The sequence below is a fragment of the Scyliorhinus canicula genome, chromosome 17 (genome assembly GCF_902713615.1).
Source record: "Scyliorhinus canicula chromosome 17, sScyCan1.1, whole genome shotgun sequence".
Taxonomy (NCBI): Eukaryota; Metazoa; Chordata; class Chondrichthyes; order Carcharhiniformes; family Scyliorhinidae; genus Scyliorhinus; species Scyliorhinus canicula.
In genome coordinates this window covers 103,303,377-103,367,227 of record NC_052162.1, presented here as the reverse complement: position 1 = coordinate 103,367,227, position 63,851 = coordinate 103,303,377, and the positions used below count along the sequence as shown (strand labels likewise).

At 47.6% G+C, this 63,851-nt stretch overlaps 2 protein-coding genes and 1 non-coding gene across 7 annotated transcripts; 2 read left to right on the top strand and 1 right to left on the bottom strand.

Annotated features, from left to right (window-relative positions):
• Window positions 1-4,779: 4,779 nt before the first annotated feature.
• Window positions 4,780-14,761, bottom strand: LOC119951440 (zinc finger protein 239-like). Of its 4 annotated transcripts, none has more exons than XR_005457622.1 (3): window positions 13,178-14,688; window positions 8,594-8,697; window positions 4,780-5,708 (listed from the first exon to the last, which is right to left on the bottom strand). XR_005457622.1 is itself a non-coding variant. In XM_038774637.1 (3 exons), the coding sequence occupies exon 3, from the start codon at window positions 5,596-5,598 to the stop codon at window positions 4,897-4,899; it is 702 nt and encodes a 233-aa protein (XP_038630565.1). In that variant the 5' UTR covers window positions 5,599-5,708; window positions 8,594-8,697; window positions 14,697-14,761; the 3' UTR covers window positions 4,780-4,896. The 4 variants fall into 4 exon arrangements, 3 of the variants coding, with proteins under 3 accessions (XP_038630565.1, XP_038630566.1, XP_038630567.1); XM_038774637.1 differs by lacking the exon at window positions 13,178-14,688 and adding an exon at window positions 14,697-14,761; XM_038774638.1 differs by lacking the exon at window positions 13,178-14,688 and adding an exon at window positions 14,701-14,714.
• Window positions 14,762-14,802: 41 nt separating this feature from the next.
• On the top strand, window positions 14,803-51,309 carry LOC119951431 (gastrula zinc finger protein XlCGF7.1-like). Of its 2 annotated transcripts, XM_038774610.1 has the most exons (3): window positions 14,806-15,030; window positions 48,107-48,323; window positions 50,109-51,309. In XM_038774610.1, the coding sequence occupies exon 3, from the start codon at window positions 50,218-50,220 to the stop codon at window positions 51,178-51,180; it is 963 nt and encodes a 320-aa protein (XP_038630538.1). In that variant the 5' UTR covers window positions 14,806-15,030; window positions 48,107-48,323; window positions 50,109-50,217; the 3' UTR covers window positions 51,181-51,309. The 2 variants fall into 2 exon arrangements, with proteins under 2 accessions (XP_038630540.1, XP_038630538.1); XM_038774612.1 differs by lacking the exon at window positions 48,107-48,323 and having other exon boundaries at window positions 14,803-15,030.
• trnal-aag lies at window positions 35,644-35,725 on the top strand. Its single transcript has one exon. It is a non-coding gene; the product is annotated as a tRNA-Leu (tRNA).
• Window positions 51,310-63,851: the final 12,542 nt, after the last annotated feature.

Below are 63,851 nucleotides of genomic sequence, written 5' to 3'. Positions count from 1 at the left end.
GGGATGCTGCGTGTGGGAAGTGACGTGTGTATATAGACTGCAGCTTGTCAGCCACCTGAGTGTCAATCGTGATTCTGGCGAATCCCACACTGATTCTCATTGGAATCAATTGTGTTCCACGTGGCGCCAGTGCTAACCCCTAAACAGTCGCTGGATCTGTCCAGGGGTGGCACCAGTTTTGCTGTCATAGAGCTCTGCGAATCATGTCCAAGTGTCAACACTTAGTCTCAGGAATGGAGAATCCCGCCCAACACCTATTTCCTAGCTCATTAACATGCAGAGCCAGAGTTGGAATTCTTCTACCATTTTTGGAATAACAAAAGCATTTATTTTTTTGCAATTGACTGCATTTTGGAAGTTCTGGTTTCCTCCCACAGTCCAAAGATGTGCAGGTTAGGTGGATTGACCATGATAAATTACTCCTTAGTGCACAAATATTGAGTGGGGTTACAGGGATAGGGTGGGAGAATGGGCCTAGGTAGGGTACACTTTCAGAGGCCAGTGCAGATTTGATGTGCCAAATGGCGTCCTTCTGTACTATAGGGATTCTATGATTCCCTACATTAATTGCCCCACCAGTTGGCGAGATGCCAGGCTTGGAAATACCTTAATTTGAGGCTCTCCTTGAATCCTACCTTTTTGATGAAGCTCTTTGTTATCTGACCAAACAATGTAAATGGGTCAGTGTCTTATTTGGTTGCATAATGCTCCAGAGGGATGTTTCAGTCTGTGAGTTGGGCTATTTAAGCACAGATTGTCGTTGTATTGGTGCCCACATAGACAGACATAAATCTTTCTTCCATCTTTCACCCTGACATCTTATTATGAAGCTGCACGACTAACTCGAACAAATGTTTGAATGGTCAAAGATGCTCACCTTGGTGAGGTAAACTGCACAGACAATCCACTCGCACAGAGGAACAGACGCAGAAACAGATATCCAGAGTGATTGGTGTAACGAGAACAGATGCCCAGAAACCAAGCATGTAATGAAACTGGCTAATTGTTATTCCATTTATGACTGGAAATTTGGCAAGTGCTTGAAAATGAACGGATATCCGAAATGTAGGAATGCTTGTCTGGTTTTCATTTCAATTTCAATTTCTTTCAATGGTGGAGTGGTCTGCCTGCAATCCCGCCAGAACATGCTTTATCCTCACTCCTGAGAATGGTGTGCCTGGACATGTTCAGTGCAGTGATTCGCATGAGCATTTCTCAGTGCGGTGATTCTCATGAGCATGCGCAGTGCAGCGCTGTAACAGAAGCTGCTCAGTAAACTAACAAAGTTAGTGGGTGAGCAAGGAGGAATGGTGCCAGCGGAGTGGACAGAGAGGCTTCATAAGGACACAGTGCAGGTCGCAGACCACAAAGAACAAGCCTGGCCGTGTGTTTGCAGACAACTTGCGGGCGTAATTCTGGTTTATCGGGGGCAAGTTGCAGCAGGGCGCATGCGCGATCGTCCTGTTCCCGGCAGCAGGGGGAGAAAATGTTGTGGATTTCTATGCTGGGCTTACGCTGCTGGGTTTTGAAATCTTCTTTTACATATTTTAAAATTTAGAGTACCCAACGAGTCTGCACGGCCCTTACAAAGAGCATCCTACTGAAGCCCATGTATCTACCCTATCCCCGTAACCCCCACTTAACATTTTTTGGACACCAAGGGCAATTTAGCATGGCCAATCCACCTAGCCGCACATCTTTGGACTGTGGGAGGAAACCGGAGCACCCAGAGGAAACCCACACAGACACGGGGAGAACGTGCAGACTCCGCACAGTGACCGAGCCGGGAATCGAACCTGGGACCCTGGAGCTGTGAAGCTCCCTCATAGCCGCCACCGGAAGTCTTCCTTAAATTTCTAAACCTTTGTCTGTAGGCTTCAGGCACTAGTTCATATGCACCTAAGATGGATTTTTTCACCTCCTCATACGTACCAGATACCTTCTCCGGTAGTGATGCAAACTCTTCACTCGCCCTACCTATCAGCTTTGTTTGAATCAGTACTCCCCACATGTCCTGTGGCCATTTCATTTGTTTAGCTACCGTCTCAAATGAAATGAAAAAGGCTTCTACCTCCTTCTCGTCAAACCTTGGCAATGCTTGGACATATTTAAAAAGATTCCACCAAGCCTTCGACTTTGACACTGTTTCTCACTATCCTTATCACTATCATCCAACTGTACGTTTCAATTTACGTCTGCCAATTTTAACTGACTGTAATGTTTCATGGCCATTTTCTGAAGTTCAAACTCTCTCTCTTTATCTTTTTTCCTAATCTGTATCTCCCTTTCTCTTTCATTTTGTTCTGCTTGGGCTATTCTTCCTGATTTCCTTTCTCTCTCTCTTTCTTTTTCCTCTCTCTCTCTTTCATATTCAAGCTGCTTTAATTCTTTCTCATGTTCCATTTGTTTAATTTGTAACTGAATTTTTGCCATTTCCAATGAGTCAAACTGTATATCACGCAACTTTAAATGCTTAGCCACTGCCATAATGACCTCATCTTTTCGCATTTTGTCAGGTGACATTAACTGCAATGTTTTTGCCAAATCTGCTTTTAGTCTCTGTCCGTAAGGTACTGCGTGTGACCGTCTCCACCCCCAAAAACGTCAGAGCCATTGTCCACAACACAGTCCCCACTTAAACTAGAATACCACACCTGAAAAGCACCCACAATATGCTCACCCCTCACTGTATTTAAGTTCACTAAGCCAATCCAATAGATAGACTTTTACCCCCCTCGAGCCCGCAATTTGTTATGGGCCAGGGTTTAGCGAACCCCAAAGTGTATCATGGAGTTCACCCGACCCACAACTGTTAATAGATTGTGGTATGGGGAGCACACAGCCCACTTTACAGGTGTGGGACAGCTGAAATGGAAAAGTATCTTTTAAAGCAAAACAATGTTTATTCTATGAACTCAATTTAACCTTTTTAAAACATAGTGAACATCTTAGCAACCATCTTTTCAAATCATGGCATTTGTGTGGGGGTACAAACCCAAGGATCGGTAAGTTGACACTGCAAAGGAGGAAAAACATTGACAATCTGGCCCTGCCGAATCTTCAGTACTATCATTGGACAGCTGCAGCCGAGAGTTATTGAAGTTATAGAACAGTACAGCACAGAACAGGCCCTTCGGCCCTCGATGTTGTGCCGAGCAATGATCACCCTACTTAAACCCACGTAACCCATATACCCGTAACCCAACAATCCCCCCATTAACCTTACACTACGGGCAATTTAGCATGGCCAATCCACCTAACCCGCACATCTTTGGACTGTGGGAGGAAACCGGAGCACCCGGAGGAAACCCACGCACACACGGGGAGGACGTGCAGACTCCACACAGACAGTGACCCAGCCGGGAATCGAACCTGGGACCCTGGAGCTGTGAAGCATTGATGCTAACCACCATGCTACCGTGAGGCCCGGAAGGGTGAAGGTATGGCTACAAGAACCAAACAGAATGGGTGAGACTGGAGGAGTCCTCCTGCAAGGGAACAACCCTCCGAGCCCTCACCACAGCAACGTTCCCAGCCCACCCCCACGGATGTACACATCCTGCCCAGTGGTGGTAGCCACACTGAAAACATGGATTCAAATGAGGCAGCATTTTCGTTTAACCACGTCCTCCATGGCTCCCATCTGCGGCAACCACAAATTCCCGTCAGCCATGCTGGACGGCACCTTTAAAAAATGGAGACTGGATGGGGTACGTTAGCGGTCAGGGGCTTTTACATAGGGGACAGACTTGCAACCTTGGGCAAGCAGATGGAGGAGTTGGACTTGCCGACCGGACAGGAACTCAGGCACGTCCAAACTTTCTCCGCAAGGAGACGGCAAGATATCCTAGGGCCCTGAGAGAGATACAACATGAGGGGGGGGGGGGGAAAGCTGTGAACATGTACGGACTGTTGCTGGACAGGCAAACTACCACTGAACGAAGCCAGATGAAAATGGGAGGACAAACTGAGAACAGAAGTGGGGTGGGGACTCTGGAGCAAAGCATTGAGCAGAGACAACTCCACCTCCTCCTGGACAAGGCTCAGCCTCATGCAATTCAAAGTGTTGCACAGAGCTCACCTAACCAGAACCCGAATGAGTATGTTCTTCCCGGAGGTGGAGGACAAATGTGAATGGTGCTAGGGAGGCCCAGCCAACTAAGCCCACATGTTCCGCACAGCCTTCTTCGAGGCAATGTCCAGGGTTGTGGGGGTGAGGGTGGATCCGTGCCCGAGAGTGGCAGTCTTTGGGGTATCGGACCAGCCAGAACTACATATAGGGAAGAGGGCTGATGTCCAAGCCTTCGCTTCCTTAAACACACGCCAGAGAATCCTGCTCGGCTTGCGATCAGCAGCGCCACTCACAGCTGCAGACTGGCTGACAGACCTGTCGGAATTTCTCCACCTGGAGAAGATCAAACACACCATCGAGGGCTTCCACTATGCATGGGGGCCATTCATCAGTCCAAGACCTGTTTGAGGCCAATAGCGACTAGGAAGTGAGGGGATAGGGGGGTGGGAGGAAGACAAGGGAAGACACACACAAGGGGTGGGGGAAAAAGGGAACCCAAGGGAATCACAGAACGAAGCATGGAGAAAAGGGGAGGGGTGGCAGTGCCATGCAGCCACCCACCCCCCCACCCCCATATAATAAAAACTAAAAAACCCCAACAGAAAGAAGCGGAACACAGTATATGACGCCCAGGCAGAATGCAACACTAAGAGGGAAACTAAGCACCAGCAAACGAAAGGGAGGAGGGATGGGGGCACTTGTAAAAATCCTTGTAATAACAAACAACTTTATTTGTAAATACCAGATACACTTGAGCTGTCACTCTGTAAAAACTGAAATAAAAATATTTCGGGAAAAAAAAAAGTAAAATCCAATCCCTGTTGTTACTCATGAATTCGCTGATGTTTCAGCAGGTGGGCTGACTGTGTGAATCCTTTCCCACATTCCGAGCAGGTGAACGGCCTCTCCCCCGTGTGACTTCGCTGGTGTACAGTGAGTTGAGACGATGTCTTGAACCCAGTCCCGCAGTGACAGCATCTGAATGGTCTTTCATCAGTGTGAACACGTTGATGGGTCATCAAATTCCCAGAACTTTTATAGCACTTCCCACAGTCTGGACATTTGAAAGGTCTCTCATCAGTGTGAACCTGCTGGTGTTTCAGCAGGTTGGATGACTGAGTGAATCCCTTCCCACACTTAGAGCAGGTGAACGGTCTTTCCCCGGTGTGAATTTCCTGGTGTGCAGTGAGTTGCGATGACCACCTGAACCCAGTTCCACAATGAGAGCACCTGAACGGTCTCTCATCAGTGTGAACACGTTGATGGTGCATCAGTTCCTCAGAACTTTTAAAGCACTTCCAACAGTTGTGACATTTAAATGGTCTCTCGTCAGTGTGAACATCTTGGTGTCTCAGCAGGTTGGATGATCGTGTGAATCCCTTCCCACATATGGAGCAAGTGAATGGCCTCTCCCGAGTGTGACTGCGACGATGGGTTTCCAGCACTGATGGGTAATTGAATCCCTTTCCACAGTCCTCACATTTCCACAGTCTCACCGCGATGTTATCAGGACCTTTTCTGTCCATTTTTGAAGGCTGATGATCCTCTGATCCTGATAAATTGAGGAACTCTTGACAAATCCTGATGTGATGTTTGGATTCAGTTACCTGATTGCAAATCCTCTCCTTCTAATGCCCTGAATTCATTTAAAACAGAAAAAAGGGGAGTGAGAGAGAACCCACAAAAACACAAAGGCAGGTTGTAAAATTGAGCTGAACGAATCTGGTAATTTGTGGGGTCGGCACTAGGAAGAAGTGACCATGAAATCTGTTGGATCTTCATAAAAACCCAACTGGTTCAGTAATATCCTTCAGAGAATGGAACCTGCCTCCCAGCCTGGACCTGTACAAGACTTTCGCCTAGATAAGAAATTAGAAATTATGACATAAGACCAAATGGAGAGTCTGCTCGGTCATTCAACACAATTGTGGCTGATCTTGGGCTTCAACTCCATTTTCCTGAGTTCCCCATTTCCTCAACTGAGAGAGATCAGAAATCTCTCCATCTCAGCCTGAAATATATTCAATGATGGTGCATCTAGGGCAGCACGGTAGCATTGTGGATAGCACAATTGCTTCACAGCTCCAGGGTCCCAGGTTCGATTCCGGCTTGGGTCACTGTCTGTGCGGAGTCTGCACATCCTCCCCGTGTCTGCGTGGGTTTCTTCCGGGTGCTCCGGTTTCCTCCCACAGTCCAAAGATGTGCGGGTTAGGTGGATTGGACATGATAAATTGCCCTTAGTGTCCAAAATTGCCCTTAGTGTTGGGTGGGGTTGCTGGGTTATGGAGATAGGGTGGAGGTGTTGACCTTGGGTAGGGTGCTCTTTCCAAGAGTCGGTGCAGTCTTGATGGGCCGAATGGCCTCTTTCTGCACTGTAAATTCTATGATAATCTATGATCTATCCACAACTCGCTGGTTTCAAGAACCAAAGTCAGAGAGGTGGTAGAGACAGAGGGGGAAATGGGTGAGCAGGGGGAAGGAGACTGATTTAATAGACCCAAAACAAAACCAGAACTTGGGCAGAATCTCCTGAACCACTAACCTCCATGACCCAGAAGGACCAGGGTAGCACCAAGTTTCCCTCCAAGTCTTACACTGTTCTGACATGTCTGACATTCAGGACTGGATGAACAGAAACTTCCTCCATTTAACTATTAGGAAGACTGAAGTCATTGTCTTCAGTCCTCACTACAAACTGCACTACCAGCCACCGACTCCATCCCTCTCCCTCACAGCTTTCTGAGATTGAACCAGACCATTCGTTACCATGGTGAAATTTTTCACCCAAAGGTCAGCATCCAACCATATTTTCGTATCATCTCCAAAACCGCCTCGTTCCACCTCAGGAACATCACCTGACTCCAACCCAGTTTCAGCTCTTCTGCTGCTGAAACCCACATCCATTCCTTTACCTCTAAACGCATTCCCGGCCAGCCTCCCATATTCAACCTCTCTGTAATCTTGAGGTCATCCAAAACTCTCCTGCCCATGTGTTTACTCACACCAAGTCTCGATCACCCATCACCCCTGTGCTCACTGACCTACTGTTTGTAGTTTGCACATTCTCCTTGTGGCTGCGTGGGTTTCAAAGGCCCGGAGTTCAGATGCAACAGAATTTTCAATTAGTATCGCTTCTCGGCCTTTTGGCTAAGGTGACTGTGAGCTCAGGTGTAATGCCCGGATCTGGTATGTCTCTCTTGTGGGCACCATGAATTGGATTCAATTTGAATTGTTTTTTTGGAGCAGGCAAGGAGCTGGATTAGGGGTTTGCCCCTGTCCACACTCTGCTCTAGCTTTGTAACTATTATAAAGTAATACATTTTTAAAAAGTTTCAACTTGTCAGCAGCGTTTTCAAATCCCTCCATGCTCTCTCCCTTCCCTACCTCTGTAATCTCATTCAGCCTCTGAGCAGCACGGTGGTGCAGGTGTTAACACTGCTGCCCATGGCGCTGAGGACCCGGGTTTGATGCCAGGTCATTGTCTGTTTGGAGTTTGCACATTCTCCTTGTGTCTGCGTGGGTTTCAACCCCACAGCCCAAAGATGTGAACGTTAGGTGGATTGGTTATGCTAAATTGCCCCTTAATTGGAAAATAATAATCGGGTACTCTAAATTAATTAGGGCAGCATGGTAGCACAGTGGTTAGCACTGTTGCTCAACGGCACAGGGTCCCAGGTTCGATTCCTGGCTTGGGTCACTGTCTGCACGCTCTCCCTGTCTCTGCGTGGGTTTCCTCTGGGTGCTCCGGTTTCCTCCCACAAGTCCCGAAAGATGTGCTGTTAGGTAATTTGGACATTCTGAATGCCCCCTCAGTGTACCCAAACAGGCACCGGTGTGTGGCTTCTGGGGGATTTTACAGTTACTTCATTGCAGTGTTAATGTAAGCCTACTTGTGACAATAAAGATTATTATTACTATTATTAAAGATATCTGTGCTCTTTTAATTCCGGCCTCATTAGCAATTCACATTTTAATCACTCCACCATTGGTTATCATTTTGTCAGTTTCCAAGATTCCAAGCTCTGAAATTTCTCCTGAAACTTCTTCACCTCACTTTCCTCCTTTAAAAAAACTCCTCAAAACCACTTAAAAAAAATATAGAGTTCCCATTTCATTTTTTTTACAATTAAGGGGCATTTTAGAATGGCCAATCCACCTATCCTGCAGATCTTTGGGTTGTGGGGGCCAAACCCATGCAAACACGGGGAGAATGTGCAAACTTCACACAGACAGTGACCCAGAGCCGGGATCGAACCTGGGTTCTCGGCACCATGAGGCAGCAGTGCTAACCACTGCAACGCCATGCTGTCCTCCAAAACCACCTTTTAAACATTTGTTCATCTGCCCTGATATATTTTCATGTGGTTCAATGTCAAATGTTGCCGTATAACATTCCTGTGAAATTATTTGGAATGTCCTATTACACAAAAGGTGATATATAAATACAAATTATTACTTTTGATTTGGACATATACCACCGCTCCTTCATCATCGCTGGGTGAATTACGTGTAACTCCTTACCTAACAGCGCTGGAGGAGCACCTTCACCACACGGACTGCAGCGGTTCAAGTTTAGCGTCAAACATCACCACCTTTGATCTGGGATTGAAAATATATCTTTGTAACTGTGAAGAGAGAAATACAGTCAAGATTTCACATTATTCAAAATGAATTACAGGGAATAACAATGATGCAGAACTTGATGCCAAATAAGAGCGCAGAAGCAGAAGAAAAAAACAATTCCCGACTGTGAAAGATCCAGTGGGAAGATAAAGCTGATAGGCCAGCTGCAGATGGTCAGGGGTTGGCCTGCGGTAGAAACCTCATGAGACCGTAGAAGTGACAGGAAAGCATGACGTATCGTTAAAATAAACCCATTATTGAAGAGGTGGAGTATAAGAGAGGTGATCAGGGATGGCAGAGGTGAACCAGAGCAATGAATGGACATGGATTCAGATCCAAAGTAAATGAGTCGCCAGGCCAGAGTCTTGGAACCGCTCATAGAGCAAAGAACTGCAATAAAGAACAAAGAAAAGTATAGCACATGAACAGGCCCTTTGACCCTCCATGCCTGTGCCTACCTTGCTGCCCGTCTAAACTAAAATCTTCTACACTTCCAGGGTCTGTATCACTCTATTGCCATCCTATTCATGTATTTGTCAAGATGCCACTTAAATAGGGCAGCACGGTGGCCTAGTGGTTAGCACAACCGCCTCACGGCGCTGAGGTCCCAGGTTCGATCCCGGCTCTGGGTCACTGTCCGTGTGGAGTTTGCACATTCTCCCCGTGTCTGCGTGGGTTTCGCCCCCACAACCCAAAAATGTGCAGAATAGGTGGATTGGCCACGCTAAATTGCCCCTTAATTGGAAAAAATAATTGGGTAATCTAAATTTATAAAAAGAAAAAAAAAAGATGCCACTTAAATGTCACTATCGTCCCTGCTTCCACCACCTCCTCCGGCAGCGAGTTCCAGGCACCCACTACCCTCTGTGTAAAGAATTGCCTCGTACATCTCCTCTAAACTTTGCCCCTCGCACCTTAAACCTATGTCCCCCAGTAATTGACCCCTCTACCCTGGGAAAAATTATCTGACAATCCATTCTGTCTATGCCCCTCATAATTTTGTAGACTTCAGGTCGCCCCTCAACCTCTTTTGTTCCAGTGAGAACAAACCAAGTTTATTCAACCTCTCCTCACAGCTAATGCCCTCCATACCAGGCAACATCCTGGAAAATCTCTTCTGCACCCTCTCTAAAGCCTTCACATCCTTCTGGTAATGTGGCGACCAGAATTGAACACGATACTCCAAGTGTGGCCTAACTAAGGTTTTATACAGTTGCAACATGACTTGCCAATTTTTATACTCAATGCCCCGGCCAATGAAAACAAGCATGCCGTATGCCTTCTTGACTACCTTCTCCACCTGTGTTTCCCCTTCAGTGACCTGTGGATCTGTACACCTAGATCTCTCTGACTGTCAATAGTCTTGAGGGTTCTACCAATCATTGTATATTCCCTACCAGTATTAGACCTTCCAAATTACCTCACATTTGACCGGATTAAACTCCATGTGCCATCTCTCCGCCCAAGTCTCCAAATGATCTAAATCCTGTTGAATCCTCTAACAGTCCTCATCGCTATCTGCAATTCCATCAACCTTTGTATCGTCCGCAAACTTACTAATCAGACCAGTTACTTTTTCCTCCAAATAATTTATGTATACTACAAACAGCAAAGGTCCCGGCGCTGAACCCTGCAGAACATCACTAGTCACAGCCCTCCAATCAGAAAAGCACCTTTCCATTGCTACTCTCTGCCTTCTATGACCTAGCCAGTTCTGTATCCATCTTGCCAGCACACCTCTGATCCCGTGTGACTTCAGCTTTTGTACCAGTCTGCCATGAGGGACCTTGTCAAAGGCCTTACTGAAGTCCACATAGACAACATCGACTGACCTACCTGCATCAATCATCTTTGTGACCGACTCATCAGGGGAAAGTAGTCAAGAATCAGGGGAAAGTAGCCAAGGCATGAAAGGGAGAGACAGCTAAACCTGAGGAAAGAAAGGCGAACCCTGGGGGGGGGGGGGGGGGGGGGGGAGAGAGAGAGAGAGAGAGAGAAATGGGAGCCGGAAGGAAGGCACTGGATACCAAAACGAGCATGACATCTCCAGGAGCGGGGAACGAGGAAAATAAAGACGGAGGACCAGCAGAAGCGGAGGTGAGCGCAAGACGGCAACAAGATGCGTCCGGGAGAAGCAGGCCACAACACAAAACACAGCCAAGTATCGCACACTGTAATTATCTCCCCGGCACCCAAATGTATATTTGCCTCCCCAATCCCCCCCCCCCCCCCCCCCCCGCAACCTGCAAACAGTCGCCTACTTACGTATTGTAAATAATTTTGCCAGGTGTATAGAGCTGCCGCTGTCGAGCTGGTGCACAATACCCTACCAGTTATTCTATTTCACTTTTTATTGGGTTTTTTTCACTATGTACTATTTTCTTCTCTTTGGTATGTTTGGGTGTGCCCTTCTCTTCTATATATATAGATATATAGAACAGTACAGCACAGAACAGGCCCTTCGGCCCTCGATGTTGTGCCGAGCAATGATCACCCTACTTAAACCCACGTAACCCGTATACCCACAATCCCCCCCATTAACCTTACACTACGGGCAATTTAGCATGGCCAATCCACCTAACCAGCACATCTTTGGACTGTGGGAGGAAACCGGAGCACCCGGAGGAAACCCACGCACAAACGGGGAGGACGTGCAGACTCCACACAGACAGTGCAGACTCCACACAGACACAGACAGTGTATATATATATTATATATACACATATATAATATATATGTTTCTTATCCTGTGTATAACGGTAATTATACCTTGTTCAAAACCCCATTAAAAAAACATTCATAAAAAATCTTTGTGACCTACTCGAAAAACTCTATCAAGTTAATGAGACACGACCTCCCCTTCACAAAACCGTGCTGCCTCTCACTAATACGTCCACTTGCTTCCAAATAGGAGTAGATCCTGTCTTGAATAATTCTCTCCAGTAATTTCCCTACCACTGATGTGAGGCTCACCTGCCTGTAGTTCCCTGGATTATCCTTGCTACCCTTCTTAAACAAAGGAACAACACTGGCTACTCTCCAGTCCTCCGGGACATCACCTAAAGACAGTGAGGATCCAAACATTTCTGTCAAGGCCTCAGCAATTTCCTCTCTTGCCTCCTTCAGTATTCTGGGGTAGATCCCATCAGGCCCTGGGGACTTATCCACCTTAATATTTTTCAAGACGCCCAACACCTTGTCTTTTTGGATCTCAATATGACCCAGGCTATCTACACGCCCTTCTCCAGACTCAACATCCACCAATTCCTGCTCTTTGGTAAATACTGATGCAAAGTATTCATTTAGTACCTCACCCTATTCCTCTGGCTCCACACATAGATTCCCTCCCCTGTTCTTCAGTGGGCCAACCCTTTCCCTGGCTGCACTCTTGCTTTTTATGTATCTGTAAAAAGCCTTGGGATTTTCCTTAACCCAATTTGCCAATTACTTTTCGTGACTCCTTCCTTAAGTTCCTTCCTACTTGCCTTGTATTCCACACAGGCTTTGCCTGTTCCCAGCCTTCTAGTCCTGACAAATGCCTCCTTTTTCTTTTTGACGAAGTCTACAATATCTCTTGTTACCCGAGGTTCCCGAAATTTGCCATATTTATCCTTCTTCCTCACAGGAACATGCCGGTTCTGAATTCCTTTCAACTGACATTTGAAAGCCTCCCACATGTCAAATGTTGATTTACCCTCAAACATCCGCCCCCGATCTAGGTTCTTCAGTTCCTGCCTAATATGGTTATAATTAGCCTTCCCCAATTTAGCACATTCACCAGGTAGGACACAGATTTCTAAATGGTAGATGAGTGATCAAAAAACTCAACTATGAAACAATTTCATGGGGGGCTGGTTTAGCACAGTGGACTAAGACAGCTGGCTTGTAATGCAGCGCGGGTTCAATTCCCATACCGGTGTCCCCGAACAGGCGCCGGAATGTGACGACTAGCAGCTTTTCATAGTAACTTCATTGAAGCCTACTTGTGACAATAAGCGATTATTATTTTTTTTCTTCTTTTCAATGTTAAAATCGTCTGCTGGTGCCTAAAGGTATCAAAAGCACTGGAGGCAGAGAAATATATCCCAGTATAGGTAATCCCTGGGGAGCGGGGTTGACGTCATCTTGCAATTACCGTTGTGTGATGATGTCACAGATACGCACACTCAATGCGCAAACCTGTGATTGACACATGTTATGGAGGATGGGAGGGTCCTTGAGAGGGTGCAGAGGATTTATCAGAACGGTTCAAGGGATGAGGAATTTTAGTTGCAAGATTGGTTGGAGAAGCTGGGGTGGTTCTCCCTGGAACAAAGGCGATTAAGGGGAGATTTGATAGAATTTTCCTATAGGTTCAGGTAAGGTAGATAAGGAAAGGCTGTTTCCATAAACTGATCACAGAAGGATCACAGACAGAATTAGATCTGAGGAAGAAATTCTACACAGTGAGGGGTAGTGAGTGACCTGGAACTCAATACTTACATTCAAACAATATGAAAATCGCTTATTCTCATGAGTAGGCTTCAATGAAGTTACTGTGAAAAGCCCCTAGTCGCCACATTCTGGCGCCTGTCCAGGGAGGCTGGTACGGGAATCGAACCGTGCTGCTGGCCTGCTTGGTCCCATTGAGCTGAATGACTCAGTCAGAATTTCATGTGATATTTGCTTTGAGTTTTCAGTCTGCAAATCCCTCCTACTTAGTATCCTGTTTAAAAGGAGATTACAAAAACAATCATCAATGCCAGTCCAAGAACAGAAATTAAGAGACAGACATTTAAGACCATAAGACATAGGAGCAGAATTAGGCCATTCGGCCCATTCCGTCTGCTCTGCCATTCAAACATGGCTGATACGTTTCTCATCCCCATTCTCCTGCCTTCTCCCAAAAACCTCTGATCTCCTTATGAATCAAGAACTCTGTCTTCAAGACATTGTGACTTGACCTCCACAGACTTCTGCAGCAAAGAGTTCGACAGATTCACCACCCTCTGGCTGAAGAAATTCCCCCTCTCAGTTTTAAAGGATTGTCCCTTCTGTCTGAGGCTATGCCCTCAGGTTCTGTTTTTTCCTCCCAGTGGAAACATCCTCTCCATGTCCACTCTATCTAGGCCTCTCAGTATCCTGCAGGTTTCATTAAAATCCCCTCTCATCCTGCGAAACTCCAACAAATACAGGCCCAGAATCTTCAACCACTCCTCATATGACAAGCTCTTCATTCTGGTGAACCTCCTCTTGATTCTTTCAGCACATCCTTCCTTAGAAATGGGGCCCCAAACTGCTCACAACACTCCAAATGGGTTTTAACCAGAGCCTTATACAGCCTCACAATTACATCCCTGCTCTTATATTCCAGCTCACTCAACATGAATGCTAACATTGCATTTACCTTCCTTACTGCCGACTGAACCTGCATGTTTACCAGAGTCATTAACTCGGACTCCGATGTCCCTTTGTGCATCTGGTTTCCAAGAAAATAGCCTGTGCCTCCATTCTTCCTACCAAAATGCATAACCTCACTTTTCCATATTGTATTTCCATCTGCCACTTCTTTTCCCACTCTTCTAGCCTGTCCAGGTCCTTCTGCAGCTCTTCTGCTTAAAACTACCTGTCCCACTGCAAATTTAGCAAAAGTGCTCAGTTGCTTCTTCCAGATTGTTAATGTAATGATCTTAATTATCATTAATTTCTCTTGGTTTGAGTTTTCTGTGTGTAAATCTTGCTCTTCTAATGCCCTGCAAGAGGAGTTTCCAAAATCCATCAGTATCAGTCTGCAACAGGGTCCGCGCATGCGCCCTGCTGCACAGCAGCTCCCCGGGCCGGGCAGAGGGAGGGATCCAGCCATTGCCGGTCTGTTCGCTGCAATGGTGGGGCGGGTTCTTTCTGATTCAGGGTCTACGGCCTGCACCAAGTGTTTATAGAGAGCCTCCTCGCCCACTCTGCTGGCTCAATTCCTCAGGCTTTAATTAACTCGGTTATCCTGCTACCGCGGCCATTTTCTCACCCACACTCAGCAGTCTGGTCACAGATCTGCGCATGCTCAGGAAAGACGGCGAGGCGCAAGCTCCAATCGCACCCTGAAGTGCGCATGTGCAGAGAACACTTGACGTTTGGATGATGTCCATTGTGCGCGCTCCCTCTGCTGGGCTCGAGCTCCGCAATTGGAAATTGACACTGGTGCAGTTAAAATGACATTTTACAATCCGAGGATGGTGGCAGCCTTTTAGAAAGGATGGAGAAAGATTAATTCAAATGCCACGAAAAATGCACGTGTCTGTTCTGGGTATAATTGAGAGCCGAAAAAGCGCTAGTTAGATGTGAGTTCACTGGAGTCTCAGGTAAATAAATTAAAGATTTAAATCCCGTTTTGTCAGTAAGAAACTGCCTATTGTGGATTAAATCATGATGTGGAGATGCCGGCGTTGGACTGGGATGAGCACAGTAAGAAGTCTTACAACACCAGGTTAAAGTCCAACATGTTCGTTTCAAACACGAGCTTTCGGAGCACTGCTCCTTCCTCCTTCACCTGAGGTGTTTGAAACAAACATGTTGGACTTTAACCTGGTGGATTAAATCATTTGATCATTTAAAACTGGATTGTTAGCAGGTGACCAACTTGAGTAAATCCCTTCCCACACATGAAGTATCTGTCTTTTTCCCATCAGATGTGGCTACTGCCGTGTCAACCAAGCAGATGATCGAGCCATTTCCAAATTCAACTGGTGAATCATCTTTTCACAGTGGGATTTTTACCCAGGACTGTCCAGATTGGACTTGGATCTCAATCCTCAATCTGGTAATGAGTTCTACATGCTAATCCAAAGAAAAGAAAGTCATAGAAGCCCACAGCATGTAAACAGGCCCTTCGGCCCAAACAGTCCATGCCGCTTCGACCCCAACAAATAGCCCCAATTGCCTACATTTGGCCCATATCCCTCTATACCCAGCTCTCCCATTGCTTGTTCTGGAATTTTGGTTTCTACTTCCATGTTGCTGAGAAACACTCAGCCAATGACAACACTCCAAGCACTACCCAATATTAGATCAGATTATTCTTTTCCGATTAAGGGGCAATATGGTGTGGCCAATCCAACTACCCTGCAGATCCCCGGGTCATGGAGGCGAGACCCAAGCCGACACGGAGAGAACGTGCAAAAATCCACACGGACAGTGACCCGGGGCCAGGACCGAATACTGGCCCTTGGTGCCATGAGGCAGCAGTGCTAACCACTGCACCACCGAGCTGCCCTAGATCAAATTATCCAACAAAAAAGCTTCTGCCAAGTGTATTTTATGACCAACTTGTCTCTCTCGGCCTTCTTTCTCAAAGGGGCTGCTTTATCGCATGAAATATTCCATTTGAGGACAATAGAAGGCAGTGCAGCTTGTGATTCAAACCTGGGCACTCTGTAAAAGGGAAGAACACTACTAAAACAAATGGATTTCTCTTTTCAACAGTGTATTTGATATTTCAGGAATGAAAAGGTTAAACCAATACAGATCAACTCGTAGGAAAAGACTCTCTTGTTTGGTGAATTAGAAAGAAAACAAAAGTAGCTGCAGAAATGTTGACAGGTAAAGAGGCAATACTGTGAAAACCAGTCATGACCCAAATCCCCCTCTTCATCCATTCCATTGTACATATTTCAAAGGCCTTGTTACAGCACTAATTGCTGCTTTCTGGAATGCTGCATTCAGTTTCATTTTGTTTATCTGAGGAAATCAGTGACAACAAATGCCTTAAAATCTTGATTCAGCTACATCCATTTTAAAGAATTCCGCATTCAGGGATCAGATCCACAGGTTTCCAACTACAGGGATTGCAAAGGTTTGCATGGACCTCAAGTTAGGTATGAATGAGATACCCCCAAGTCAAGTAACTTGACTGAAGTTAATGTAGGATCATATGAGAAGATGGACAGCGAAACAAATCCCTCAAGGAGAAGGTGGCAAAGAGTTGTGAGAGAAACAAAGCAAATCAGGACAAAGCCAAGGAAAGACTATTAGAAATAGAGAGGGAACAAAGAGCATCCACAAGAAAGAGTGGGAAAGATTTGGGGAACTGAGGGAACAGCCATAGAAAATAGGGAGGCGTCATGCAAACATCATGGGAAATAAGAAGGATGCTAAGTATACATCATGGAAATTAAAATAGAGGCATTTTGTTGTCTGTGCTACATGATCATGTAAACATATTTGTGCTTTACTCAGATGCAATGTGCAATGCCAGATCTGGGGACTCACTGATTTCAACACTAGCCCAGGTCTACTTCCCACAGTACATATACTGACTGATACAGTACTTGTATTCTCTTTTATTCTCGACTTTCTTTGTTAGTCCTCCAAATAGTTGTATAACTCAGATGGTAGACAGCCAGTCAAGAGTAAATGTGGATAGTGCATATGGGCTTGCTGTCTGATCATGGAAAGTATATTGTAACAGTGTTGACATTTCCAAAGCACTTAATTGGTTGTAATAACCTTTAGAAGATCCTGAGGTTGTGAAAGGTGCCACATAAATGCAGGTCTTTCTTTTTACAGTTGAGTGCAATCCCATTCTCAACTGGTGGCAAAGTAACTACTTTGCAACACTGACCAACTGTTTCAACTGCTTCCCTGGTTGGAATCATCTAATTTAGGAAATTGAAGAAGGGGACTTTTGGCCCGGACAGTTTCTTACTACACCAGACAACAGATTTGACAACTGGGATGGAGATGGGGAGATATAGGGGGCGGGATTCTCCGTTACGCCGGCGGGTCAATGGGGTTTCCCATTGTGGGGCAGCCCAATGCTGTCGGGAAACCCCCAGGCGCCGGCAAAATGGAGAATCATGCCAGCGGAGAATCCCGCCCAGTGAGTTTACATTTATGTAAATCTTTGACAATGAAAACTATTTTTAATCATTAATCTTTTAACACTGAACATTTTCCAAAGGCTTATATTTTCTTGTTAGCACCGTTCCCATTATGACATTAAATGTCACATTAGGAAGACTTCAGAGGAAACACTGTCTTGCTTTTCTACTTAATATATCCAATTCTTGGCAATAACTTTTAATTAGCACCTTCACCTTCCTGTTCACCCAACCTCAACATAGAAGCAGTACAAGTTCAAAGGTCGCCTAGTGGAATATTCATACTTCATATTTTCACTGGGTTTCATTGAACATAATCATCTGAACAAGAGAGGTAATTTAGACAAGCCGTGATTAGCCAGTTTGATGAATATCTGTGAGGGCACAGCATGAATATTTAGATTCAGTCTGAGGCTGACGTACAACAACTGAAGACTCGTGTGGGGTATGAACAAAACACAGCTCAACCTGTCAGTTGAAAATAAGTTTGCATTAAAAATTATGTATTTTCTATGTATGTTTCTATGTATGAATGTAGGAGGATTGATCACTAAGTTTGTGGTTAATACAAAAATGAGTGGGGTGGTAAATAGTGAGGAGGATACTTTTCAATTACAGGAGGCTGTAGATAGGCTGGTCCGATGGGCTGATCAGTTGCAAATGGAATTCAAACCGGATAAGGGTGAGGTGATGCACGTGGGCAGGACAAATGAGACAAGGGAATACATGATAAATGTCAGAAACTTGGAAAGCACTGAGGATCAGAGCGAGCTTATTGTGCATGTACACCGGTCCCTTACAGTAGCCGGGAAGGTGGATACAGTGGTTAAGAAGGTATATGGTATACTTTCCTTTATTAGCCAAAGCATAGAGTCTCAGAGCAGTCAGGTTACGCTGGAACTATATAAAACGTTGGGTAGGCCACAGCTCGAGTATTGTGTTCAGGTCTGGAATCGACATTATCGGAGGGATGTGATACCACTGGAAATGGTGCAGCGGATATTCATCAGGATTTTGCCTGGGCTGGAGAGTTTTAGCTACGAAGAGAGATGGGATTTTCTGCCGTTGTTCTCCTTTGAGCAGAGGAGACTGAGGGGGGGGACATGATTGAGATGTATAAAATTATGAGGGGCATAGATAGAAATAAAAATTTTCCTTTCGTTGAGGCATTAATGCCCAGGGGGCATAGATTTAAGGTAAGGGGCAGGAGGCTGAGAAGGGATGTGAGAAAAGACATTTTCACCAAGAGGGTGGTGGGAATCTGGAACTCACTGCCTGAAAGGGTGGTGGAGGCAGAGACCCTGAAAACATTTAAGAAATATTTATATGTGCACTTGTAAAGATGGGTGAATTGCTGGAAAATGGGATACTTATGTTGTTTTTGACTGGCGCAGACATCATGGGCCAAATAGCCTTTTCTGAGGTGTAGATCTCTAGGTAGGCACAGAAGTCGACCATTATAAAAAAGAACAATACAGCACAGGAACAGGCCCTTCGGTCCTCCAAGCCTCTACCGATCATGATACCACCCTTGGCCAAAAGCCTCAACATTTCTTTGTTCATATCCCTCTATGCTTATCCTATCTATGTATTTGTCGAGATGCTTTTTGAATGCCGCTATTGTATCTGCTTCCACAACCTCCCTTGGCAAGGCGTTCCAGGCACTCACTACCCTCTGTGTAAAAAAACTTGCCTCGCACGTCTCCTCTAAAGTTTGCCCCCTGTTGACTATTCCTCCACCCTGGGAAAGAGTGCCAGACAAGGCAACATCCTGGTAAACATCCTCTGCAACCTCTCCAAAACCTCCACATCCTTCTGGCAGTGTGACGACCAGAATTGTGCGCAATATTTTATTTTATTTTTTTTTTAAATTTAGATTACCCAATTATTTTTTCCAATTAAGGGGCAATTTAGCGTGGCCAATCCACCTACTCTGCACATTTTTGGGTTGTGGGGGCGAAACCCACGCAGACACGGGGAGAACATGCAAACTCCACACGGACAGTGACCCAGAGCCGGGATCGAACCTGGGACCTCAGCGCCGTGAGGCGGTTGTGCTAACCACTAGGCCACCGTGCTGCCCTTGTGCGCAATATTACAAGTGCGGCCTTACCAAGGTTCTGTACAACTGTAGCATGACTTGCCCGTTTTTATATTCATGCACCATCCAATGAAGACAAGCATCCCGTATGCTTTCTTGACTGACTTGTCCACTTGTGTTGCCACTTTCAAAAATCTGCGGACCTGCAGGCCTAGATCTCTCTGACTTTCTATATTCCTAAGAGCTTTGCCATTTACACTATATTTCCCCTCTGTGTTAGGCCTACCAAAATGTATTACCTCACATTTGTCTGGATTAAAATTTATTTGCCATTTCCTTCCAGGTCTCCAACCTATCTATGGCCTGCTGTATTCTCTGACAATCCCCAGCACTATCTGCCACTCCACCAACCTTGGTGTCATCCACAAACTTACTAATCAGACCAGCTATATTTTCCTCCAAATCGTTTATGGAAACTACAAACAACAGAGGCCCCACACAGATCCTTGTGGAACACCACTAGTCACAACCTTCCAGTCAGAAAAACACTCTTCCACTGTTACCCTTTGCCTTGTGATCGAGCCAGTTCTGTATCCATCTTACCACATCACCTCTGATCCCGTGAGACTTCACCTTTTGTACCAGTCTGCCATGAGGCACCTTGTCAAAGGCTTTACTGAAGTCCATGTAAACAACATCCACCGCCCTCTCCATATCAATCATCTTTGTCACCTCCTCAAAATGCTCGATTAGGTTAGTGAGGCATGATCTCTCCTTCACAAAACCATGCTGTCTATTGTTAATGAGTCCATTTGTTTCCAAATGTGTATAAATCCTGTTGCTGAGAATTCTCTCCAATAATTTACCTCCTACCGATGTGAGGCTCACCGGCCTATAGTTTCCAGGATTATCCCTGCTACCTTCATAGAACATAGAACAGTACAGCACAGAACAGGCCCTTCGGCCCTCGATGTTGTGCCGAGCAATGATCACCCTACTCAAACCCACGTATCCACCCTATACCCGTAACCCAGCAAACCCCCCCTTAACCTTACTTTTTTTTAGGACACTATGGGCAATTTAGCATGGCCAATCCACCTAACCCGCACATCTTTGGACTGTGGGAGGAAACCGGAGCACCCGGAGGAAACCCACGCACACACCGGGAGGACGTGCAGACTCCGCACAGACAGTGACCCAGCCGGGAATCGAACCTGGGACCCTGGGGCTGTGAAGCATTTATGCTAACCACCATGCTACCGTGCTGCCCTTACACAGCTTATCTACCTTATCTACCTTATCTACTTATCTACCTTAGACTTATCTACCTTAATATCTTTTAAAAGACCCAATACCTCCTCCTTTTCGATGTCACCATGACCCAGACTGTCCACACACCCACCCAAGAATCATCTTCCAGAAAGTCCTTTTCTTTGGTGAACGTTGATGCAAAGTACTCATTTAGAACCTCGCCCATTTCCTCTGGCTCAACACAGATTCCCCCCACTTTCCATAAGTGGTTCAATGACTTCATTTTGACGTCCATTGGTCGGGAAGGTGCTATATAAATGCAAATCTGTTTTTCTTTAATTATCTTCAATCACAATCCTCTAGTTACTGACCCTCATCAGTGGAAAGAAACAGTTTCTCCCTCTCTGCTCTATCAAACCGGCCGTTCCCACATCCCCCAGCCCATAATGTTATATAGCTCTTGTAGCACGGTAGCAGTGTGGATAGCACAATCGCTTCACAGCTCCAGGGTCCCAGGTTCGATTCCGGCTTGGGTCACTGTCTGTGCGGAGTCTGCACATCCTTCCCGTGTGTGCGTGGGTTTCCTCCGGGTACTCCGGTTTCCTCCCACAGTCCAAAGATGTGCAGGTTAGGTGGATTGGCCATGCTAAATTGCCCTTAGTGTCCAAAATTGCCCTTAGTGTTGGGTGGGGTTACTGGGTTATGGGGATAGGGTGGAGGTGTTGACCTTGGGTAGGATGCTCTTTCCAAGAGCCGGTGCAGACTCGATGGGCTGAATGGCCTCCTTCTGCACTGTAAATTCTATGTAAAGTGAATCCAGGGAGGGTGCAGACTCTGGAAATCTTTCATCTTTGCTCCAAAGCGAACAATCCCAGTCTCTATTTAAAAATAAATAAATTTTAAGAGTAACCAATTTTTTTTCCAATTAAGGGGCAATTTAGCATGCCCATTTCACCTACCCTGCACATCTTTGGGCTGTAGGGTGAGAACCATGTAAACATAGGGAAAATGTGCAAACTCCACACAGACAGTGACCCGGGGCTGGGAGCGAACCCGCATCCTCAGCGCCGGAAGACAGCAGTGCTAACCACTGCACCACCATGCTGCCCAATCCCAGTCTCTGTAATCACTCCACAAGATTGAATTTTTTCATCCCTGGCCAGAATGCAAGGTCGAGGATTGAGAGGAGATTTTGGAAAATATTGTCAGTTGGCAGGTGGGGAAATTGGAGAAGGACTCAAACCAGAAAACACTGTCTCCAGCTATGTGAATCTTTAGAAACTCTTTGGAACCGAATCAGAGGAGAATGAAGGGTGATCCGTCCGACTTAGCAGAGACAGTCAAGGCACCATTACTTTTTCTAAGACACTGAAACATTGTCTCTGGTGATATCAGTGAAATTAACTGATCTGAGACATTGAAAGGATTCTCTTTACTGTACATCAGGAATTCAAACCTAATATCAGCTTCAGGACAATCAAAAGGGGGGGGGGGGGGGGGGGGGGTCCTCTCACCAATAACCAGTCAGAGAGAATGAGGGGTGGGCCTGGAGGAACAAGCGGGAGCGGTTGATCCTCCAAACAGTCCGAGGGGTCGAGGCATGTTGGAAGTGACCCATGCGTAGTGTAAGTCACGGTGGAGGTTGAATTTATTTGGACTACGTCAACGAGTTGAATCGCGTGACGGAGGGACTGATGAATCTGGTGTGTGGGTGGAGCTGCTTTGTAAACATGTTCTGTACATCGCAAACCCTGAAAAATAGCTTCCTTGTTCCCGGAACCGGGTCGCAGCATTTTCCCAGTTTCAGACCCAAGTTAACGGCCGCCATCTTTCCAATGGTGAATATGCAGCCAAGCCACCATCTTGTAAAACGCATATGACGTCACCATCTTTGTGAGTGGCAATGTAAAGTATAACGCAAAGATAATTTTGTTTAAATAATCTTTATTGTCACATGTAGGCATCCATTAACACTGCAAATTAAGTTATTGTGAAAAGCTCCTCGTCGCCACACTCCGGCGCCTGTTCGGGTACACAGAGGGAGAATTCAGAATGTCCAAATTACCTAACAACACGTCTTTCGGGACTTGTGGGAGGAAACCCACGCCAACACGGAGAGAATATGCAGACTGCACACAGTCAGTGACCCAAGCCGAGAATCACAGACAGTGACCGAGCGGGGAATCAAACCTGGGATCCTGGTGCTCTGAAGCCACAGTGCTATCCACTTTTTCTACCGTGCTGCCCAAAGGTCTTTCCAAAGGCTGGTGCAGATTCGATGGCTGAATGGCCTCCTGCACCGTAAATTTTATGCTCCTGAGTACTGTCCATGTTTATTCGGCAATGTGCAGTAGGACGCATGTGCATGACACCACGTTTGTTGGGGAATGTTCTTCAATCTTTTCAATGACAGAATGGGAACAAATTGTCAATCTTCGCGTTACAATGTCATATTGATGAGCGTGATATACGTCCAACTCAGAATAAACTTTCTCAGACATTCGGTAGCACAGTGGTTAATACTGCTGCTTCACAACGCCAGGGACCTGTGTTCAATTCCAGCCTTGGGTGACTGTGTGGAGTTTGCACTTTCTCCCAAGTTTGTGTGGGTTTCCTCCGGGTGCTCCGGTTTCCTCCTACAGTCCAAAGATGTGTAGGTTAGGTAGATTGGCTATGCTAAATTGCCCCTTAGTGTCCAAGAATGTGCTGATTAGGTTAGGGGGATAATGGAGTGGACCAGGGTAGAGTGCTCGTTTGGAGGGTCGGTGGGTGAAATTACCTCCTGCTCCACTGTAGGGATTCCATTTCACAGATTTGTGACAAAGTAACGTAAGTCTCGGTCACATAAGGAGATATTAGTGTGGGGGACCAAAAACTCGGTCAAAGAGGGAGATATTAAGGAGAATCTGAAAGGAGGAAAGTAAGGTAGAAAAGTTTAAGATGGAAATTCCACAGCCTGTGGCCCAGGCAAATGAAAGAATGGTCACCAATGGTGGAGTGATTAAAATCAGGAATGTTCAAGAGGCTGGCTCAGATGAGTGTAGAGATCTCGGGTGGTGTGTGTCTGGAGGAGATTTCAGAGATCGGGGTGGTCACAACTATGCAGAAAAACAAGGATGAGAATTTTTGCTTCTTCACCTGGAACCTTTGTAAGTCAGTGAGCACAGGGGTGATGTGTGAACAAGAGTTGGGGTGAGTAAACATACGGGCAGCAGAGTTTTGGATGACCTCAAGATTACAGGAAGTTTGAATGTGGGAGGCTGGCTGGGAGTGTATTAGGATAGTTAAATCTAGCGGTAACTGGGTGGCATGATGGCACGGTGGTTAGCTAACGACTAACGATTCGATTGCGGCTCCGGGTCACTGTCCTTATGGAATTTGCACGTGAAAAATGAAAATGAAAAATTAAAATCGCTTATTGTCACGAGTAGGCTTCAAATGAAGTTACTGTGAAAAGCCCCTAGTCGCCACATTCTGGTGCCTGTTCGGGGAGGCTGTTACGGGAATCGAACCGTGCTGCTGGCTTGCCTTAGTCTGCTTTCAAAGCCAGCGATTTAGCCCAGTGAGCTAAACATTCTCCCCGTGTCTGCGTGGGTCTCATCCCACAACCCAAAGATGCGCAGGGTAGGTGGATTGGCCACACTAAATTGCCCCTTAATTGTAAATTTTTTAAAAAAGTCTCAAGGTAACAAAGGAATAGATGAGAGTTCCAGCAGCAAATGATCTGACTTGAGTGGAGGCATGATATGTTACAGAGGTGGGAAGAGGAGGTCCTACTGTTGATATGGAATTTCTGTGAACAATGTGGTTGGTATTGATGTGTTGGGCAGGCTGGGTTGATGTAGACTGCACTTGATGCAGTATAGTGAGACAGACCTCCAACACTTGATAAGATGCAACACAATTTTATTTAACATCTTAACTATTATACATGTTCAACTGTGGGTTGACACTATGCTGACTTGACTGGAGACCTAGTACTAGCCTGACCAGATTTACTAGCTACCGCATGGTGTTTGCACTGGCTAGCTCACGAACTCTGACTGTCTCAGAGGCTGGATCGAGAGAGCGGGAAACCTGGTGCCCTCTGGCTTTATTGTGGTAGTGTCCCGTCTGGTGATTGGCTGCTCTGTTCTGTGTGCTTACTGGCCATTCTGTGTGTCTTCATTTATTTCTTCCAAATCATTCACGTATAGCTGTGGTCCCAGCACTGATCCCCGTGGAACACCACTAGTCACTGGCTGCCATCCTGAAAAGGCCCCCTTTATCCACACTCTCTGCCTTCTGCCAGTTAGCCAATCTTCTATCCATGCCAGTACCTTGTCCCTAACACCATGGATTCTATTTAGCAGCCTTCTGCGTGGCACCTTGTCAAAGGCCTTCTGGAAATCCAAATAGATCACGTTCACTGGTTCTCCTTTGTCTAATCTCCTTGTTACCTCCTCAAAGAACTCTATCAGATTTGTCTGGCATGGCCTCTCATTGATGAATCTGTGCTGACTCAGTCCCATTTTATGAAGCACTTCCAAGTACTCCGCAATGTCATCCTTAATAATAGACTCTAAATCTTACCAATGACCGAAGTCAGGGTAACCGACCTGTAATTTCCTGTCTTCTGCCTCCATTCCTTCTTAAACAGGGGTCATTTTCCAATCTTCTGGGGCCCACCCAGCCTCGAGTGATCCTGAAAATCACCACCAATGCCCCCACAATCTCCTTAGCTATCTCCTTCAGAACCCTGGAGTGTAGTCCATACAATCCAGGTGATTTATCGACTTTCAGACCTTTCAGTTTCCCCAGCAGCTTCTCCTCAGTGATGGCCACTACACTCACCTCTGTCCCCTGACTTGCGTCAAGTTCTGGTATGCCACTGGTGTCTTCCGCTGTGAAGACTGATGCAAAGTACCAATTCAGTTCATCTGCTATTTCTTTGTTCCCTATTTCCATTTTTCCAGCCTCATTTGCCAGTGGTCACATCTCCATTCTTGCCTCAAATAACTTATATATCAAAAAAAATTCTTCCTATCTTCTTTTATATTAGTAGCTAGCTTACACTCATATTTCATCTTCTTGCTTTTAGCTGTCCTATGCTTGCTTTTAAAGACTTCCCAATCCTCTGGCTTCCCACTAATCCTCGCCATATTGTATGCATTTTCCTTTGCTTTTATGCTGTCCTTGACTTCCCTCGTCAGCCGTGGTTGCCTTTTCCTCCCTTTGGCATGTTTCTCCTTGAGATGAATTTCTGTGGTGCATTCCTAATAACCCCAAAAACACCTCCCATTGCTGTTCAACTGTCTTCCCTATTAGGCTCCTCTTCCAATGAACACTGGCCAGCTCCTTCCTCATGCCTTTGTAGTTATGTTATTCAATTATAAAACTGTTACATCTGATTCCAGCTTCTCCCTCTCAAACTGCAGGGTGAATTCTACTATAATGTGGTCACTGCCCCTAAGGGTTCCTTAACCTCGAGTTCCCTAATCAAGTCTGACTCATTACACATCACAAAATCCAGAATTGCTTCATCCCTTGTGGGCTCTGCAACAAGCTGCTCCAAAAATCCATCTTGTAGACATTCCAGAAATTCCTTTTCTTGGGATCCACTACAAACTTGATTTTCCCAGTCCAACTGCGCATTGAAATCTCCCATGATTATTGTAATATTGGCTTTATCTCCTGATTTATTTTATGCCCCACATTCTGACTACTGCTAGGGACCATGTACATAACTCCCATCAGGGTCTTTTTTCCTTTGTGATTCCTCAACACTACCCACACAGATTCTTGCTATAGATTTAAGTTTGCTTCTGACAAACAATGCAATCCCGCCCCACTGCCTATCCGCTTGTCCTTTCGATAGGACACATATCCTTGGATATTTAGATGCCAGCCATAATCCCTTTGCAGTGACGCCTCTCAGATGTCCCAACATCATACCCACCAATTTCAATGTGCGCAACAAAGTCGCCACCGCCTGAAGAACCCTTGCACGGATCCTCTTAAGGCAAATTTTACCGTCTCTAATTTAATAAACCCTGCCATGCCACTGATCTAGGCTTCCACACTTGTGGGCCTCGCATCCTTCCACTGCAACAGAATCCTCCACCGGGCTACCAGGGACGCAAAGGCCAGAATACCGGCCTCTTTCACCTCCGGCACTCGCGGCTCGTCCGATACCCCAAATATTGCGAGCCCCCAGCTCGGCTTAACCCGGGTGTTCACCACCTTCGACACTGTTCTCACAATGCCCCTCCAGAACCCATCCAGCGCTGGGCATGCCCAGAACATGTAGCCGTGGTTTGCCGGGCTCCCTGAACACCTCACACACCATCTTCTCCCCAAGCTCTTCCTCCCATTTACCTTTTAGCTCCTCCACTGAGGCCTCCTCCTCCTCCTGCATCTCCTGGTACATCGCCGAAACCTTGCCCTCTCCAACCCACGCCCCCGAGAGCACCCTATCCTGGATCCTGCGTGCTGGCAACAGCAGGAATGCCCTCACCTGCTGTCTTACGAACGCCCTTACCTGCATGTACCTGAAGGCATTTCCAGGGGGGAGCCCTAATTTTTCCTCCCAACGCCCCAAGGCTGGCGAATGTCCCGTCTATAAACAGGTTCCCCCATCCTTCTAATACTTGCCCTGTGCCAGTTCAGGATCCATTCTCCCCGAGACAAACCGATGGTTCTCTCGTATCGGGGACCATACCGAAGCCTCTCCCTCCCCCCTGTGGCGTCTCCATTCCCCCCAAATTTTGAGGGATGCCGCCACCACTGGACTGGTGGTGTACCTTGTCGGCGGGAGCGGTTGCAGTGCCGTCACCAGCGCTCTCAGGCACGTGCCCACACAGGATGGCATCTCCAGCCTCTTCCATGCCGCCCCCTCCCCCTCCGAAGGGCTGTTTAGCTCACTGGGCTAAATCGCTGGCTTTGAAAGCAGACCAAGGCAGGCCAGCAGCACGGTTCGATTCCCGTAACAGCCTCCCCGAACAGGTGCTGGAATGTGGCGACTAGGGGCTCTTCACAGTAACTTCATTGAAGCCTATTCGTGACAATAAGCGATTTTCATTTAATTTAATTTCATTACCCACTTGCGTATCATCGCTACGTTGGCCGCCCAGTAGTACCCGCATAGATTAGGCAACGCTAGCCCTTCTCTGTCCCTGATCCGCTCCAGAAACACCCTTCTCACCCTCGGGATCTTCTTCGCCCATAATAATGCTCCTGCTGACCCGCTTAAAAAAGCCCTTTGGGATCATGATGGGGAGGCACTGGAATATAAAAAGGAACCTCGGGAGCACCGTCATCTTCACCGACTGCACCCTACCCACCAGTGAGAGCGGCAGCATATCCCACCTTTTAAACTCCTCCTCCATTTGCTCCACCAGCCTTGTCAAGTTGAGCTGTGTAGGGCCCCCCAGCTCCTGGCCACCTGGATCCCCAAGGTACCTAAAACTCTTTTCCGCCCTTTTCAGTGGAAGCCCATCTATCCCCCTTCCCTGGGTGTACTACGAACAGCTCGCTCTTCCCCATGTTCGATTCCCGGCTGGGTCACTGTCTGTGTGGAGTCTGCACGTCCTCCCCCTGTGTGCGTGGGTTTCCTCCGGGTGCTCCAGTTTCCTCCCACAGTCCAAAGATGTGCGGGTTAGGTGGATTGGCCATGCTAAATTGCCCGTAGTGTCCTAATAAAAAGTAAGGTTAAGGGGGGGTTGTTGGGTTAAGGGTATAGGGTGGATATGTGGGTTTGAGTAGGGTGATCATGGCTCGGCACAACATTGAGGGCCGAAGGGCCTGTTCTGTGCTGTACTGTTCTATGTTCTATGTTGAGCTTATACCCGGAGAAGTCCCCAAACTCCCTGAGGATCTGCATCACCTCTGGCATCCCCCCCCACCGGGTCCGCCACAGACAATAACAGATCGTCGGCATACAGCGATACCTGGTGTTCCTCCCGCCCCCGCACCACCCCCTCCAGTTCCTGGACTCCCTCAAAGCCATCGCCAAAGGCTCAATTGCCAACGCAAATAGCAGGGGGGATAGGGGGCACCCCTGCCTCGTCCCCCGGCACAGCCGAAAGTATTCCGACCTCCTCCGATTCGTGGCCACACTCGCCACCAGGGCTTCGTATAGTAACCTAACCCAACTGACGAACCCCTCCCCGAACCCGAACCTCCTCAACACCTCCCAGAGGTACCCAAACTCCACCCTATCAAAGGCCTTCTCAGCATAGCTGCCACTATCTCCGCCTCCCCCTCCACTGCCGGCATCATGATTACGTGTAGGAGCCTCCGCACGTTGGTGTTTAGCTGCCTTCCTTTCACGAAACCCGTCTGGTCCTCGTGGATGACCCCCGGGACACAGTCCTCAATTCTAGTAGCCAACACCTTCGCATCCACATTGAGGAGCGAGATTGGCCTATATGACCCGCACTGTAAGGGGTCCTTGTCCCGCTTCAAGATCAGCGAGATCAGCGCCCTGGACATTGTCGGGTGTATGACCACCCCCTCCCTCGCCTCATTGAAAGTCCTCACTAGTAGTGGGCCCAGCACGTCCATATACTTCCTGTAAAATTCCACCGGGAACCCATCTGGCCCCGGTGCCTTCCCCACCTGCATACTCCCCAGCCCCTTAGCCAGTTCCTCCAGCCCTACCGGTGCCCCATGCCCCGCCACCTGCCCCTCCTCTACCCTTGGGAACCTCAGCTGGTCCAGAAACCGGCGCATCCCCCCCATCTCCGTCGGGGGCTCCGACCTATACAGCCCCTCATAAAAGTCTCTAAATACACCATTTATCCCCACCGCACTCCGCACCTTGTTCCCCCCTTTATCTCTAACTTCCCCTGATCTCCCTCGCTGCCTCCCGCTTCCGAAGCTGGTGTGCCAGCATCCGGCTAGCCTTCTCCCCATATTCATACACCGCCCCTTGCGCCTTCCTCCACTGTACCTCTGCCTTCTTGGTAGTCAACAGGTTGAACAGGGCCTGGAGGCTTCGTCGCTCCTTGAGTAGTCCCTCCTTGGAGACCTCTGCATACCTCCTATCTACCCTTACCAACGCCCCCACCAGCCTCTCCCTCTCTCTCCTCTCCTTCCCCTCCTTGTGGGCCCTAATGGAGATTAGCTCTCCCCTGATCACTGCCTTCAGCGCCTCTCAGACCACCCCTACCTGCACCTCCCCATTATCGTTGACCTCTAGGTATCTTTCTATGCACCCCCGGATCCGCCCGCTCACCTCTTCATCCACCAACAACCCCACCTCCAGGCGCCACAGCGGGCGCTGGTCCCTCTCCTCCCCAAGCTCGAGGTCCACCCAGTGCGGGGCATGGTCAGAGATGGCTATGGCCGAATACTCCGTGTCCTCCACCCTCGGAATCAGCGCCCTGCTCATCATGAAAATGTCAATCCGGGGAAAATCCGTGGGAAATGAATGAGAATTCCGTGGCCCCTGGCCTAACAAACCTCCATGGGTCCACTCCTCCCATCTGGTCCATAAACCCGCTCAGCACCTTGGCCGCCGCCGGCCTCCTACCCATCCTGGACCTAGAGCGGTCCAATGCTGTATCCAATACCGTATTGAAGTCCCCCGTCTCCCCCCCCCCCCCATTATCAAGCTGCCTGCCTCCAGGTCCGGGATCCAGCCCAACATACGCCGCATAAATCCGGCATTGTCCCAGTTTGGGACATACACATTCACCAAGACCACCCGCACCCCCTGCAACTTATCACTCACCATCACGTACCTACCTCCATTGTCTGCCACAATGCTCAGCACCTCAAACGACACCCGCTTCCCCAACAAAACCGCCACCTCTCGATTCTTTGCGTCCAACCCCGAATGGAAGACCTGCCCTACCCACCCCTTTCTCAGCCTAACCTGGTCTGCCACCCTCAGGTGCGTCCCCTAGAGCATGACCACATCTGCCTTCAGTCCCTTCCGGTGCGCGAACACACGGGCCCTCTTGACCGGCCCGTTCAGGCCTCTCACATTCCAAGTTATCAACTGGATCAGGGGGCTACCCGCACCCCCCCCCCCCTCCTGCCGATTAGCCATCACCCTTTCTAGGCCAGCCACGTGCCCGCGCCTCCCGCACTCTCCGTTCCCCCCAGCAGCAGACCCCGCCCCGACTCTACAGACTCCAGCTAACCCAGTTCTCCCCCCCCCCCCAACCCCCCAGATAGCTCCCCCCCAGCTGCATTGCTCCCCCCATAGCACTCCCGTAAGTCAGCTGACTCCTGCTGACCCCGGCCGCTCCCCGCCACTTCATCGACCCCCCAGTGTGAGAATCTCCCCTCCCCCCTCCTGTCCATCAGCGGGCACTCCTCTCTGGCACCACCCTTCCCCCCCGACAGCACCCCCTTCCTCCCCAGCGAGGGAAAAAGCCTGCGCTTTCCACCAAGCCGGCCCCGCCCCCTCTGGCGCAGCTCCCTTTCATGGCCTAATCCCAGCTCCCCCACCTCGGGCCTCCGCTCTCCCTTCCCCCCCCCAATGGGGCCCCCCCTTCCAACCACTGACGCCCACACTCTCACCAAACCCCCACTACAAACCAAAAAAAAGAGAAAAAGCAGTACCAAACAGAACAGAACATCCCCCCCCAAAACACAACAATCTCATCAATCCCCTCTCGACATCCCCTCGCCACCGACCCTCAATCCGAGTCCAACTTTTCGGCCTGGATAAAGGTCCACGCCTCCTCCGGCGTCTCGGAGTAGTGGTGGCGGTCCTTGAAGGTGACCCACAGTCGCGTCGACTGCAACATTCCAAATTTCACCCCCTTCTGATGCAGTGCCGCCTCAGCCCGATTGTACCCGGCCCTCTTCTTGGCCTCCTCCCCGCTCCAGTCCTGGTATATCCGGACCTCTGCATTCTCCCACCTGCTGCTCCGCTCTTTCTTTGCCCACCTTAGGGCACACTCCCTGTCCACAAAGCGGTGGAACTGCATCAGCACCGCCCACGGCGGCTCGTTGGGCTTGGGCCTCCTCGCCAGGACTCGATGGCCCCCTCCAGCTCCAGGGGCCCCGGGAAAGTCCCCGCGCCCATCAGCATGTTCAGCATTGTGACCACGTATGCTCCGGCATCCGATCCGTCCACCCCCTCCGGGAGACCCAGGATCCGTAAGTTCTTCCTCCTCGACCGATTCTCCATGTCCTCGAACTTCGCTGCCATTTCTTATGCAGCGCCTCGTGCGCCTCTACCTTCACCGCCAGGCTCAAGATCTCGTCCTCGTTCTCTGAGGCCTTTTGCCGCACCTCCCGGATCATCACCCCATGGACCTTCTGGGTCTCGAGCAGCTTGTCAATCGAAGCCTGCATCGGCTCCAACAGCTCTGCCTTCAGCTCCGTGAAGCAGAGCTGGAGAAACTCCTGCTGCTCCTGCGACCACTGCCCCCACGCTGCCTGGTCTCCACCCGCCGCCATCTTGGTTTTCCTCCCTCGCCCTTTTCACTGCTCCAAATCTACTTTCTTCACCACTCCACTCCTGGTCCAATCCATACAGTGCTGGGGAAGTATTGCTGTCACCTTCCCACTCTGGGAATCGTCGAACAAATGCCTTTGGGGGCCCTAAAAAGAGCCCAAAAGTCCGTTTCTGGCGGGAGCTGCCGAACGTGCGACTTAGCTCCGCATAGCCGCAACCAGAAGCCCAGTCCCAAGATTCTTAATTCACCCATCCTTGGGATCTCTTATTTACTAATCGCAGACAAGGCCTGGTGATTGGTTAAGATTGAGTTTATTGCAAAACTTGGTTTGTATAATTTGAAATATAAGCAAGAGAAACAAAAGGTCCAGAGGGGCAAAAGAAAGGAAAGAGAACAAAGAAGAGAGAGAACAAAGAAGAGAGAGAGCACCCGTTTTGGTACCACCCTTTCCTTGCCCCGTATTGGCTTACAAATTCTGAATTGTGACTTCTGATTGGTGCTCCATACCAGCGTTCACACTGGTGTCTAACTTACTGGCTGTGCTTACATTGTTACATTGTCACATTTGTGGTTTGAGTTCTGAAAAGCTGATGTGTATTTTCCCACAGTTACAATGTTTTAAATTGAGTTTCAATATTTCCCCACATCATTCAATTAACTCAATGGAGTTGCGGGTTCAATTTTCTGAGCCTTGGTTGTCTCAGGGTCTTGCGTGAACATCGGTCTCACACGATGCTACATTCTGTCTCTGATCAGCCGTCTCAATTACCTCTGCATGGAGTCTTTGTTGCTGGGAGATCTGAGGTTTGATTGAGCTTTGTGTTCTGCCAGAATGTTCTTTGGCTCCAGCCGATGTGGTCACAAGGTGTGAGTGGCACCACCCAGTGGATTTACTAATAGCAAGTCATCAGGAATCTGTCCATCGGGTTAATTTCCTGGTGCATTGTTTGTGTGTAAGCTCGTCTACTCAAAACAATCAATCCATGAATTGAGCTGATTATATCTTGATGGATGATTAATTTTCTCAACCATATGAATGGAGCCAATTGTCTCTGGATGGGTGATCGATAGGGCAGGTCCTGGAAGTTTGTCTGCGCTTAGCGCATTTGAACATCAAACATAAAACATACAGTGCAGAAGGAGGCCATTCAGCCCATCGAGTCTATACCAACCCACTTAAGCCCTCACTTCCACCCTATCCCAGTAACCCTTCCTAACCTCTTTGGCCACTAAGGGAAATTTAGCATGGCCAATCCACCTAACCTGCACATCTTTGGACATGTGGGACTCCGCATAGACAGTGCCCCAGCAGGGAATTGAACCTGGGACTCTGGTGCTGTGAAGCCACAGAACTAACCACTTGTGCTACTGTGCTGCCCCATGGTCAAGTTCAAATTCCGATCAGCCTGCATGGAACTGATTGTGGTTTGGTTTGAAATATCCAATTCTTAATTTAAAGTATCCAATTCTATCAGGCCTAAAATCCAGGCAATTGTCCATATTACCACAGTCCCTCCTCTTGATCCAATGAGTGTCAGCATACTGGATCACAAAACTCTAACCAAGCCACTGGATGGGCAAGTATCAGAATCTTGGGCTAACAGTCCTACCCCCTAACCCAACATACATCTCCCACGGAAATCACAAATACAATACAAAATTAAAAAAAGTACAATGTTGAAAATAAACAAAGTACAATGGTCAAAAGCAACATAAAAGCAACAAAACAAAAAAAGGTAATACATGCACCAAACCACATAGCAGCATGGTAGCACAGTGGTTAGCACTGAGGACCCAGGTTTGACTCCATGCGGAGTTTGCACATTCACCCATATCTGTGGGGTCTCACAACCCAAAAAGATGTGCAGAGTAGGTGGATTGGCCATGCTAAATTGTTCCATAATTGGAAAAAACAGAATTGGGTATTCTAACTATATTTAAAAAAATAAAATTTCAAAAAACATTGTCAGTACAAAATCAAACCTTTCATATAAACCAAATACAATGGCTGATAATACAAAATAAATAGCCTTAATACATCCCTTCATTACACTGGATCGCTGTTTCTGCAGCCAGGCGCCGCATAGTTTCTTTCTTTGCGTAGGGGAGGTCTTGGTAAGTGTACTTGTAGTGTTGGGGCCGTATCAGCTCTGAGACAACTGGTGTGTCTGGTGCTCAGTCCATTCCCACAGGGCATTCTTTTTTAAAACTTCTGAAAGTGGGGCAACTTTGGTGGTGAAACCATCAGTGAGATTTCGACAGTACCCCATCAAGCCTAGAAAGAAACACAGAGAGTTCCTGCTCTTTGGTAGGGGAGGCATGTTACCGACTCAATCTACTTCCTTTTTATTTCATACTTCCCCTCGGTCACTACTGTCCCCGAGGATGAGACTTCTGATCTCATAATCTGGGCTTTCTTGGGGTTTACTTTTAGGCCTAATGTAGTGAGGAGGTTCAGTAGTTCCTTTAGCAGTTTGAAGTGTTCCCCCCTGGTCGCGGCCTGGAGGAGCAGATCGTCCACATGCTGAAAGAAACATTTGTTTTGAAAATCCTCCCAGGCCCTTTGCAAATATTTGGTGGAATATGGAGGGTGAGTTATGGAAACTCTGCAGCAGGCATGTTCAAGTATAGTGTTGCCCCTGAATGTGAAAGGAAACTTATAATGACAATCTCAACAACTAATTCATTGTTTGAGGACCATTCACGATCGCCGTACTCATCATGTGGCCATGTCCCTGCGTTCCGAAAGTTTCCCTTTGTCCAGGGGGCTTCCAAGATGGCCACCATCACCATTTACTCCATGTGGATGTGCCCCTGTCCCCTGGGGTTTCCCTTTTTTTGGGGGTCCACCAAGGTGGTCGTTCTTGGCATCGTTGTTTTCGCTGCTGCCTTGTGCGACCTGTTGTAGCCAACCTTCTGCCCGCCAATTCCCCCTCTTGGGTCTGTCTGTTCCTTTTGTCACCCACTCTGTGCCACTGTGGGCCCCTCTTTTTGTAGAAGAAACTTATTTGTGGTGAAAGTGGTCTGACGTGAAAATTAAAACAGAAAAAGGAGTATGGAGAAGGTAAACTGCAAAACACGCTGTATCCTTTTGGTTTGCTGGTTAGTGTTTAACACTTTCACTGCTGCTTTGATTCCAGGTCTGGTAATGACGACGGAGGTTGAGGGGTGAATTGATGGAGGTCTACAAAATTATGAGGGGCATAGACAGAGTGGATAGTCATAGGCTTTTTCCCAGGGTAGAGGGGTCAATTACTAGGGGGCATAGGTTTAAGGTGCGAGGGGCAAGGTTTAGAGGAGATGTACGAGGCAAGTTTTTTTACACAGAGGGTAGTGGGTGCCTCGAACTAGCTGCCGGAGGAGGTGGTGGAAGCAGGGACGATAGTGACATTTAAGGGGCATCTTGACAGCGTGGCCGAGCGGTCTAAGGCGCTGGATTAAGGCTACAGTCTCTTCGGGGACGTGGGTTCGAATCCCACCGCTGCCAGATGAGCTTTATATTTATGGGCAGCACGGTAGCATTGTGGATAGCACAATGGCTTCACAGCTCCAGGGTCCCAGGTTCGATTCCGGCTAGGGTCACTGTCTGTGCGGAGTCTGCACATCCTCCCCGTGTGTGCGTGGGTTTCCTCCGGGTGCTCTGGTTTCCTCCCACAGTCCAAAGATGTGCAGATTAGGTGGATTGGCCATGATAAATTGCCCTTAGTGTCCAAAATTGCCCTTAGTGTTGGGTGGGGTTACTGGGTTATTGGGATAGGGGGAGGTGTTGACCTTGGGTAGAGTGCTCTTTCCAACATCCGGTGCAGACTCGATGGGCCGAATGGCCTCCTTCTGCACTGTAAATTCTATAAAAATTCTATGATGAATAGGATGGGAAGAGAGGGATACGGACCCAGGAAGTGTAGAAGATTTTAGTTTAGACGGGCAGCATGGTCGGCACAGGCTTGGAGGGCCGAAGGGCCTGTTTCTGTGCTGTACTTTTGTTCGTTCTTTGTTCTTTGATTGCTCTCGTCCAAACCGGGCAAATGAATATCAGTTATTTCCTGAGAGAACACAGAAAACAGAGATCATAGAGACCAGAATTATTCTCTTCAGAGCACAGAAGGTGATGCGACCATCAATTCACTCAAGGACACGAGTGGAAGTAAACTGTGGCTTTAATCGACTTGCAACTGAGCCTGCCTGCGACTAGATGAACTGAAGGCAGGCTCGCATGACTGCACGCACTTTATACTTCCAGTTGTGGGAGCAGCCATGGGCGGAGCCAAGGGTGGAGCCCTGTACATGCTCCTCATCACCCCCTGTGGGCAGAACCGTGCAATGGCTCACAGATGGAGCCCACAGGGACACAGTGTGAATTTATATTATACATTCACCCGGGTGAACGGGTCTATAAGTTGAGTCGGTCCGGTGCTCGAAGCGTTCGCTGGGACCGGCGGAGCACCGGAGTTGCAGCCGCTTCGGATGGCTGTGTGCTGATATCCGGTGTGAATCTGAGGGTGGACTCCAGGGGTGGTTCGTTCCGAGCTTCGTTCCTGTCCGGTGTGACGGGTGAAAGGCGGCGCAGGAAACCTGTAGGCACGGGGGCGCAGGGCGTGGGGGGTCGGGTGGGGTGTGATATGAGGGGTACCTCGGTGGTAGTGGTGGTGGTAGATCCTGCAGGCGCCAGGAGGGAAACGTCCTGCCGGCCATTGGGGTACTCGATAGATGCGTAGTGGGGGTTTGAATGTAGTTGTAGGACCCTCTCTACCAGCGGGTCTGTTTATGTGTCCGGATGTGCTTCCGGAGGAGGATAGGGCCCGGTGTCCTCAACCAGGATGGAAGCGAGGCCGCCGTGGTAGTGCCCCTAGGGAAAACTAACAATCGCTCGTGAGGAGTCTGATTAGTGGCCGTACACAGGAGGGACCTAATTGCATGGAGCGCGTCAGGGAGGACCTCCTGCCAGTGGGAGGTCGGGAGATTCTTGGACCGTAGGGTCAGTAGGACGGTCTTCCAGACCGTTGCGTTCTGCCTCTCCACCTGCCCGTTCCCCCTGGGGTTATAGCTGGTAGTCCTGCTCGAGGCGATGCCCTTGTCGAGCAGGTACTGACGCAGCTCGTCACTCATGAAGGACGAACCCCTATCGCTGTGGACATAGTTAGGGAAACCGAACAGGGTGAAGACACTGTGCAGGGCTCTGATAACTGTATGGGAGGTCATATCGTGGCACGGGATGGCAAACGGGAAGCGAGAGAATTCATCTATGATGTTAAGGAAGTACACATTACGGTTGGTTGAGGGAAGGGCCCTTTGAAATCAATACTCAGTCGTTCAAAGGGCCGGGATGCCTTTACCAGGTGGGCCTTTTCTGGTCTATGGAAGTGTGGTTTACACTCCGCGCAGATCGGGCAATTCCTGGTGACAGCTTTAACCTCCTCGGTGGAGAAGGGCAGATTGCGGGCCTTGATGTAGTGGGCATGCCGGGTGACCCCCGGGTGGCAGAGGTCATTGTGGATAGCCTGTAATCTGTCGTCTTGCGCGCTGGCGCATGTGCATCTGGGGGCTCGTTGAGCTTCCCCGGACGGTATACAATATCATAATTATAGGTGGAGAGTTCGATCCCCCACCTCAAGATTTTGTCGTTTTTAATTTTGCCCCGTTGCGAGTTGTCGAATATGAAGGCAACCGATCTCTGGTCGGTGATGAGGGTAAACCTCCTACCAGCGAGGTAGTGCCTCCAGTGCAGTACGGCTTCCACAATGGCTTGAGCTTCTTTTTCGTCTGAGGAGTGTCGTAGTTCCGAAGCGGAGAGGGTTCGGGAGAAGAAAGCTACTGGCCTACCTGCCTGGTTCAGAGTGGCAGCGAGAGCGACCTCTGAGGCGTCGCTCTCCACTTGAAAGGAGATTCATCCACCGCCCGCATGGCGGCTTTGGCGATGTCCTCCTTAATGCAGTTGAAGGCCTGGCGGGCCTCAGCTGACAGTGGAAAGAGTGTTGTCTTAAATAGTGGGCGGGCTTTGTCCGCATATTGGGGGACCCACTGGGTGTAGATAGATAGATAGATAGAGAAATACAGCACAGAACAGGCCCTTCGGCCCACGATGTTGCGCCGAACTTTTGTCCTAGGTTAATCATAGAATTTTGGACAATTTGTCATGGCCAATCCACCCAACCTGCACATCTTTGGACTGTGGGAGGAAACCGGAGTACCCGGAGGAAACCCACGCAGTCACGGGGAGGATGTGCAGACTCCACACAGACAGTGACCCAAGTCGAAATCGAACTTGGGACCCTGGAGCTGTGAAGCAATTGTGCTATCCACAATGCTACCGTGCTGCCCTTAAGAAGTTAACCTACACTCCCTTAGTCTACCCTAATCCAAGTACCTATCCAATAGCCGTTTGAAGGTCCATAAATTTTCCGACTCAACTACTACCACAGGCAGTGCATTCCATGCCCCCACTACTCTCTGGGTAAAGAACCTACCTCTGACATCCCCTCTATATCTTCCACCATTTATCTTAAATTTATGTCCCCTTGTAATGGTGTGTTCCACCCGGGGAAAAAGTCTCTGACTATCTACTCTATCTATTCCCCTGATCATCTTATAAACCTCTATCAAGTCGCCCCTCATCCTTCTCCGTTCCAATGAGAAAAGGCCCAGCACCCTCAATCTTTCCTCGTATGACCTACTCTCCATTCCAGGCAACATCCTGGTAAATCTCCTCTGCACCTTTTCCAAAGCTTCCACATCCTTCCTAAAATGAGGTGACCAGAACTGCACACAGTATTCCAAATGTGGCCTGACCAAGGTTTTGTACAGCTGCATCATCACCTCACGGCTCTTAAATTCAATCCCTCTGCTAATGAACGCTAGCACACCATAGGCCTTCTTCACAGCTCTATCCACTTGAGTGGCAACTTTCAAAGAACAATGAACATAGACCCCAAGATCTCTCTGCTCCTCCACATTGCCAAGAACCCTACCATTAACCCTGTATTCCGCATTCAGATTTGTCCTTCCAAAATGGACAACCTCACACTTGTCAGGGTTAAACTCCATCTGCCACTTCTCAGCCCAGCTCTGCATTCTATCTATGTCTCTTTGAAGCCGACAACAGCCCTCCTCACTATCCACAACTCCACCAATCTTCGTATCATCTGCAAATTTACTGACCCACCCTTCAACTCCCTCATCCAAGTCGTTAATGAAAATCACAAACAGCAGAGGACCCAGAACTGATCCCTGCGGTACGCCACTGATAACTGGGCTCCAGGCTGAATATTTGCCATCCACCACAACTCTCTGTCTTCTATCGGTTAGCCAGTTTGTTATCCAACTGGCCAAATTTCCCACTATCCCATGCCTCCTTACTTTCTGCATAAGCCTACCATGGGGAACCTTATCAAATGCCTTACTAAAATCCATGTACACTACATCCACTGCTTTACCTTCATCCACATGCTTGGTCACCTCCTCAAAGAATTCAATAAGACTTGTAAGGCAAGACCTACCCCTCACAAATCCGTGCTGACTATCCCTAATCAAGCAATGCCTTTCCAGATGCTCAGAAATCCTATCCCTCAGTACCCTTTCCATTACTTTGCCTACCACCGAAGTAAGACTAACTGGCCTGTAATTCCCAGGGTTATCCCTATTCCCTTTTTTGAACAGGGGCACGACATTCGCCACTCTCCAATCCTCTGGTACCACCCCTGTTGACAGCGAGGACGAAAAGATCATTGCCAACGGCTCTGCAATTTCATTTCTTGCTTCCCATAGAATCCTTGGATATATCCCGTCAGGCCCGGGGGACTTGTCTATCCTCAAGTTTTTCAAAACGCGCAACACATCTTCCTTCCTGACAAGTATCTCCTCAAGCTTATCAAGTCTGCTTCACGCTGTCCTCTCCAACAATATGGCCCCTCTCATTTGTAAATACTGAAGAAAAATACTTGTTCAAGACCTCTCCTATCTCTTCAGACTCAATACACAATCTCCCGCTACTGTCCTTAATCGGACCTACTCTCACTCTAGTCATTCTCATATTTCTCACGTATGTGTAAAAGGCCTTGGGGTTTTCCTTGATCCTACCCGCCAAAGATTTTTCATGCCCTCTCTTAGCTCTCCTAATCCCTTTCTTCAGTTCCCTCCTGGCTATCTTGTATCCCTCCAGCGCCCTGTCTGAACCTTGTTTCTTCAGCCTTACATAAGTCTCCTTCTTCCTCTTAACAAGACATTCAACCTCTCTTGTCAACCATGGTTCCCTCACTCGACCATCTCTTCCCTGCCTGACAGGGACATACATATCAAAGACACGCAGTACCTGATCCTTGAACAAGTTCCACATTTCACTTGTGTCCTTCCCTGACAGCCTATGTTCCCAACTTCTGCACTTCAATTCTTGTCTGACAGCATTGTATTTACCCTTCCCCCAATTATAAACCTTGCCCTGTTGCTCGCACCTATCCCTCTCCATTACTAAAGTGAAAGTCACAGAATTGTGGTCACTACCTCCAAAATGCTCCCCCACTAACAAATCTATCACCTGCCCTGGTTCATTACCAAGTACTAAATCCAATATGGCCTCCCCTCTGGTCGGACAATCTACATACTGTGTTAGAAAAGCTTCCTGGACACACTGCACAAACACTACCCCATCCAAACTATTTGATCTAAAGAGTTTCCACTCAATGTTTGGGAAGTTGAAGTCGCCCATGACTACTACCCTGTGACTTCTGCACCTTTCCAGAATCTGTTTCCCAATCTGTTCCTCCACATCTCTGCTGCTATTGGGGGGCCTATAGAACACTCCCAACAAGGTGACTGCTCCTTTCCTATTTCTAACTTCAACCCATATTACCTCAGTAGGCAGATCCCCCTCGAACTGCCTTTCTGCAGCTGTTATACTATCTCTAATTAACAATGCCACCCCCCCACCTCTTTTACCATCCTCCCTAATCTTGTTGAAACATCTATAACCAGGGACCTCCAACAACCATTTCTGCCCCTCTTCTATCCAAGTTTCCGTGATGGCCACCACATCGTAGTCCCAAGTACCGATCCATGCATTAAGTTCACCCACCTTATTCCTGATGCTTCTTGCATTAAAGTATACACACTTCAACCCATCTCCTTGCCTGCAAGTACTCTCCTTTGTTATTGTTACCTTCCCCACTGCATCACTACGTGCTTTGGCGTCCTGACTATCGTCTACCTTAGTTGCTGGACTACAGATCCGGTTCCCATTCCCCTGCCAAATTAGGTTAAACCCTCCCGAAGAGTACTAGAAAACCTCCCCCCCAGGATATTGGTGCCCCTCTGGTTCAGATGCAACCCGTCCTGCTTGTACAGGTCCCACCTTCCCCAGAATGCGCTCCAATTATCCAAATACCTGAAGCCCTCCCTCCTACACCATTCCTGCAGCCACGTGTTCAACTGCACTCTCTCCCTATTCCTAGCCTCGCTATCACGTGGCACCGGCAACAAACCAGAGATGACAACTCTGTCTGTCCTGGCCCTTAACTTCCAGCCTAACTCCCTAAACTTGTTTATTACCTCCACACCCTTTTTCCTACCTACATCGTTGGTACCAATGTGCACCACGACTTCTGGCTGCTCACCCTCCCCCTTCAGGATCCTGAAGACACGATCAGAGACATCCCTGGCCCTGGCACCCGGGAGGCAACATACCTTTCGGGAGTCTCGCTCGCGACCACAGAATCTCCTATCTATTCCCCTAACCATTGAATCTCCTATTACTATTGCTTTTCTATGCTCCCCCCTTCCCTTCTGAGCCCCAGAGCCAGATTCAGTGCCAGAGACCTGGCCGCTGGGGCCTTCCCCCGGTAGGTCATCCCCCCAACAGCATCCAAAACGGTATACTTGTTTTGAAGGGGAATGGCCACGAGGGATCCCTGCACTGTCTGCCTGTTAGTTTTCTTTCCCCTGACTGTAACCCAGCTACTCTTGTCCAGTACCTTTGGTGTGGCTACCTCCCTGTAACTCTTCTCTATGACCCCCTCTGCCTCCCGGATGATCCGAAGTTCATCCAGCTCCAGCTCCAGTACCTTAACACGGTCTCTGAGGAGCTGGAGTTGGGTGCACTTCCCGCAGGTATAGTCAGCGGGGACACCAGTGGTATCCCTCACCACCCACATCCTACAGGAGGAGCATGCAACTGCCCTAGCCTCCATCCCCTCTTACTTTACAGAATTAGCTGCCCTGTGGACCAACTGGACCTCCGCCCTCCGACTCTGCTCCCAGTCAGCTGTACTCTAAACTCCTGGTTCCCTTCACGCTCTTTGATAAATATAGGAAATGAAATGTAAGGAGCACCTTACTCCCTCCTCACCTAACTCCCTCAGACACCAAACTCTCACTGTAGTACTCAAATGCCACAAGCTCAGCACTCCCTCAGTCACCAAACTCTCACTGTAGCACTCAAATGCCACAAGCTCAGCACTCCCTCAGTCACCAAACTCTCACTGTAGCACTCAAATGCCACAAGCTCAGCACTCAGTGCAAACAAAGTCTGCACTGTATCTAGCCCCTATTTATACTGTGACTCTAGCTTCTAAAAACTGGCCTAATGCAATTAACTAATTAACAAGCTCCAGCTGCAAGTAAGTCCAAGTAGAACCTTGTTTAAAGCTGATTCAAAATTCACCTTCTTATAGACCAAACAGCAACTTTTAAGTTAATTAACTAAATAAAAGAAATACTAGACTTTAAATAACCCTTATACTCCCTCAGTCACCAAACTCTCACTGTAGCACTCAAATGCCACAAGCTCAGCACTCAGTGCAAACAAAGTCTGCACTGTATCTAGCCCCTATTTATACTGTGACTCTAGCTTCTAAAAACTGGCCTAATGCAATTAACTAATTAACAAGCTCCAGCTGCAAGTAGGAGAAAAATCCAAGGCACCTCTTGAGGGCCCTGGAACAGTGAGCAAGAGAGAGTTGTAAGAGGGGGCGTATACGGTCAGGGTCAGGCCCTAGGACCCCGTTTTCCACGATGTAGCCGAGGTTGGCTAGTCTGGTTGTGCGGAAAACGCATTTCTCCTTATTGTATGTGAGGTTGAGTTTTTGGGCGGTTTGGAGAAATCGGTGGAGGTTGGCATCATGGTCCTGCTGGTCGTGGCCGCAGATGGTGTCGTTGTCCAAGTACGGAAATGTGGCCTGCAGCTCGTACTGGTCCACCATTCGGTCCATTGCTCGTTGGAACACCGAGACCCCATTCGTGACACCAAAGGGGACCCAGAGGAAATGGAAGAGGCGGCCGTCTGCCTCAAACGCCGTGTAGTGGCGGTCCTCCGGGCGGATTGGGAGCTGGTGGTATGAAGACTTCAGATCCACCGTGGAGAAGATGCAGTACTGGGCGATCTGATTGACCATGTCTGCAATCTGGTTGAGGGGGTACGCATCGAGGTGCGTGAACCGGTTAATGGTCTGGCTGTAATCAACCACTATCCGGAACTTTCCCCCATCTTGACGACCACCACCTGAGCTCTCCAGGGGCTATTACTGGCCTCTATGACTCCCTCACGTAAGAACGGCTGGACTTCGGCTCTAATAAATACCCTATCCTGCAGGCTATACCTCCTGCTGCGAGTGGCCACGGGTTTGCAGTTAGCGGTGAGGTTAGTGAAGAGTGGAGGGTGGTCGATTTTTAGAGTTGCTAAACTGCATATAGTGAGAGGGGGCAGGGGTCCGCCGAAGCTGAGTGTTAGGCTCCTGAGGTTACATTGAAAATCGAGTCTGAGTAGGAGAGGGGCGCAGAGGTCTGGGAGGACATACAATTGGAAGTTGGAGTAGTTGGCGCCCTGTATCGTTAGTGTCGCAACCGTGCGCCCTTGTATCTGGACCGAGTGCGACCCCGAGGCGAGGGAGATAGTTTGCCGTGCTGGAAATATCGGGAATGAACAGCGTCTTACCAGGTCTGGATGAATGAAGCTCTCGGTGGTCCTGGAGTCGAAGAGGCATGGTGTCTTGTATCCATTGACTTGAACGGACATCATGGAGCTTCTGAGGTGCTTTGGCCGCGTCTGGTCCAAAGTGACTGCATTGAGTTGTGGGTAGTCGGTGGCTTGGTTAGCGGTGCTGGAGCGGCCCCGTGATGACTGTCCGCGGAGGTCGTAGTCGTCGAGTGGCATATCGGGTGATGGCCAAGATGGCGGCCCCCATTGATCGCACGTGGCGGGCGGCGAGGAAGATGGCGTCCAAGACGGCCGCCTCCGTTGATCGCACGTGGCGGGCGGCGAGGAAGATGGCGCCCAAGATGGCGTCCCCCATGAATCGCACATGACTGGCAGCGTGGAGGAGGATTGCCAAGGTGGCGGCCCCCATGAGTCTCACATGTCGTGCGGAGGCGGCAGACACACTGCCACATTGCGGGGTCTGCGGGCCTGTGAGTTGGAGGGGCGATTGTTCCGGATAACGTTCGAGTTTGAGGATTTGGTTTTAGCCAGGCATACCTTTGCAAAGTGTCCTTTCCGTCCGCAGCTACTGCAGGTCGCGTTGCGGACCGGGCAGTCCTGCCGTGTGTGTTGGGGCTGGCCGCAAAAGTTGCACGATGGCGCTCCGTGGTGGGCGGGTGGCCGAACGGCACAGGCCTGGGGTAGTCTCTGGTCGGGGGTCCACGATGGGGTCGCGTGGTTGGCTGGGAACGAGTTTAAACTTTGAAAAGCGACTAGCGTTACTGTGTCCTCCAGGTTCTGGGCCCCTTTTTCGAGGAGATGCTGGCGCACGTAATTGGACCGGACCCCTGCAACATACACATCTCGGACAGCGAGTTCCATGTGCTGGGAAGCTGTCACAGCCTGGAAGTTATATTTCCGTGCTAGAGCTTTTAGGTCGTGCAGGTAGTCTTCTAGCGACTCTGCAGGGCACTGGCGGCGGGTAGTAAAGATATGCCGCGCGTAAACTTCATTTACGGGCCGCCGTACAGGCGGTCGAGTATCGCGAGGGCCTCAGTATACGAGTCGGTACTATCAAGTTGAGTTGAAATGCGATGGCTCACCCGTGCGTGTAGGAGACTGAGTTTCTGTTCTTCAGTAACAGCGGAGGTAGTCGACGCAGCCAGGTAGGCCTTGAAGCACCGAAGCCAATGCAGAAATATTTCCTTCGCTGCTGCGGCCTGTGGATCGAGTTCCAGTCGATCAGGTTTGAGGGCTGATTCCATGGTAGTTTTTTTTTTAAAGTCGATTAAATTGATGCGACCGTCAATTCACTCAAGGACACGAGTAGACGTAAACTGTGGCTTTAATCGACTTACAACTGAGCCTGCCTGCGACTAGATGAACTGAAGGCAGGCTCGCAAGACCGCAGCACTTTATACTTCCGGTTGTGGGAGGAGCCATGAGCGGAGCCAAGGGTGGAGCCCTGTACATGCTCCTCATCTCCCCCTGTGGGACACAGTGATACACAGTGTGAATTTATATTATACATTCACCACAGAAGGTTAAAAGCAGATTTTATGGATCTGGTCAGTACTATGGGGGTGGGGACAGTGGGAATGGGAGTTTTGATAGAGCAGATAGTGAGAAATCGATTTGATTAGATCATGGCTCATCATTTACCTCAATGTCACTGTTCTGTTCCATGTCCATGTTCCTTGCTGTCTTTGGTTATCAGACATCTATTCATCTCTATCTTGAACATGCTCAATGATTGAACTTCTGCAGCCCTCTGGGGTACAAAATTCCAAAGATTCACAATCTCTGAGTGAAGATATCCGACCTCATCTCAGTCTCAATTTATGCCTGTATCTAATTCTGAGATAATACATCCTGTTTTAGACTCACCAGCCAAGGGAAACATCTTACCAACGTCCATCCTGTCATATCCTGTTAGAGCTTTGTAAGTTGATTGTAAGTTTCAACTAGATCACCGCTCATTCTTCGAAACCCTAGGAAATACAAACCCAGTCTTCTCAATCTCTGCTGAGACAATACCTCTATCTAAGGAATTAGGGAAACTCCAATGCACTCACTCCATGTTAAGTATTAGCCACGTCTCCTCCTTACAGAAGGAGACCAAAACTGTACACAATGCTCCAGGTGTGCTCTTGTAAAGGCTCTATCCAACTGCAAGACATCTAATGTTATTCCAGACATTTGCAGTACTTTCCTTTCTTATTTCAGATGACCAAGATCTGCAGTAATTTGCTTATATTGTGTTGTGAATGTGGAAGCCATCACGAGAAGGCTTGAGATCCTCTTCTGAGCTCGAAATCCCGGGATAAAGTTCCACCATTAAAAGAATGTTCACCAGGTGAAAGTGGAAAGGAATTCACTCAGTATTCCCTTTTACTCACACAACATAAGTAATAATAATAATCGCTTATTGTCACAAGTCGGCTTCAATGAAGTTATTGTGAAAAGCCCCAAGTCGCCACATTCCGGCGCCTGTTCGGGGAGGCCAGTATGGGAATTGAACCCGCGCTGATGGCATTGTTCTGCATTACAAGCCAGCTGTTTAGGGAAGCACGGTAGCATGGTGGTTTGCATTGTGGCTTCACAGCGCCCGGGTCCCAGGTTCGATTCCCTGCTGGGTCACTGTTTGTGCGGAGTCTGCATGTTCTCCCCATGTCCGCGTGGGTTTCCTCCGGGTGCTCAGGTTTCCTCCCACAGTCCAAAGACGTGCCGGTTAGGTGGATTGGCCATGCTAAATTGCCCCTAGTGTCCAAAAAGATTAGGAGGGGTTATTAAGTGGGTCGGTGCAGACTTGATGGGCTGAATGGCCTCCTTCTGCACTGTACGTTCTATGTTTAGCCCACTGTGCTAAACCAGCCCCAGTCACACCAGAGAGAGCACATTCACCTGTGAAAAGTGATTTATTCAGACTCCCCAGCTGTTAACTCTTCAGTTTTAAAAGTTCAAAAGATTTAATCTCTAACCACTGCATTCTTCGGGTCAAGATATAGTTTAAACATACCCTTGGAGGGAAAAACTGTATTCGCTCCACCATATTTAACTGTAGGAGTTTGAGGAAAGAACAATGGCGTCTGCGCTCTTTGACTTCTGTTATAGTTATTGAGAATCATAGTCAAGGAACCCCTACAGTGCAGAAGGAGGTCATTCGGCCCATCGAGTCTGAACCGCCCCTTATCCGCTCACCCCTATCCCTGTAACCTAACGTGCATATCCCTCGACACTAATCGGTATTGTGGAGTATTGTGTAGTTTTTAATCATGACTAATCCACCTTCTGCAGCATCCGGAGGAAATTCACACACACAAAGGGAGAATGTACAAACTCCACACAGTGACTCAAGGCCAGAATTGAATCCACGTCCCTGGCACTGTGAAGCAGCAGTACTAACCACTGTGCCAGTGTACCATCCCACTTTTTATCATTTTATATCTTGGTCCTGTGACTCTGATGGTAATTGAATCACAAATCATAATTTTTTATTCAACATCATCTTTCAATGGTGGATGTCCCAGGCAGCATTCGCAGCCAATCAGAATGTGTCCTATCCTCACAGCAGGAGCCTCTTGCGCAGGTGCAGTGCTGGATTCTGAAATGGAGCAAGCGCACTCCCTGCTCCAATTAACGCATGCGCAATGTCAGTGCCGCAGCTGCAGAATGGGGCGCACTTTGGCTCCAAAACCCGAATTAAACGGCCGATTGTCAGAGGGTAATCGGGGCGGGGGAATGGCAGGGGGGCTTTCTAAACACCCAGTGGAGGACTCAAAACCCGAACAAGAACCGATTGGTGCCGCGTTCGCAACAAACGGGGTTGCGGCGGCAGCTGCCTGAATTGGAGGCCCCGGGTTAACGGTCGCCAACCTGCAGTCATCCTGCTTCAGGTCGCAGGGGGAGAGAATGTTGTGAATTTCTATCCTGATTGACACTCATGGATTTTGGAAACTCCTTTTACAGAGGTTAGAAGAGGAGGGTTTACACACAGAAAATTCAAACCAAAAGAAATGTTTGGCACATCTCAATTCCTCTCTTAGACTGGCAGTGTTGGACTTTGTATTGTTGCAGAAAGGGGAAGATTTACAGACAGGAAACTCAAATCAAACATCACGTCAAAACCAGACAGAGCCACGCAATTCATCAGGATCTGACTGTTATCTGCCTCTGAATATGGAAGGTAAACAGTTTGTTCTGTCTGGGAAATTTCAGATATGAGTACGAAACATTAATTGCAGGTTAAGAATAAACCTGACCCGTTTAAATTGTAACCAAAGGTTGGGAGTAGGAACTGTTACTGAAAAATGGAATTTGTTTAAAGAAAAAATGTTCAGATACAGTAGATATTCTTACAAAGAGGAAAAGACAGGGAAATAATTCCAGAGCTTCCTTGCTTAATATGAAGAAGGAAAAATATACGTATTACAATGTCAGGTGGGTAATACAAATGAGAATCAGACAGAATATAGACCATTCAGAGGGGAATTTTCAAAAAGGAAGGAAGGGAAGAAAGTATGAGCAAAGAGCAGCCAACATAGAAGGAGATCAAAATGTCTGGTATGATCTTGTAAATACTAATCAGGTGGTAAAAAGAGGATTATCAGTGGAAAAGGTGATTAAGTGTGGAAGTAGGGGGCGTGGGTAAAGAATTAAAGGAATAATTTACATGTCTTCTATGGAAGATGTTGCTGTGCAGGTCATGGGGAAAGATAAGAAGATAATTCAGACACTTCGGGGATTTAAAGTTGATAAGGATAGGCTGTCCGAGAAAGTTTTGAAGGCACCAGGACTGGATAAGATGGATCCAAGGATACCAAGGGAATACAGAATGGAAACTGGTCATCATTTTCCAATCTCCCTTTGACTTATGGGTGGTAACATAGGACTGGAGAATTGCTAAATATTGCATCTTTGTTCAAAAAGGGGAATAAAGATCAATTCAGGAACTGCAGGACAGCCAATTTAACCTCGGTGTTGGAGAAGCTTCCAGAAATGATAATTTTGGAACACATAAACAGTAATTTGAGCAAGTGTGTTTCAATTGAGGTTAGCCAGTACAGGTTAGTTAAGGGAAAATCATTTTTAACTAACTTGCTTAATGTTGGAGAGGCTTTTAATGCGATGTATATGGACTACTAAATAGCATTGGATCAGGTTCTGTGCAACAGACCTGTGATGAAATTGACAGCTCATGGAATAAAGGAGACACTAGGCACATGAATTTTAAATTGACTGGTTGACAGGAAACAGAGAGTAGTGGTTTAATTATGTTTTTTGGGCTGGTTGAAGGTTTATAGTGGAGTTTCTAAGAGCAACTGATAGGACTGCAGCTCTTCCTAATGTATATAAAAGATTTGGACCTTGATGCTCAAGTACAATTTTGAAATTTGTGGACATAGTCACAAACTGCACTACTCATCTAGTGTAGTTTCAGACCGAGGGCAGGTTCCCTTCCTCGAAGGATATGAGTGATCCAGGTTGGATTTTAGGACAGTCAAGCAGCTTTTCTCTCGTGCCGGCCCCAAAATTGACACACGGTAGCATGGCAGCACGGTAGCATTGTGGATAGCACAATGGCTTCACAGCTCCAGGGTCCCAGGTTTGATTCCGGCTTGGGTCACTGTCTGCACATCCTCCCCATGTGTGCGTGGGTTTCCTCCGGGTTCTCCGGTTTCCTCCCACAATCCAAAGATGTGCAGGTCAGGTGGATTGGACATGATAAATTGCCCTTAGTGTCCAAAATTGCCCCTTAGTGTTGGGTGGGGTTACTGGGTTATGGGGATAGGGTGGAGGTGTTGACCTTGGGTAGGGTGCTCTTTCCAAGAGCTGGTGCAGACTCGATGGGCCGAATGGCCTCCTTCTGCACTGTAAATTCTATGAAATTCAGCTCAATTTCACAATCTGCCTTTGTATTTTTATGGATTCTCTCTCACTCCTTTTTTTCTGTTTTAAATCAATTTCACAGGGTTTTAGAAGGGGAGAATTTGCAGTCAGGAAACTGAAACGAAACATCACATCAGGATCTGACCGAGTCGCCCAATTTATCCTAACCTGAATATCATTGGATTTCGAACATGGAAGGAAAAAGCACTGTTTACAGTGTGGCGAATCCGTGCACGTATTCTGTGTGTGAACGAGGCTTCAGTCAGTCATCTGGCCTGTCACAATGTGAATGCAGTCACAATGGAGAGAAACTATGCAAATGTGGGGACAGTGAAAAAAAATTCAGATCCCAGTCTGAGTTGGAAAGATATCAGCGCAGTCACACTGCGGACAGACCGTTCACTTGCTCCGAGTGTGGGACGGGATTCACTTGTTTATCGTATTTGCAGAGACACCAGCGGGTTCATACTGGGGAGAGACCTTTTAAATGCCCAGATTGTGGGAATTGCTATAAAAGTTCCTGGGAACTGATGTCCCATCAACGTGTTCACAGTGGTGAAAGACCATTCTGCTGCTCTCAATGTGGGAGTGGCTTCAGACGATCATCACATCTCACTGTACACCAACGAATTCATACTGGGGAGAAGCCGTTTACCTGCTCCGAGTGTGGGAAGGGATTCAGTCAGTCATCCAATCTGCAAACACACCAACGAGTTCACACCGGGGAGAGGCCATTCATCTGCTCTGAGTGTGGGAAGGGATTTACTGATTCATCACATCTACTGACTCATCAGCAAGTTCACACTGACGAGAGACCTTTTCCATGCCCAGACTGCGGGAAGTGCTATAAAAGCTCCCAGGACGTGATATCACATCAAAGGGTTCACAGTGATGAAAGACCATTCATGTGCTCTCACTGTGGAGCTGGGTTTAAGCGATTACCTAACCTAATTACACATCAGCGCACTCACACTGGGGAGAGACCATTCATCTGCTCTGATTGTGGAAAGCGATTCACTCAGTCTTACAACCTGCTGAAACACCAGCGAGTCCACACTGGGGAGAGGCCATTCATCTGCTCCAAATGTGGGAAGAGATTCATTCAGTCTTCCAACCTGCTGAGACACCAGAAAGTTCATGAGGAGCGACAGTGATTGACCTTTGCATCCAAGACTGGATAAGGTTCATGGGATCTGTCTCTGATGTGAATAACTGCAGCTCAGTTATAGGTGTTAATATTCTAGATTAAATTAAATTAAAATAAATCAGCTTTGTGTTTAATAGTGTCGGTCTTTTTTTAATATATCAAACACAAGTTAATTCCTTCTCAAGGGCTCTCCGTCTCCCATCTCCTTCATCCTCACAAGTGTGAGCAGCTCTTGGGAGCTTCTTTGACAGTAAGATTGAGACAATCTGATCAGCTGCCTCTGCTGCTACGCTCCCACGAGACAACCAAGACAATCTGCCTCTAACTGGCTGAGCCCCTCCTGGTTCTCTCCCATCTCCCGTCATATCATACCCTATTTCTAAGAACCTGCAGATCACCCAATGTCCCCAAGTTCACTGATATTGTTCACGGTTGTTAAGTCCCCTCACATTGATGGTCTGGTTGATAAGAGAATTCTAAAACAGGTTACATGCGGAAAGAATATAAGGTTTATGCCGTATACAATATTCCCCAAACTTTTTAATTGCTGCTCCAATATCCTAGGATATGTATTGCACCAGACTGAGCAGATACTGTAGATAATGATCATCTTCATAAAGTGTAACACTATTTTTGATGTTCATGTGCTGTCTCAATTTCTTTCCCGTTAATTTAATTTGCTAATATGCCAGTAATGGACTTGCCTTGATCTTGATCTCAAACAAAACTGTTTTCACCATTAAGGCTCTGCTGTGGTTTGATAGTCTTCATGACATCATTACATGGGACTGGATGACGTCATCAGAATCCATTGTTTGCTAATGATCCAATCAATAACGACAGGAAATATTAATCAACCTGAGCACATTATCTAAGCTAACACTCCAGTCTGACATTGAGGGACTGCTGCACTGGGAGACACACCATCCTTGGAACTGGTGGAGACTCTGGCCAAAACTTTCCAATACTCCTGTGGTTCCAAAGGACTGACAGATGGTAAATGTTACCCCCTCTGTTCAAAAACAGACCAACTACAGGACCTTCAGATTAACTTCAGTGGTGAGGAAGGGTTGAAACCATTAATCCAGGGCATCAATTGGCACTTGGAAAAGTCTGCATTATTATTTCCAGCATTTTGTGTTTGAAATAACAATACATTCCCTGGAGAAATCAAGGACTCAACAGACTGTGTGTGAAACAAAGCTGATTTGTTGAACAGACATCAAGATATTAAACTCCAGCACAGTTACAGGGATTATTAACATCAGTAGAAAGAAACCCTAGCTGTCAGAATGAACATGGTTCAGTTCTAGAACAAAGAACAAAGAAAATTACAGCACAGGAACATGCCCTTCGGCCCCCCCTGCCTGCGCCAATCCAGATCCTTTATCTAAACCTGTCTCCTATTTTCCAAGGTCTACTTCCCTCTGTTCCCGCACGTTCATATACCTGTCTAGTTGCCTCTTAAATGATGCAATCGTGCCCGCCTCTACCACCTCCGCTGGTAAAGCGTTCCAGGCACCCACCACCCTCTGCATAAAAAAACTTTCCACGCACATCTCCCTTAAACTTACCCCCTCTCACCTTGAAATCGTGACCCCTTGTAACTGACACCCCCACTCTTGGAAAAAGCTTGTTGCTATCCACCCTGTCCATACCTCTCATAATTTTGTAGACCTCAATCAGGTCCCCCCTCAACCTCCGTCTTTCCAATGAAAACAATCCTAATCTACTCAACCTTTCTTCATAGCTAGCACCCTCCATACCAGGCAACATCCTGGTGAACCTCCTCTGCACCCTCTCCAAAGCATCCACATCCTTCTGGTAATGTGGCGACCAGAACTGCACGCAGTATTCCAAATGTGGCCTAACCAAAGTCCTATACAACTGTAACATGATCTGCCGACTCTTGTACTCAATACCCCGTCCGATGAAGGCAAGCATGCTGTATGCCTTCTTGACCACTCTTATCAACCTGCGTTGCCACCTTCAGGGTACAATGGACCTGAACTCCCAGATCTCTCTGTACATCAATTTTCCCCAAGACCCTTCCATTGACCATATAGTCCGCTCTTGAATTTGATCTTCCAAAATGCATCACCTCGCATTTGCCTGGATTGAACTCCATCTGCCATTTCTCTGCCCAACTCTCCAATCTATCTATATTTTGTTGTATTCTCTGACAGTCCTCCTCGCTATCTGCAACTCCACCAATCTTTGTATCATCTGCAAACTTGCTAATCAGACCACCTATACCTTCCGCCAGATCATTTATGTAGATCACAAACAACAGTGGTCCGAGCACGGATCCCTGTGGAACACCACTAGTCACCCTTCTCCATTTTGAGACACTCCCTTCCACCACTACTCCCTGTCTCCTGTTATCCAGCCAGTTCTTTATCCATCTAGCTAGTACACCCTGAACTCCATACGACTTCACTTTTTCCATCAACCTGCCATGGGAAACCTTATCAAACGCCTTACTAAAGTCCATGTATTTGACATCTACAGCCCTTCCCTCATCAATTAACTTTGTCACTTCCTCAAAGAATTCTATTAGGTTTGTAAGACGACCTTCCCTGCACAAAACCATGCTGCCTATCACTGATAAGTCTATTTTCTTCCAGATGTGAATAGATCCTATCCCTCAGTATCTTCTCCAACAGTTTGCCGACCACTGACGTCAAGCTCACAGGTCTATAATTCCCTGGATTTTCCCTGCTACCCTTCTTAAACAAAGGGACAACATTAGTACTTCTGGGTGTGATTAACAATGACAGTCTGTTTATCGTTTTAAAATCACTAGTTTTAGGGTGACTATCATTTTGGAGGTTGAATTAATACGTTCTTAAGTTTTTTCTGCTAAAATTGATGGAAGACATTTTATTAAAACCTAAACCTATGTTATTGGAAACCAGCCAAGTTAGTTAAATAGACAACCTTAATTGTAAGACAATTAAAGAAAAATAAAGGCTGGAAATGTAATTTGAAACACATAAGATAATATTTTGTTTATAATTACAAACATGTTTTTAACATTTGACAGAATCCTAAAGTGCTGTGGAAATAAGAATATTGTGTACTTTGCAGGCCACAAAATAAAAAGAGATGACATGACTTGTTAAACTTGACTAGGAGGACTTAACAGGCCCTTGTTTAAGGGTTTTAACTTTGCATGTCAGACAGCTTTGTTAGCCAGTTATTGGTCGGCACTCAGCTTACCTCAAGATAAGAGATCTTGTTTGAGAAGAAGCATTTTCTTAAAGCTGAGACAACATGCATAATTAGAAAAAGAAATGGACTAATTCTTATTTTATCACTGACCAGTTATAGACCAATTAGCTATTTTACAATTGTCTATGATGGGCTTTTTATTTATAAGGTATAAAAAATGGATCTCTAGAAACCATGTTGGGTGAAGAGAGAGGGGCAAGAACAGAGAGGGAGAGGTGGTGGCGTAGTGGTATTGTCGCTGGCCCCGGGTTCGAATCCCACCATGGCAGCTGGTGAAATTTAAACTCAATAGAATATCTGGAAATGAAAATCTAACGATGGCCATGGAACCATTGTTGATTGTCGTAAAAACCCATCTGGTTGAAGGAGATCTTACCATCCTTACCTGGTCTGGCCTACATGTGACTCCAGACCCACAGCAATGCAGTTGACTCTTGAATGCCCTCTGAAATGGCCTAGCAAACCACTCAGTTGTATTCAATTGCTACAAAAGTGCAAAAAAAATGAATGAAACCAGATGGACCACAGCTGTGACTCGATCCCTGTTGAACACCACTAGGCAAAACTTTGCATTCAGAAAAAACACCCTCTATTACTACCCTTTGCCTTCTGTGACCGAGCCAGTTCTGTATCCATCTAACCACCACCTCTGATCCCATGTGACTTCACCTTTTCTACCAGTCTGCCATGAGGCACCTTGTCAAAGGCTTTACTGAAGTCCATGTAAACAACATCCACTGCCCTCCCCTCATCAATCATCTTTGTCACCTCCTCAAAATGCTCGATCAAGTTAGTGAGGCACAACCTCTCCTTCACAAAACCATGCTGTCTATCGCTAATGAGTCCATTTGTTTCCAAATGGGTATAAATCCTGGCCCTGAGAATTCTCTCCAATAATTTACCTCCTGCCGATGTGAGGCTCATCGGTCTATAGTTTCCAGGATTATCCCTGCTACCTTTCGTAAATAGCGGTACCACATTAGCTATTCTCCAGTCCTCTGGAATCTCACCTGTAGCCAATGAGGATACAAAGATGTCAGTTAAGGCCCCAGCAATTTTCTCCCTTGCTTCCCTCAGTATTCTGGGGTAAATCCCATGCGGCCCCTAGTGTGCAGGGCATCTTATCCATCTTCTCTTTTGCGCCCTTTTGGGTGGTCCTATCTCTAGGTCCAATAGATCGATAGGATTTTGATCACCCTCATTGGCCCTGCCAATTAGGGGGCAGATACCTCGGTGGCTGTGTGGGCCCTTGCTCCATTGTTCTAGGCACGTAGGCCTTTCCAAATAAGGCGCCGGTTAGCCTGCCTGTGTTGTAACTCTTTGATTCAAACTCTATTGTCCTGGGGGAAATGATGATTGACTCTTAATGGATACAAGTTTAAGTCAGGTCTGGCTTCTTTACACAATACACAGAGGCTGTGCACCTGTCTGTCCAAGCCTACTACAATTCCCATGGTCCTTTGCAGGTGGCCATTTTAGATGGTTTTACTGGAATATTGTCAGCGCCCATAGCCTTTGCAGTCCAGTGCCTTCAGCCCTTTCTTGACATGTGAAGTGAATCGTACTGGCTAAAGACTGACATCTGTGATGCTGGGGACCTCTGGAAGAGACAGAGATGGATCATCCACTCGGCACTTCTGGCCGATTGTTGCAAATGCCTCAGCCTTGTCTTTTGCACATAAGTGCTGAGCTCCTCCATCATTGAGGATGGTGATATTTGTGGAGCCTCCTCCTCCAGTGAGTTATTTAATTGTCCACACCATTCATGGCTGGATGTGGCAGGACTACAGGGCTTAGATCTCTTGTGTTTGTTGTGGAATTGCTTAGCTCGGTCTATTACTTTCTGATTATGCTGTTTGGCAACCGAGTAGTCCTATGTTGTAGCTTCTCTAGGTTGACACCTCATTTTTTGGTTGGTGTTGCTCCTGGCATGCTCTCCTGCACTGTTCATTGAACCTGGATTGATCCCCTGACTTGGTGGTAATGGTAGAGTGGGGGATATGATGGGCCATGAGTTTGCAGATTGTGGTTGAATACATTATGCTGCTGATGATGACCCACAGCGCTTCATGGATGCCCAAACTTGAGTTGCTAGAACTGATCTAAGTCTATCCCATGTGGCATGGCGGTAGTGCCACAAAACACTATGGAGGGCACCCTCAATGTGAAGACGGGACTTTGTCTCCACAAGGACTGTGCGGTGACAAGGACTTCTACCGATACTGTCATGAACAGATGCACCTGTAACAGGCAGATTGGTGAGGATGAGGTCAAGTATGTTTTTCCCACTTGTTGGTTCCCTCACCAGATGTGACTTGTGGCGTTCCGCAGGGATCAATGCTGGGACCTTTGCTGTTCGTAGTATATATCAATGATTTGGAGGAAAATGTAACTGGTCTGATTAGTAAGTTTGCGGACGACACAAAGGTTGGTGGAATTGCGGATAGCGATGAGGATTGTCAGAGGATACAGCAGTATTTAGATCATTTGGAGAATTGGGCGGAGAGATGGCAGATGGAGTTTAATCCGGACAAATGTGAGGTAATGCATTTTGGAAGGTCTAATACAGGTAGGGAATATACAGTGAATGGTAGAATCCTCAAGAGTATTGACAGTCAGAGAGATCTAGGTGTACAGGTCCACAGGTCACTGAAGGGGCAACACAGGTGGAGAAGGTAGTCAAGAAGGCATTCGGCATGCTTGCCTCCATTGGCCGGGACATTCAGTATAAAAATTGGCAAGTCCTGTTGCAGCTGTATAGAATCTTAGTTAGGCCACACTTGGAGTATAGTGTTCAATTCTGGTCACCACACTACCAGAAGGATGTGGAGGGTTTGGAGAGGGTGCAGAAGAGATTGACCAGGATGTTGCCTGGTATGGAGGGCATTAGCTATGAGGAGAGGTTGTATAAACTAGATTTGTTCTCACTGGAATAAAGCCGGTTCAGGAGCGACCTGATAGAGGTCTACAAAATTATGAGTGGCATAGACAGAGTGGATAGTCAGAGCCTTTTTCCCAGGGTAGAGGGGTCAGTTACTAGAGGCATAGATTAAAGGTGCGAGGGGCAAGAGATGTACGAGGCAAGTTTTTTACACAGAGGGTAGTGGGTGCCTGGAACTGGCTGCTGGAGGAGGTGGTGGAAGCAGGGACGATAGTGACATTTAAGGGGCATCTTGACAAATACATGAATAGGATCGGAATAGAGGGATACGGACCCTGGAAGTGTAGAAGATTTTAGTTTAGATGGGCAGCATGGTCGGCACAGACTTGGAGCGCGAAGGGCCTGTTCCTGAGCTGTACTTTTCTTTGTTCTTTGTTTGTACTCCCCGAACAGACGCTGGAATGTGGCGACTAGGGGCTTTTCACAGTAACTTCATTGAAGCCTACTTGTGACAATAAGTGATTATTATTATTATATGGAGACTTTGGAGAGGGTGCAGAAGGAGTTTACCAGGATGTTGCCTTGTCTGGAGGGTGTTAGCTATGTAGAGCGGCTGAATAGATTTGGGTTGTTTTCATTAGAATGATGGAGGTTGAGGGGTGACCTGATGGAGGTTTACAAGATTATGAGGGGCATGGATAGAGTGGATGACATGCACTCTTTCCCAGGGTGGAGGGGTCAGTCACCAGGGGGCTTAAGTTTAAGGTCCGTTGAGCAACATTTAGAGGATATGTGCGAGGCAGATTTTTGACACAGAATAGTGAGTGCCCGGAACATTTTGGCAGGGGAGGTTGTGGAAGCAGATGTAGTAGCGCTGTTCAAAAGGTATCTTGACAAATACATGGCTGGGATGGGTATCGAGGGATATGACACAAGGAAGTGCTGAGGGTTTTGGCAAAGGTTGGTAATGTGTTATGTACTCTGGGATAACACAAGCTGCAACTGGATGCAGCTTTGACCAAAAGATACTCCAGACCTTTAAGTTAGTTCAATCTGATTTGTTGAACAAGTAGCACAGTTAGCACAGTTCTCTATGAGTTCGACTCTCTGCTAACCTAAGTGTGGTTATTCTGTCTGACTGGACCAGACTAGCTCTTAGCCACATGCTGAAGGTGTGATACTGTACATGTACCCTGACTCACTCTGTAGATGGTCATCAGTGGAAAGAGGTGGCGTGTGAGTGCCTCGTGCCTTTTATAGTGAGATAGCACCCCCGAGTGTCCCGCCTGCTCATTGGTCATGTCCTATTCTCTGTGTTCGTTAGCTGCCTATCTGTATATCATTATCTGCATGTTTGCATATCATGACCTCTCACCTTTTTTTTGTATGATCTGTTGGCATGTGGGAATGTATTTACATGTGGTGGCATATACTAACATATGTATAAGCGGTGGCATATGTGAACGTATTTATATGTGAAGACAGCTGTCTAATGCGAGAAAACAGAACATAGCAAACAAAAGATACTCCAGACCTTTAAGTTAGTTCAATCTGATTTGTTGAACAAGTAGCACAGTTAGCACAGTTCTCTATGAATTTGACTCTCTGCTAACTAAGTGTGGTTATTCTGTCTGACTGGATAGGGTTAAAAGTTCGAAAGAGGGCAAAGGCAAGCAAGACGCTGGTTTGAAGTGTGTCTACTTCAACGCCAGGAGCATCCGGAATAAGGTGGGTGAGCTTGCAGCATGGGTTTGTACCTGGGATCTCGATGTTCCGGCGATTTCGGAGACATGGGTAGAGCAGATACAGGAATGGTTGTTGCAGTTTCCAGGATTTAGATGTTTCTGGAAGAACAGAGAAGATGGTAAAAGAGGGGGGGTGTGGCATTGTTAATCAAGGAAAGTATTACGGCGGTAGAAAGGACGTTTGAGGACTCATCTACTGAGGTAGTATGGCCTAGGTTAGGAACAGGAGAGGAGAGGTCACCCTGTTGGGAGTTGTCTATAGACCTCCGAATAGTTCCAGAGATGTAGAGGAAAGGATTGCAAAGATGATTCTCGACAGGAGCGAGAGTAACAGGGTAGTTATTATGGGGCACTTTAACTTTCCAAATATTGACTGGAAATACTATAGTTCGAGTACTATAGATGAGTCAGTTTTTGTGCAGTGTGTGCAGGAGGGTTTTCTGACACAGTATGTAGACAGGCCAACAAGGGGCGATGCCACATTGGATTTGGTACTGGGTAATTAACCCGGCCAGGTGTTTGATTTAGATGTAGGTGAGCACTTTGGTGATAGTGATCACAATTCGATTATGTTTACTTTAGCGATGGGCAGGGATAGGTATATACCGCAAGGCAAGAATTATAGCTGGGAGAAAGGCAATTATGATGCTATTTGGCAAGATTTAGGATGTATAGGATGGGGAAGGAAACTGTAGAGATGGGTACAATCGAAATGTGGAGCTTTTTCAAGGAACAGCTAATGTGTGTCCTTGATAAGTATGTACCTGTCAAGCAGGGAGGAAGTTGTCGAGCAAGGGAACCGTGGTTTACTAAGGAAGTTGAAGCACTTGTCAAGAGGAAGAAGAAGGCTTATGTTAGGATGAGACATGAAGGCTCAGTTAGGGCACTTGAGAGTTACAAGTTAGCCAGGAAGGACCTAAAGGGAGAGTTAAGAAGAGCGAGGAGAGGACACGAAAAGTCGTTGGCGGAAAGGATCAAGGAAAACCCTAAGGCTTTCTATAGGTATATCAGGAACAAAAGAATGACTAGAGTAAGATTAGGGCCAATCAAGGATAGTAGTGGAAAGTTGTGTGTGGAATCAGAGGAGATAGGGGAAGCGTTAAATGGATATTTTTCGTCAGTGTTTACACTGGAGAAAGACAATGTTGTCGAGGAGAATACTCAGGTACAGTCGACCAGGCTAGATGGGATTGAGGTTCACAAGGAGGAGGTGTTAGCAATTTTGGAAAGTGTAAAAATAGATAAGTCCCCTGGGCCAGATGGGATTTATCCTAGGATTCTCTGGGAAGCCAGGGAGGAGATTGCAGAGCCTTTGTCCTTGATCTTTATGTCGTCTTTGTCGACAGGAATAGTGCCGGAAGACTGGAGGATAGCAAATGTTGTCCCCTTGTTCAAGAAGGGGAGTAGAGACAACCCTGGTAATTATAGACCAGTGAGCCTTACTTCGGTTGTGGGAAAAATGTTGGAAAAGATTATAAGAGATAGGGTTTATAATCATCTTGAAAAGAACAAGTTGATTAGCGATAGTCAACACGGTTTTGTGAAGGGTAGGTCATGCCTCACAAACCTTATTGAGTTTTTTGAGAAGGTGACCAAACAGGTGGATGAGGGTAAAGCGGTTGATGTGGTGTATGTGGATTTCAGTAAGGCGTTTGATAAGGTTCCCCAAGGTAGGCTATTGCAGAAAATAAGGAAGTATGGGATTGAAGGTGATTTAACGGTTTGGATCAGTAATTGGCTAGCTGAAAGAAGACAGAGGGTGGTGGTTGATGGCAAATGTTCATCCTGGAGTTCAGTTACTAGTGGTGTACCGCAAGGATCTATTTTGGGGCCACTGCTGTTTGTCATTTTTATAAATGATCTGGAAGAGGGTGTAGAAGGATGGGTTAGTAAATTTTCAGATGACACGAAGGTCGGTGGAGTTGTGGATAGTGCTGAAGGATGCTATAGGATACAGAGGGACATAGATAAGCTGCAGAGCTGGGCGAGAGGTGGCAGATGGAGTTTAATGCGGAAAAGTGTGAGGTGGTTCACTTTGGAAGGAGGAACAGGAATGCAGAGTACTGGGCTAATGGCAAGATTCTTGGTAGTGTAGATGAACAGAGAGATCTCGGCATCCAGGTACATAAATCCCTGAAAGTTGCCACTCAGGTTAATAGGGCTGTTAAGAAGGAATATGGTGTGCTAGCCTTTATCAGTAGGGAGATTGAGTTTCTGAGCCATAAGGTCATGCTGCAGTTGTACATAACTCTGGTGCGGCCGCTCCTGGAGTACTGCGTGCAGTTCTGGTCACCACATTATAGGAAGGACGTGGAAGCTTTGGAAAGGATTCAGAGGACATTTACTAGGATGTTGCCCGGTATGGAGGGAAGGTCTTACGAGGAAAGGCTCAGGGACTTGAGGTTGTTTTCGTTAGGGAGGAGAAGGCTGAGAGGTGACTTAATAGAGACACTTGAGATAGTCAGAGGGTTAGATAGGGTGGACAGTGAGAGTCTTTTTCCTCGGATGGTGATGACCAACACAAGGGGACATAGCTTTAAATTGAGGGATGGTAGATATAGGACAAATGTCAGAGGCAGTTTCTTTACTCAGAGAGTAGTAGGGGTGTGGAACGCCCTGCCTGCAACAGTAGTAGACTCACCAAATTTAAGGGCATTTAAGTGGTCACTGGATAGACATATGGATGAAAATGGAATTGTGTAGGTCAGATAGGCTTCAGATGGTTTCATGGGTCGGCGCAACATCGAGGGCCGAAGGGCCCGTACTGCACTGTGATGTTCTATGTTCTATCTATGTTCTAAAACAAATGTTCATAAGTCCAGTCTCTGGGGCTTGCGTCTGATCCTTGTCGACCGCCGGAGAGGTGTGGTGGGGACGACAGCGCCTTGACAGGCGGGATGGAAGCCTGACTGGTTGCATTGTAGTTCGAGGTATCAGGAGGTGGCAAACCAACGGGCGGAAATGGAGAAGAAAGCTGTTGCGGGTAGGCAACTTTGCGCAGTGCCCGTCAGTTTCGTCGCACAACAGAACCATCAGCCATACGTACAACATACAAGCGGGGTGCAGCCTGTCGAACAACGACAGCTGGAGCAGACCAACCACCATCTGGTATCTTGATCCTGACAGTGTCTGCCGGGGATAACATGGGCAAATTGGTGGCCTGTGCATCATAACCCTGCGTTTGCTGGTTTCGGAGCTGCTGCACCTTCTGCAGCACCGGGAGGTGATCCAGGTTGGGCAAATGTATGGCTGAAAGTGTCGTCCACAGGTCCCTATTCATCAGAAGCTGAGCCGGCGAAATACCAGTGGACAGTGAGGTCGCCCTGTAGGCAAGCAGCGCGAGGTAGATGTCAGAAGCAGAATCCGCGGCCTTGCAGATGAGCTGTTTCACAACGTGCACCCTTTTTCAACCTTCCCATTGGACTGTGGATAGTGTGGGCTGGACGTGACATGTTTGGAATGGTATGACTTGGCAAACATAGACCACTCGTGGCTGCTGAAGTATGGGCCATTGTCACTCAAGGCAGTGAGTGGGATACCATGCCTGGAGAACGTCTCCTTACAGACCTTGATGATGGTCCGAGATGTGAGGTGTGAGAGCTTCACGACTTCAGGGTAATTGGAGAAATAGTCAATAATCAACACGTTATTCGCATGAAAGAGTTCGATGCCAACCTTGGACCACGGGGAGGTCTCGATTTCATGCTGCTGGAGCGACTCCTTGCTCTGCACTGGCTGGAAGCGTTGACAGGTCGGACAGTTTAGGACCATGTTCAAGATATCCTGGCTAATACCGGGCCAGTAGACAGCTTTCCAGGCTCTGCGTCTGCACTTCTCGCCGCCCAGGTGCCCCTCGTGGATTTGACTGAGCACCAAGCTCTGGAGACTGAGTGGAATGACAATCCGGTCCAGCTTGAGGAAGATACAATCAATCACCGTCAGGTCGTCCTTTACATTATAAAATTGAGGGCACAGCTCTTTCTGCCAGCCATTGGCGAGGTGGTGTATGACACGCTGCAAGAGGGGGTCTTTGGCTGTCTCCTCGCGGATACGAACCACCTTCTCATCAGACGCCAGGAGAGTGCCAGCACACAGCTGCACCTGTGATTCAATCTGCCGGATGATTTCCAGCGGTTCACTAGGCAATGTGATGGACGTGACGGTGATTGATTGTATCCTCCTCAAGCTGGACCAGATTGTCATTCCACTCAGTCTCCAGAGCTTGGTGCTCCGTCAAATCCATGAGGGGCACCTGGGCAGCGAGGAGTGCAGACGCAGAGCCTGGAAAGCTAACAATGCATCAGCGATGATGTGCTCCTTACCAGGCGTGTACACTAAGTCAAAGTTGTACCTTCTGAGTTTGAGGAGGATGCGCTGTAACCGAGGCGTCATGTCATTCAGGTCCTTGTGGATAATGTGGACCAGGGGCCTATGACCCGTCTCGACAGTGAATGTCGGCAGGCCGTAGACAGAGTTGTGAAACTTGAGAATTCCAGTGAGAAGACCCAGGCATTCCTTCTCTATTTGCGCATACCTTGTTTCGGTGGGTCTCATGGCCCTCGATGCGTAGGCTACCGGTGCTGAGAACGAAGTGTCATCGCGTTGGAGTAGCATTGCACCGATGCCATCCTGGCTCGCATCTGTTGAGATCTTTGTTTCCCTGTCGCGGTTGAAAAATGCCAAGACGGGTGCCGTGGTGAGCTTGGCTTTCAGCTCCATCCACTCTACCTGATGTGCTGCTTGCCACTCATAAACAGTGGACTTTTTCACCAGGTGTCGTAGGGCCGTGGTGTGTGAGGCCAGGTTTGGGATGAACTT

Excerpts from the sequence above, each read along its gene's own strand:
- LOC119951440 (XM_038774637.1), bottom strand. The coding sequence starts at position 5,598 with ATGGACAGAAAAGGTCCTGATAACATCGCGGTGAGACTGTGGAAATGT.
- LOC119951431 (XM_038774612.1), top strand. The coding sequence starts at position 50,218 with ATGGAAGGAAAAAGCACTGTTTACAGTGTGGCGAATCCGTGCACGTAT.